Source organism: Mustelus asterias, chromosome 31, assembly GCF_964213995.1.
Source record: "Mustelus asterias chromosome 31, sMusAst1.hap1.1, whole genome shotgun sequence".
Taxonomy (NCBI): domain Eukaryota; kingdom Metazoa; phylum Chordata; class Chondrichthyes; order Carcharhiniformes; family Triakidae; genus Mustelus; species Mustelus asterias.
The window spans coordinates 12,084,007-12,156,095 of NC_135831.1; the positions used below are offsets into that span (position 1 = coordinate 12,084,007).

Here is a 72,089-nt window from a genome sequence, read left to right on the forward strand (position 1 = left end):
ACCTCCTAAACTCCAATGAATATAATCCCACGATCCTCAGACGTTCATCGTATGTCAGGCCTACCATTCCTGGGATCATCCGTGTGAATCTCCGCTGGACCCGCTCCAGTGCCAGTATGTCCTTCCTGAGGTGTGGGGCCCAAAATGAGGAGAACATGCAGACTCCACACAGACAGTGACCCAAACCGGGAATTGAACCAGGTCCGTGGCGCTGTGAGTCAGCAGTGCTAACCACTGTGCCACCGTGCCACCCCACGTCAAACTAACTTCACTGCAGTGTTAATTTAAAACTACTTGTGATACTAATAAATAAAAATAATCTTCCATTTGCTCTCTTAAGCATTTCACACACTTGGTACCAAAAGAGAAAATGCTGGAAAATCTCAGCAGTTTCTGTGAGGAGACAAAAGAGCTGATGTTCCGAGTCCAGATGACCCTTTGTGGCAATGTGGCAACTTATGGGTGGCACGGCGGCACAGTGGTTAGCACTGTTATCTCACAGCGCCAGGGACCCGCGTTCGATTCCCGGCTTGGGTGACTGTCTGTGTGGAGTCTGCACATTTTCCCCGTGCCTGTGGGTTTCCTCCGGGTGCTCCAGTTTCCTCCCACAGCTCAAAGATGTGCAGGTTAGGTTGATTGGCCGTGCTAACTTGACCCGAGTATCTGGGGGATTAGCAGGGTAAATATGTGGGGTGACGGGAATAGGGCCTGGGTGGGATTGTGGCCGGTGCAGGTTTGATGGGCCGAATGGCCTCCTTCTGCACAGTAGGGATTCGATGGATTAATTTCTCTCCTTCCAGATGCTGCCAGACCTGCTGAGATTTTCCAACATTTTCTCTTTTGGTTTCAGATTCCAGCATCCGCAGTGATTCGCTTCTATTTTCACACACTTGGTAATCGCATTTAAGACCAGTTTGAAGATAGATTGCTAACAGTTAAATTACTTATTGTGGACAGGACCGATTGAAACTGCCCTGTTTTCCCACTCTCATAAACAGCGATTTTATTCTAATCTCCTCCTTTATAAACGAAGATGTATATTTCCCAATCATTACCTCTGGAGTGTTCCAATCCTCGATGAATAAGTTGCACGGCAAAGGCGAGGTAAGATAAATTAAAATACAAAGTGCTGGTTTATTTTCATACAGATGCCTGTGTGAGAGGAGTTTAACAACATTCATCCCTTTTGCTCTCACTCAATAAACATCGCATAAGGAAAAAGGAAGAAGGTTCAGGACATGACCATAAAAAATACAAACAAGTACTAAAGGGGGTGAGAAAAATATCAGCCATGATTGAATGGGCCGAGTGGCCTAATTCTGCTCCTATGTCTTATGGTCTTATAAGTTAGGCGTTTGACAAGTTCAGAGTCAAAACTCTGATGGAATGTTCCTTTAGCGGAGGGCTTGGCTGAAACCATTGTGCTGTACACTTAATGCTTAGGCCATTGAAATCACGATTCGAGATTCGAACTGCCAATGGCTGTCTTTGTCTGTAGACGACTGGGGCAGACAGATCTGTCTGCTGGGTCATCATATCCAGAGGGCAGAGGTGAGGAGAAATTTCTCCACCCAGAGGGTGGTGAATGTGTGGAATTCACTACCACAGAAAGAAGTTGAGGCCAGAACGTTGTCTGATGGCGATTGTGTCGGGCGTTGGTGTGGCCACACCTGGAGTATTGTGTGCAGTTTTGGTGTCCTTATCTGAGGAAGGATGTCCTTGCTAAAAGTTTTAAAGTTTATTTCATTAGTGTCACAAGTAGGCTGACATTAACACTGCAATGAAGTTGCTGTGAAAATCCCCTAGTCGCCACACTCCAGCACCTGTCCGGGTAAACTGAGGGAGAATTTAGCACGGCCAATGCACCGAACCAGCCTTTCGGACTGAGGGAGGAAACCGGAGCACCCGGAGGAAACCCACGCAGGCATGGAGAGAACATGCAGATTCCGCACAGACAGTGACCCAAGCTGCAAATCGAACCCAGGTTCCTGGCGCTGTGAGGCAGCAGTGCTAACCACTGTGCCACCATGCTACCTTGCAAAGGGTGTACAGTGAAGATTTAGAAACATAGAACATAGAAAAACTACAGCACAAAACAGGCCCTTCGGCCCCACAGGTTGTGCCGAACATATCCCTACCTTTTAGGCCTACCTATAACCCTCCATCCTATTAAGTCCCATGTACTCATCCAGGAGTCTCTTAAAAGACCCTATTGAGTTTGCCTCCACCACCACTGACGGCAGCCGATTCCACTCGCCCACCACCCTCTGTGTGAAAAACTTCCCCCAAACATTTCCCCTGTACCTACCCCCCAGCACCTTAAACCTGTGTCCTCTCGTAGCAGCCATTTCCACCCTGGGAAAAAGCCTCTGAGAGTCCACCCGATCTATGCCTCTCAACATCTTATATACCTCTATTAGGTCTCCTCTCATCCTACGTCTCTCCAAGGAGAAAAGACCGAGCTCCCTCAGCCTATCCTCATAAGGCATGCCACTCAATCCAGGCAACATCCTTGTAAATCTCCTCTGCACCCTTTCAATCTTTTCCACATCCTTCCTGTAGTGAGGCGACCAGAACTGAGCACAGTACTCCAAGTGGGGTCTGACGAGGGTCTTATATAGCTGCATCATTATCCCCAGACTCCTAAACTCAATCCCTCAATTGATAAAGGCCAGCACACCATACGCCTTCTTAACCACCTCCTCCACCTGCGGGGCCGATTTTAGAGTCCTATGGACCCGGACCCCAAGGTCCTTCTGATCCTCTACAGTACTAAGAGTCTTTCCCTTTATATTGTACTCCTTCATCCCATTTGACCTGCCAAAATGGACCACTACGCATTTATCTGGGTTGAAGTCCATCTGCCACTTCTCCGCCCAGTCTTGCATCCTATCTATATCCCTCTGTAACTTCTGACATCCCTCCAGACTATCCACAACCCCACCAACCTTCGTGTCATCAGCAAACTTACCAACCCATCCCTCCACTTCCTCATCCAGGTCGTTTATGAAAATGACCAAGCCGATTTACCAGGCTGATTCCTGGGATGGCAGGTCTGTCATATGAGGAGAGATTAATTTGGTTAGAATTATATTCACTGGAGTTTAGAAGGGTGAGACGGGATCTCATAGAAATGTATAAAATTCTAACAGGGTCGGACAGAGTAGATTCAGAAAGAATGTTCCCAATGGTGGGGGAGTCCAGACTATGGGGGTCATAGTTTGAGTGTAAGGGGTAAACCTTTTAGGACTGAGGTGAGGAGAAATTTCTTCACCCAGAGGGGGTGAATGTGTAGAGTTCACTCCTACAGAAAGAAGTTGAGGCCAAAACGTTGCATGATTTGAAGAAATTAATTATAACTCTTGGGGCTAACGGGATCAAGGGATATGGGAGGAAGTGGGGATCAGGATATTGAATTCAATGATCAGCCATGATCAAAAAGACTGGCGGAGCGGGCTCAAGGGGCCAAATAGCCTATTCCTGCTCCTAGTTTCTACGTTTCTATGTATGGCTAATGATTCCAGTCTAACAGAAGAGAAATCACATGGCACGGTGGCACAGTGGTTAGCGATGCTGCCTCACAGCGCCACTGACCCGGGTTCTATTCCCAGAGGAATCTCATAGTAAACCTATAAAATCCTAAAAGGACGTAAGAAGGATGATCCCAATGGTGGGGGAGTCCAGAATTAGGGATGACAGTCTCGGATACAGGATAGACCGTTTAGGACTGAGGTGAGGAGATATTTCTTCACCCAGAGGGTGGTGAATGTGTGGAATTCACTACCACAGAAAGTAGTTGAGGCCAAAACATTGTGGTTAGCATTGCTGCCTCACAGGGACTCAGAATCAATTCCGGCCTCGGATCTCTGTCTGTGTGGAGTCTGCACATTCTCCCCTGTGTGGGTTTCCTCCGGGTTCTCCGGTTTCCTCCCACACTCCAAAGATGTGCGGATTAAATGGATTGGCCACGGTAAATTGCCCCTTACTGTCAGGGGGACTAGCAGGGTATATATGTGGGCTTAACGGGATAGGGCATGGCCTGGATTGTTGTTGATGCAGGCTTGAGGGGCCAAATGGCCTCCTTAAACACTGAAGGGACTCTATGATTGAATGTTTTCAAGAAGGTGAGAAGGAAATGAGAGAGTGCAGAGTGTAGTGTTACAGTCATAGCGAGGGTGTAGAGAAAGATCAACTTAATGTGAGGTAGGCCTATTCCAAAGTCCGATGGCAGCAGGGAAGAAACTGTTCTTGAGTTGGTTGGTACGTGACCTCGGACTTTTGCATCTTTTTCCCAATGGAAAAAGGTGGAAGAGAGAATGTCCGGGGTGCGTGGGGTCCTTAATGATGCTGGCTGCTTTGCCAAGGCAGCCAGAACTGTAGACAGTGTCAATGGATGGGAGGGTGGAGTGCATAATGGATTGGGCTACATTCACGACCTTTTGTAGTTTCTTGCGGTCTTGGGCAGAGCAGGAGCCAGACCAAGCTGTGATACAACAGAAAGAATGCTTTCTATGGTGCATCTGTAAAAGTTGGTGAGAGTCGTAGCAGACATGCCAAACTTTCTTTCCAAATTTTCTTTCCAATCATACCTTTAATTTTCTATTGCCTCTCCTCATTCATAAGACTTTAAGAAATGGGAACAGGAGGAGGCCATTCAGCCCTTCAAGCCTGCTCTGCCATTTAATATGATCATGACTGACCTAACACTCCCTTGAGTCCACTTTCCTGCCTTCACTCCATAACCCTTAACCCCTCAACTGATGACAAACCTCAGATTCAGCCTCCACAGCTTCCTGGGCTAAAGAATTCCAAAAGGTTCACCTTGCTGAGAGAAGAAATTCTTCCTCCCGTTTGTCTTAAATGGATTATTATTCTGCAACCACGGTGACACAGTGGTTAGCACTGCTGCCTCACAGCGCCAGGGACCCGGGGCAGCACGGTGACACAGTGGTTAGCACTGCTGCCTCACAGCGCCAGGGACCCGGGGCAGCACGGTGACACAGTGGTTAGCGCTGCTGCCTCACAGCGCCAGGGACCCGGGGCAGCACGGTGACACAGTGGTTAGCGCTGCTGCCTCACAGCGCCAGGGACCCGGGGCAGCACGGTGACACAGTGGTTAGCGCTGCTGCCTCACAGCGCCAGGGACCCGGGGCAGCATGGTGACACAGTGGTTAGCGCTGCTGCCTCACAGCGCCAGGGACCCGGGGCAGCACGGTGACACAGTGGTTAGCGCTGCTGCCTCACAGCGCCAGGGACCCGGGGCAGCACAGTGGCACAGTGGTTAGCACTGCTGCCTCACAGCGCCAGGGACCCGGGGCAGCACAGTGGCACAGTGGGTTAGCACTGCTGCCTCACAGCCCCAGTGACCCGGGGCAGCACAGTGGCACAGTGGGTTAGCACTGCTGCCTCACAGCGCCAGGGACCCGGGGCAGCACAGTGGCACAGTGGGTTAGCACTGCTGCCTCACAGCCCCAGTGACCCGGGGCAGCACAGTGGCACAGTGGGTTAGCACTGCTGCCTCACAGCGCCAGGGACCCGGGGCAGCACAGTGGCACAGTGGTTAGCACTGCTGCCTCACAGCCCCAGCGACCTGGGTTCGATTCCTGCTTGGGTCAGTGTCTGTGCGGAGTTTACACGTTGTCTGCGTGGGTTTCCTCCGGATGCTCCGGTTTCCTTCCACGGTCTGAAAGACGTGCTGGTTAGGGTGCATTGGCCGTGCTAAATTCTCCCTCAGTGTACCCGAACAGGCACTGGAGTGTGGCAACTGAGGGATTTTCACAGTAACTTCAATGCAGTGTTAATGTAAGTCTACTTGTGACACTGATAAATAAACTTTAATAATATACTTTATTCCAATCAATAAAATTACTGTTCACCATCTGTTATGTGCTATTTAGAATCAGTGCTACACATATTTACAACTTTATATCAATGATTTGGATGAAGAGACTGAATGTTATTGGATAGGCACATGGAGCACACCAGGATGGTAGGGAGTGGGATAGCTTGATCTTGGTTTCAGATGAAGGTCGGCACAACATCGTGGGCCGAAGGGCCTGTTCTGTGCTGTACTGTTCTATGTTCTATGTACTATGTTCTATGAATGTACAGTTGCTAAATTTGTTGATAGCACAAATATAGGTAGGACAGCAAGCTGTGAAGGGGACATTTGAAATCTCCAAAGGGCTACAGATAGGATAAGTGAGTGGGCAGAAATTTGCCAAACAGAGATAAGGTGGGAAAATGTGAACTTGTCCACTTTGGCAGGAAGGAGAGAAGTGCGGAAAATTGTTTAACCAAATTGGTTAGCACTGCTGCCTCACAGCGCCAGGGACCCGGGTTCGATTCCCAGCCTGGGTCACTGTCTGTGTGGACTCTGCACGTTCTCCCCCATGTCTGCGTGGGTTTCCTCCGGGTGCTCCGGTTTCCTCCCACAGCCCAAAGATGTGCTGTTTAGGTTCAATGGCCGTGCTGAGTCGCCCCCCCAGGGCAGAATTGCCCGTCCTGCCTGCCATGGGAATCATAGCAGACAGGACACAGACCATGCAAAGTGCCATTGACCTCGGGCGGGACGTTGTGGCTCCGGGGGCAAGTGCCTGCAGAAAATCCCGCCCTCAGTGTCAGGGGGATTAGCAGGGTAAATATGTGGGGTTACAGGGATGAGGCCTGGGTGGGATTGTGGTCAGTGCGGACTCGATGGGCCGAATGGCTCCTTCTGCACTGTAGGGATTCTACGATTGAAGTACTCTGAGCTACAGAGGGATCTGGGTGTTCTGGTACACGAGTGACAGAAAATTAGCGTGGAGGTACAGCAAGTGATTAGGAAGGCAAATGGAATATTGTGGTCTATTGCAAGGAGAGTGGAAGATAAGATAGAAATGTCTCGCTCTCCTTGTATAGTAATATACAAATAGAAATGTCTCGCTCCACTTATACAGGGTAGCTGTTGAAGTTTAGAACAATGAGATTTGATCTTATTGAAACATATAAGATCCTGAGGGATTTTGATAGCATGGTGGGTGGCACAGTGGTTAGCACTGCTGCCTCACAGTGCCAGGGACCCGGGTTCAATTCCCGGCTTGGGGGTCACTGCCTGTGCGGAATCTGCACATTCTCCCCATGTCTGCGTGGGTTTCCTCCGGGTGCTCCGGTTTCCTCTCAGTCCAAAGATGTGCGGGTTAGGTGGATTGGCCGTGCTAAATTAACCCTAGTGTCAGAGGGGTTAGCACGGTGGGATGTGTGAGGTTGCGGGAGTGGAGCCTGGGTGGGATTGTGGTCGGTGTAGACTCGATGGGCTGAATGGCCTCCTTCTGCGCTGTAGGATTCAATGAAAATCTATGAAATCTATGACAGGGTAACAGCGGTGAATTGAGCTTTGTCCTTCCAAATGCTCAGTCATCTCCTCTTTGATGATTGATTCCAGCAATTTCCCCAGCTCAGAGGTCAAGCTAACCGGCCTATAGTTCCCAACTTTCTGACTCTCTCCCTTTTTGAATAGGGTGCGCCAAATTAGCATGTTTCCATTCCACTGGGATCTTACCGGGATCCAAGGAATTTTGAAATATCACAACCAATGCATCCACTCTCTCTGCTGCCGCCTCCTTTAATACCCTAGGGTGCAGGCCATCAGGTCCCGGAAACTTATCTGCCTTTAATCCCATTAGTTTATTCAATACCTCGGGCGGCATGGACAAGTTGGGCCGAAGGGCCTGTTTCCATGCTGTAAACCTCATTGACTCTGTGACCCTATGACCTTCTCCCTGGTGATGGTTATTGCACCAAGTTGCTCTGCGTTAACTGCAGCTTTTGGAAAATCTTCATCATTCTCTACCGTGAAGACAGAGGCAAAATATTGGTTTTGTGTCTTCACCAGCTCAGTGTTCCCCATTCCTCACCAATACCGTCTGCTAAAGGACCAACATTTACTTCAGCTGATCTTTTCCACTTCATCTACTTATAGAAACTTTCAGTATCTGTGTTTATGTTTTCTGCTAGTTTCGTTTCGTAGTTCACCTCAGCTCTTTTCATCTTATTTTTAGTAGTCTTTTGCTGAACAGTAAATTCTCCCAGTCCTCCAGCTAGCTTTTGCAGTTTGGTATGCCCTAGTTTTTTGCCTTTATGACTTCCTTAAGTCACAGCGGTGGGTCATGAGTTTGTGGGACACTCTTCCCAGACGCAGGGTCATTGAATATTTTTTTTAACCGCAGAGATGGATATATTCTCAATGAAAAGGGGGTCAAAGGTCATCAGGGGTAGCAGTGAATGTGGAGTCCAGGTCACAGCCAATTCAGCCATGATCTTACTGCATGGCGGACCAGAATCGACTTGCCAATTTCATCTCCTCATTCGTATGCATGTTTATCTGTTTGCCAAACACCTTTTGGAAGTCTATGTACAGACACTACATCACCCTCATTAACCCTCATCCACAAAACTCAAGCACATTAATTAAATGCAATGTTCCCATAGCAAATCCTTGATGGGGGCGGCACAGTAGCGCAGTGGTTGGCACCGGTGCCTCACAGCGCCAGGGACCTGGGTTCAATTCCCGGCTTGGGTCACTGTCTGTGTGGAGTCTGCACGTTCTCCCCGTGTCTGTGTGGGTTTCCTCCGGATGCTCCGGTTTCCTCCCACGGTCCAAAGATGTGCAGGTTAGGTGGATTGGCCATGCTAACTTGTCCCTTAGTGTGGGGGGGGGGGGACTAACAGGGGTTACGTGGGGTTACAGGGAAAACGATCTGGATAAGATTGCTGTCGGTGCAGGCTCGATGGGCCGAATGGCCTCCTTCTGCCCCGTAGGGATTCTATGATTCCACCTAACCCTTGAGTGTGGGAGGAAACCGGAGCACCCGGAGGAAACCCACACAGACACGGGGAGAACGTGCAGACTCCGCACAGACAGAGACCCGAGGCTGGAATCGAACCCGGGAACCTGGCGCTGTGAGGCAATAGCGCTAACCACTGTGTCACTGTGTATCTACCTGCAAATCCTTTACCACCCAACACCCAACACCCACACTCCCCCGGCACCAAACCGCTGCTGTTCATGAGCTACTGGGAGCGGTTGTTGCCCTCAGCGCTGTCCGTGTTAGAGGTCAGGGCATTCTTCAGGGCCTTCATGCCCACGCTCTTCTGGAAGGTCTCCGTGGCAAAGTAGTAGGCGAGGGGGTCGAGGACGGCGTTGAAGCAGGCCAGGGTGATGGTGACGCGGTAGCTGGCAGACAGGGGCGAACCCTGCTCTTCGATCGGATGGAAGTAGTAGAGAAGAAGCACCGTGTGGTAAGGCAGGAAACAGATGATGAATATCACCACGTTGGCCAGAACCATGTTGCGGATCTTGCGCCAGTCAATGTAGTCCATGCGGGTGGCGGTGCTTCGCCGCACCCCCCTCAGGAGGGCGAGCGAGCACACCAAGATGGTGGCCAGTGGGATGCCGTAGCCAATCAGCAGGGTGGGCACCAGCGTCACGTGGTTGGTGACGTAGATGGGGTCCTTGTCGAAGCAGTTGCGGCAGGAGTCATTGGAGGACTTCTTGATGAGGAGGTAAGGGGGGATGCTGGCGCCCACCACCAGCACCCAGATGCCGGTGCTGAACCACACGGCCAACTTGCGCAGCTCGTTGAGCCTGGACTTCATGGGGAAGCAGATGGCCACGCAGCGGTCCAGGCTGATACAGGTCAGGAAGAAAATGCTTCCGTACATGTTGACCAGGAAGATGAGGCCATTGAGCTCACACAGCAGCGGCGGGAGCTGAGGCCGGCTGGTGTAGTACCAGATGCGGATTGGCAGGGAGGTGACCAGCAACAGGTCGCTGCAGGCCAGGTTCTTCATGTAGACGGTGGTTTGCGAGCGGATTTTGGTGAAACGGAAGAAAAAGACCAGAGCCAGCACGTTGAAGAGCAGCCCAAACAGGAAGATGAAACTGAAGGCTGTCGCGTAGATGGGGTCCGTCCAGGGCTTGGCCTTTGTGCAGTTGCCGTTGGCGTCCACCATCCTGTCGGAGGGCTCCGGCAATCTCCAGAGTCGAGAATTGCCTGCAAGAAGGGGGGACAAAGAAAAAAGGAGGTGAGTTTGAAGCAATTGGCCATTCAGCTCTCTCAGCCCGAAACATGCTCCCCCACGAAACATCGATCACCCAGCCCCCTTCATTCCCCCAATACCGAGCCTAGTACGGTCCTCTCTGCTGGATCGGCCATCTTTGGACGGTGTGGCGGCACGATGGCACAATGGTTAGCACTGCTGCCTCACAGCGAAAGGGACCCAGGTTCGATTCCCGGCTCGGGTGACAGTGCAGAGTCTGCACGTTCTCCCCGTGTCTGCGTGGGTTTCCTCCGGGTGCTCCGGTTTCCTCCCACAGTCCAAAGATGTGCGGGTTAGGTGGATTGGCCATGCTAAATCGCACCTCAGTGTCAGCAGATTAGGGGGGTAAATATGTGGGATTACGGGGATAGGACAGGACTTAAGTGAGATTGTTGTTGGTGCAGACTCGATGGGCCAAATGGCCTCCTTCTGCGCTGTAGGGATTCTATGATTCACTTTCCATATTCACCATGGCTCTCTAATCATTTATCAAACATTGGCACCACACAAATGCCAGGCAATGACCATCACCAATAGAATCCTGACAGTGCACAAGGAGGTCACTTCGCCCATCGAGTCTGCACCGACTACAATCCCACCCAGGCCCTATCCACGTAACCCCTCATATTTACCCTGCTAAGTCCCAAACCTGCACATCTTTGGACTGTGGGAGGAAACCGGAGCACCCAGGCGAAATCCACGCAGGCACGGGGAGAACGTGCAAACTCCGCATAGACAGTCACCCAAGTCCAGAATTGAACCCAGGACCCTGACGCTGTGAGGCAGCAGTTCTAACCACTGTGCCACACCGTGCCACCCTTTGACATTCAATACTGTAACCATCACTGAATCCCCCCACTGTCAACATCCTGGGGGTTACCATTGACCAGAAGCTCAACTGGACTCAACACATAAACACAGTGGCTACAAGAGCAGTTCAGAGGCTGGGAATACTGCGGCGAGTAACTCACCCCCTGACTGCCCAAATCCTATCCACCACCTACAAGGCACAAGTCAGGAGTGTGATGGAATACTCCCCACTTGCCTGAATGGGTGCAGCTCCAAAAACACTCGAGAAGCTCGACACCATCCAGGACAAAGCAGCCCCGCTTGATTGGCACCCCATCCACAAACATCCACTCCCTCCACCACCGACGCTCAGTAGCAGCAGTGTGTACCATCTACAAGATGCACTGCAGCAATTCACCAAAGATCCTTAGACATCTGTAAAAGTTAGTGAGAGTTGTAGCTGACATGCCAAATTTCCTTAGCCATCTGGTGGGCTTTCTTAACTGTCGTGTCGGCTTGGGGGACCAGGACAGGTTGTTGATGATCTGGACACCTAGAAACCTGAAGCGCTTGATCATTTCAACTCCACCCCTGTTGATGTGAAAAGGAGCATGTTCTCCACTACGCTTCCAGAAGTTGTTGACTATCTCTTTGTTTGAGCTCAGGGAGGGCAAGGGGGAGAGGAAAGAGACTGGAGATGGAAGCAAGATCAGGATGGGGGGGCGGAGGGAGAGCCTCAGAGGCAGTATGAACCAATGGCCCAAGAACAGAGAGGGAACTGGCAGAGGCAACTGATCACGTAAAGTCATAGAGTCATCGAAGTTTACAGCATGGAAACAGGCCCTTCAGCCCAACTTGTCCATGCCGCCCAGTGTTTAGTATTAAGCTAGTCCCAATTGTTCGTGTTTTTCTAAAGTTTATTTATTAGTGTCACAGGTAGGCTGACATTAACACTGCAATGAAGTTACTATGAAAATCCCCTAGTCGCCACACTCCAGCGCCTGTTCGGGTAACTGAGGGAGAATTTAGCATGGCCAATGCACCCTAACCAGCACATCTTCCAGACTGTGGGAGGAAACTGGAGCACCCGGAGGAAACCCACGCAGACACAGGGGAGAACGTGCAGACTCCACACAGACAGTGACCCAAGCCGGGAATCGAACCCGAGTCCCTGGCGCTGTGAGGCAGCAGTGCTAACCACTGTGCCTCCCCCATTTGGCCCCGTATGCCTCTGTACCAATCTTACCCATGTAACTGTCGAAATGCTTTTAAATAGTTTGAACTAATTTTAATAATTTTCACATTGTCTGAAATAGTGCCGTAATAATGGCTCAGAGGGAATATGAACCAATGGCCCAAGAACAGAGAGGGAGCTGGCAGAGGCTGCTGAACTTGACAAATACCATGGGTGACATGTACATTGCGTGTGTGCAGAAATACATGCTGACTCATTTTGAGACAAAAAGATCTCTGCGGCTTTGTAAAGCCAAAAGGTGCAATCAGCCATCCATAAGTTACCTCACGAAAGAACCACAGGATGTGTGATCTATCTATCGACGCAACTCCCCCAGTCCCTCGCTTCCCCCTTACTCTCTCAAGCATCAGTGATAGACCATTTGACTCCAAACAGGTGGGAAACTGATAAAACATTTGTGACATCTAAACTGTAAAGGATGTTTAAAAAAGGTTCCAAAAGAAATCCGGGAAATTATCGGCCAGTAAGTTTGACGTCGGTGGTGGGCAAGTTATTGGAAGGTGTGATAAGGGATAGGATCTACAAATATTTGGACAGACAGGGACTTATTAGAGAGAGTCAACATGGCTTTGTGCGTGGTAGGTCATGTTTGACCAATCTATTAGAGTTTTTTGAGGAGGTTACCAGGAAAGTGGATGAAGGGAAGGCGGTGGATGTTGTCTACCTGGATTTCAGCAAGGCCTTTGACAAGGTCCCTCATGGGAGGTTAGTTAGGAAGGTTCAGTCGCTAGGTATACATGGGGAGGTAGTAAATTGTATTAGACACTGGCTCAATGGAAGAAGCCAGAGAGTGGTTGTGGAGGATTGCTTCTCTGAGTGGAGGCCTGTGACTAGTGGTGTGCCGCAGGGATCAGTGTTGGGTCCATTGTTGTTTGTCATCTATATCAATGATCTGGATGATAATGTGGTCAATTGGATCAGCAAGTTTGCTGATGATACAAAGATTGGAGGTGTAGTGGACAGTGAGGAAGGTTTTCAAAGCTTGCAGAGGGATTTGGACCAACTAGAAAAATGGGCTGAAAAATGGCAAATGGAATTTAATGCAGACAAGTGTGAGATATTGCACATTGGAAGGACAAACCAAAGTAGAATGTACATGGTAAATGGTAGGACTCTGAAGAGTGCAGTTGAACAGAGGGATCTGGGAATACAGGTACAGAATTCCCTAAAAGTGACGTCACAGGTGGATAGGGTCGTAAAGAGTGCCTTTGGTACATTGGCCTTTATAAATCGGAGTATCGAGTATAAAAGTTGGAGTGTTATGGTAAGGTTATATAAGGCATTGGTGAGGCCGAATTTGGAGTATTGTGTACAGTTTTGGTCACCTAGTTACAGGAAGGATGTAAATAAGGTTGAAAGAGTGCAGAGAAGGTTCACAAGGATGTTGCCGGGACTTGAGAAGCTGAGTTACAGAGAGAGATTGAATAGGTTGGGACTTTATTCCCTAGCGTAGAAGATTGAGGGGAGATTTGATTGAGGTGTATAAGATTTTGATGGGTATAGATAGAATGAATGCAAGCAGGCTTTTTCCGCTGAGGCTAGGGGAGCAAAAAACAAGGGGGCATGGGTTAAGGGTGAAAGGAGAAAAGTTTAAAGGGAATATTAGGGGGGGCTTCTTCACGCAGAGAGTGGTGGGAGTGTGGGATGAGCTGCCGGATAAAGTGGTAAATGCGGGGTCACTTTTAACATTTAAGAAAAACTTGGACGGGCTCATGGATGAGAGGGGTGTGGAGGGATCGGGTCCAAGTGCAGGTCAGTGGGACTAGGCAAAAAATGGTTCGGCACAGCCAAGAAGGGCCAAAAGGCCTGTTTCTGAGCTGTAATTTTCTATGATGTAGCCCAATCGGAGAGAGAGGGAACTTCCATCTTGGAAGTTCAGTTTACCCTCCTCCAGAACCATCCAGAAAGCAAAGAAGAAATCTTGAAGTTGGGTGGCATCTCTGCAAGCAGGGAATGCATGTCCGAGAGAGAGGAAGCCAGCTGGTGTATCACAGAGAGTTTCAATAGGCTGATCTATTGATAAGTGGAAAAGTGGATAAGTGGAAAAGTGAATCATGTGGAGGACGGAGAAGATCTGCAGAGAGATTTGGACAGGCTGAGTGAGTGGGCGAGGATATGACAAATGGAGTATAACGTTGAGAAATGCGAGGTTATACACTTTGGAGGAAATAATAACAAATGGGATTCCTATCTCAATGGAAACAAATTAAAACATGCTACCGTGCAAAGGGACCTGGGGGTCCTTGTGCATGAGACGCAAAAGCCCAGTCTGCAGGTACAACAGGTGATCAAGAAGGCAAATGGGATGTTGGCCTATATCGCGAGGGGGATAGAATATAAAAGCAGGGATGTCTTGATGCACCTGTACAGGGCATTGGTGAGGCCGCAGCTGGAATACTGTGTGCAGTATTGGTCCCCTTATATGAGGAAGGATATATTGGCATTGGAGGGAGTGCAGAGAAGGTTCACCAGGTTGATACCGGAGATGAGGGGTTTGGATTATGAGGAGAGGCTGAGGAGATTGGGTTTGTACTCGTTGGAGTTTAGGAGGATGAGGGGGGATCTTATGGAGACTTATAAGATAATGCGGGGGCTGGATAGGGTGGAGGCGGAGAGATTCTTTCCACTTAGTAAGGAAGATAAAACTAGAGGACACAGTCTCAAAATAAAGGGGGGTCGGTTTAAGACAGAGTTGAGGAGGAACTTCTTCTCCCAGAGGGTGGTGAATCTCTGGAATTCTCTGCCCACTGAGGTGGTGGAGGCTACCTCGCTGAATATGTTTAAAGCGCGGATGGATGGATTCCTGATCGGTAAGGGAATTAAGGGTTATGGGGATCAGGCGGGTAAGTGGTACTGATCCACGTCAGATCAGCCATGATCTTATTTAATGGCGGGGCAGGCTCGAGGGGCTAGATGGCCTACTCCTGCTCCTATTTCTTATGTTCATATGTTCTTATGTTCTTATCTCTGCTTGTTCTGAAGCACCACTTGTCAGGTACTGACAGACCTGCGACAGCCTCTGCACCCCCTCATCACCAAGAATCTCACTCCCACCTCCTACCCACCATACATCAGCCATTATTCCTCAGGGTTTCACCACAGCTCGTGCTCCCTTTGACAACCCACTCACAGACGGATATTGCAATAGGGCGGCACGGTGGCACAGTGGTTAGTACTGCTGCCTCACTGCGCCAGGGACCCGGGTTCGATTCCCAGTTTGGGTCACTGTCTGTGTGGAGCTTGACCCTCTGACAGTGCGGCACTCCCTCAGTACTGACCCTCTGACAGTGCGGCACTCCCTCAGCACTGAGCCTCTGACAGTGCGGCACTCCCTCAGTACTGACCCTCTGACAGTGCGTCACTCCCTCAGCACTGACCCTCTGACAGTGCGGCGCTCCCTCAGCACTGACCCTCTGACAGAGCGGCACTCCCTCAGCACTGACCCTCTGACAGTGCGGCACTCCCTCAGCACTGACCCTCTGACAGTGCGGCGCTCCCTCAGCACTGACCCTCTGACAGTGTGGCACTCCCTCAGCACTGACCCTCTGACAGTGCGGCACTCCCTCAGTACTGACCTACTGACAGTGCGGCACTCCCTCAGCACTGACCCTCTGACAGTGCGGCGCTCCCTCAGCACTGACCCTCTGACAGAGCGGCACTCCCTCAGCACTGACCCTCTGACAGTGCGGCACTCCCTCAGCACTGACCCTCTGACAGTGCGGCGCTCCCTCAGCACTGACCCTCTGACAGTGTGGCACTCCCTCAGCACTGACCCTCTGACAGTGCGGCACTCCCTCAGCACTGACCCTCTGACAGTGCGGCACACCCTCAGCACTGACCCTCTGACAGTGCGGCATTTCCTCAGTACTGACCCTCTGACAGTGCAGCACTCCCTCAGCACTGACCCTCTGACAGTGCGGCGCTCCCTCAGCACTGACCCTCTGACAGTGCGGCACTCCCTCAGCACTGAACCTCTGACAGTGCGGCATTTCCTCAGTACTGACCCTCTGACAGTGCAGCGCTCCCTCAGCACTGACCCTCTGACAGTGCAGCACTCCCTCAGCACTGACCCTCTGACAGTGCGGCGCTCCCTCAGCACTGACCCTCTGACAGTGCGGCACTCCCTCAGCACTGACCCTCTGACAGTGTGGCACTCCCTCAGCACTGACCCTCTGACAGTGCGGCACTCCCTCAGCATTGACCCTCTGACAGTGCGGCATTTCCTCAGTACTGACCCTCTGACAGTGCAGCACTCCCTCAGCACTGACCCTCTGATAGTGCGGCACTCCCTCAGCACTGACCCTCTGACAGTGCGGCGCTCCCTCAGCACTGACCCTCTGACAGTGCAGCACTCCCTCAGCACTGACCCTCTGACAGTGCGGCACTCCCTCAGCACTGACCCTCTGACAGTGCGGCGCTCCCTCAGCACTGACCTACTGACAGTGCGGCACTCCCTCAGCACTGACCCTCTGACAGTGCGGCACTCCCTCAGCACTGACCCTCTGAAAGTGCGGCACTCCCTCAGTACTGACCCTCTGACAGTGCGGCACTCCCTCAGCACTGACCTTCTGACAGTGCGGCACTCCCTCAGCACTCACCCTCTGACAGTGCGGCACTCCCTCAGTACTGACCCTCTGACCGTGCGGCACTCCCTCAGCACTGACCCTCTGACAGCGTGGCGCTTCCACAGTGCTGGCACTACGAATATTAGACTGGAGTATGGGCTCAAGTGGGACTTTAACCCAGAACTTTCTGACCCAGAACTTTCTGACGCAGACTCGATGGGCCGAATGGCCTCCTTCTGCACTGTAGTGTTTCTATGATTTCTGTGATTCTATGAGATGTGAAGCAGTCTGGAATTGTGGAATGAACACTGTGCACAGAATTGAAATAATCAGATTTCAACTCAGGCCCCAGTTCAGTAGTGGTGCTGCTAATTGGAACTGCCGAGAGCGATTGATGTACACATCGTCCCACTGAATCCCTGTCATCAGAGTATCACATGGAACAAAATAGGGCCAATTACAATTCAACAGTAAAGAAACCAGTTCTGCAGAAGATTCATATTCCAACTCTCTGTCATTGAGCGGTACAGTGGTTGGAACTGCTGCCTCACAGCACCAGAACTGGGTTCAGTTCCAGGTCACTGTCTGTGTAGAATCTGCACGTTCTCCCCATGTCTGCGTGGGTTTCCTCCAGGTGCTCCGGTTTCCTCCAACAGTCCAAAGATGTGTAGTTTAAGAGAATTGGCCATGCTAAAATTGCCCCTTCGTGTCCAAAGATGTGTAGGTTAGGTAGATTGGCCATGGTAAATGCGCGGGTTCGTGGGATGGAGCAGGGGGGTGGGATTAACCCTCTTTTGACGAGACTCTGCAGCTTGGATGGGCTGAATGAGCTCCTGTAGGGATTTGATGGATTCTATGATCTCTGTTCCTGCCCCCAACCGCACCCTCCCACCCCCCCCCCCCCCCCCACTTCCCCCTTTTAAAGCTGTAACATTCTGTTTAGATTACATCCCTGTCACTCTTCAGAACAAAACACACGGTTTTACATGACATCCTGGCTAAGTGGCACTTGCCAATTTCATGAGGCTTTTACCTGTCCTCCTGAAGTCTGTGATATTCTCCCTGACTCTCTGCGAGTTTCAGAATGTTACCCTGTGTATCCAATGTTGATCCGTGTCAAAATGAACGGTGGTCCCGCTGTGTACTTCCTTTCATTGTGAACAACAGCTCTTCATCCTGAATCGCTGCTTTCTCATTCTTCAAAATGATTCTTCATGACTCCCTCAGCCCCCACCTGTGCTGCCAATGCCCCTTCCATTTGTTGAGCTTAAATTTTAAGCTAACAAGTTGCATTGTGAAAGATTATCAAATGCCTTTTGATCGTCCAGGCCTAAATGGTCTACCCTGTATCCTCAGACCGTCACCTCTGGTTCTGGACACCCGTCACCATCGGGAACCTCCTTCCTGCATCTACACTCTCTGTTTCTGTTATAGTTTTATAGGTTTCGATGAGATTCCCCCCTCTTCAAAACTCCAGCGAATGTCTGCGTGGGTTTCCTCCGGGTGCTCTGGTTTCCTCCCACAGTCCAAAGATGGACTTCAACCCAGATAAATGCGTCGTGGTCCACTTTGGCAGGTCAAATGGGATGAAGGAGTACAATATAAAGGGAAAGTACTGTAGAGGATCAGAAGGACCTTGGGGTCAGGGTCCATAGGAGTCTAAAATCGGCCCCGCAGGTGGAGGAGGTGGTTAAGAAGGCGTATGGTGTGCTGGCCTTTATCAATCGAGGAGTCTAGGGATAATGATGCAGCTATATAAGACCCTCGTCAGACCCCACTTGGAGTACTGTGCTCAGTTCTGGTCGCCTCATTACAGGAAGGATGTGGAAAAGATTGAAAGGGTGCAGAGGAGATTTACAAGGATGTTGCCTGGATTGAGTGGCATGCCTTATGAGGATAGGCTGAGGGAGCTCAGTCTTTTCTCCTTGGAGAGACGAAGGATGAGAGGAGACCTAATAGAGGTGTATAAGATGTTGAGAGGCATAGATCGGGTGGACTCTGAGGCTTTTTCCCAGGGTGGAAATGGCTGCTACGAGAGGACACAGGTTTAAGGTGCTGGGCGGTAGGTACAGGGGAGATGTTCGAGGGAAGTTTTTCACACAGAGGGTGGTGGGCGAGTGGAATCGGCTGCCGTCAGTGGTGGTGGAGGCGAACTCAATAGGGTCTTTTAAGAGACTCCTGGATGAGTACATGGAGCTTAATAGGATGGAGGGTTATATGTAGGTCTAGAAGGTAGGGATGAGTTCGGCACAACTTGTGGGGCCGAAGGTCCTGTTTGTGCTGTAGTTTTTCTATGTTCTATGTTCTATGTGCAGGTTAGGTAGTTTGGCCATACTAATGATTAATAATGAATTTCTAATGTGAACAGTTGGGGTCCGAGCACATATTGTATATTAATGATCTGGAAGAGGGAACTGGATGTATTACCTCCAAATTTGCAGATGATACACAGTTGGGTGGGAGGGTGAGCTGTGAGGAGGATGCAGAGATGCTCCAGTGTGGTTTGGACAGGCTGAGTGTGTGGGTATCTGCATGACAGGGGCAGCATGATGTGAATAAATGTGAGGTCATCCACCTTGGGAGCAATAATCGGAAGACAGATTATTACTTGAATGAGTGAAAATTGAGAGAGGAGGATACTTGGTTTCAAATGGTTTTTGCTCTTATTTCTTTTCAACTCTTATTATTTAAGAAATATGTCGAGCCTACACTGACAATAATCCCACTCAGGCCCTATCGCCATAACCGCTGCTAAGGGGGTGGATGGGGGTGGATGGGGGCAAGGCAGTGGACGTGGTATATATGGATTTTAGTAAGGCGTTTGATAAGGTTCACCATGGTAGGCTTCTGCAGAAAATGCAGATGTATGGGATTGGGGGTGATCTAGGAAATTGGATCAGGAATTGGCTAGCGGATAGGAAACAGAGGGTGGTGGTTGATAGTAAATATTCATCATGGAGTGCGGTTACAAGTGGTGTACCTCAGGGATCTGTTTTGGGGCCACTGCTGTTTGTAATATTTATTAATGATCTGGATGAGGGTATAGTTGGGTGGATTAGCAAATTTGCTGATGACACCAAAGTCGGTGGTGTGGTAGACAGTGAGGAAGGGTGTCGTAGTTTGCAGGAAGACTTAGACAGGTTGCAAAGTTGGGCCGAGAGGTGGCGGATGGAGTTTAATGCGGAGAAGTGTGAGGTAATTCACTTTGGTAGGAATAACAGATGTGTTGAGTATAGGGCTAACGGGAGGACTTTGAATAGTGTGGAGGAGCAGAGGGATCTAGGTGTATGTGTGCATAGATCCCTGAAAGTTGGGAATCAAGTAGATAAGGTTGTTAAGAAGGCATATGGTGTCTTGGCGTTTATTGGTAGGGGGATTGAATTTAGGAGTCGTAGCGTTATGTTGCAACTGTACACAACTCTGGTGCGGCCGCACTTGGAGTGCTGTGTGCAGTTCTGGTCCCCACATTACAGGAAGGATGTGGAGGCTTTGGAGAGGGTGCAGAGGAGGTTTACCAGGATGTTGCCTGGTATGGAGGGGAGATCCTATGAGGAGAGGCTGAGGGATTTGGGATTGTTTTCGCTGGAAAGGCGGCGGCTAAGAGGGGATCTTATTGAAACATATAAGATGATTAGAGGTTTAGATAGGGTGGATAGTGATAGCCTTTTTCCTCTGATGGAGAAATCCAGCACGAGGGGGCATGGCTTTAAATTGAGGGGGGGTAGTTATAGAACCGATGTCAGGGGTAGGTTCTTTACCCAGAGGGTGGTGAGGGATTGGAATGCCCTGCCAGCATCAGTTGTAAATGCGCCTAGTTTGGGGGCGTTTAAGAGATCCGTAGATAGGTTCATGGACGAAAATAAATTGGTTTAGGTTGGAGGGTCACAGTTTTTTTTTTTAACTGGTCGGTGCAACATCGTGGGCCGAAGGGCCTGTTCTGCGCTGTAATGTTCTATGTTCTATGTTCTATGTTCTAATTCCCCAGAAAACTAAGGGGCAATTTAGCATGGCCAATCCACCTAGCCTGCACAACTTTGGACATGATGTGGAGATGCCGGCGTTGGACTGGGGTAGGCACAGTAAGAAGTCTCACAACATCAGGTTAAAATCCAACAGGTTTATTTGGTAGCACAAGCTTTCGGAGTCTCGCTCCTTCTTCAGGTGAGTGAGGAGCTGTGTTTACAAACAGGGTATATACAGACACCAACTCAATTTACAAGATAATGGTTGGAATGCGAGTCTTTACAGGTAGTCAAGTATTTACAGGTACAGACAATGCGAGTGGAGAGAGGGTTAAGCACAGGTTAAAGAGATGTGTATTGTCTCCAGCCAGGACAGTTAGTGAGATTTTGCAAACCCAGGCAAGACGTGGACACGTTGAACACTCAGGGGCAATTTAGCATGGCCAATCCACCTGACATGCTCATCCTGGGACACTAGGCCAATTTTTGCTTGGCCAATCCACCTAAACGGCACATCTTATGTGGAACAAAGGGAACTTGGCGTGTTTGTCCACAGATCTCTGAAGGCAGAAGGGCATGCTAGTAGTGTGGTGAAAAAAGCACTTGCCTTTATCAATCGAGGCATACATTACAAAAGCAGGGAAGTCATGTTGAAGTTATACAGAACTTTGGTGAGGCCACAGCTAGAGCACTGTGTGTAGTTCTGGTCGCCACATTATAGGAAGGATGTGATTGCACTGGAGGGGGTGCAGAGGGGATTCACCAGGATGCTGCCTGGGACGGAGCATTTAAGTTATGAAGAGAGGTTGGATAGACTTGGGTTGTTTTCTCTGGAGCAGAGAAGACTGGGGGGCGACCTGATTGAGGTGTTCAAGATTATGAGGGACATGGACAGGGTGGATAAGGAGCAGCTGTTCCCCTTACTTGAAAGGTCAGTCACGAGGGGACATAGGTTCAAGGTGAGGATCAGGGGGGATGTGAGGAAAGACCTTTTTACCCAGAGGGTGGTGATGGTCTGGAATGCGCTGCCTGAGAGAGTGATGGAGGCGGGATGCCTCACATCCTTTAAAAAGTACCTGGATGAGCATTTGGCATGTCATAACATTCAGGGCTATGGGCCAAGTGCTGGTAGATGGGATTCGGTGGACGTTCAAGTGTTTTTAATGTGTCGGCATGGACTCGATGGGCTGAAGGGCCTGCTTTGCACTTCATGATTCTTTGGACTGTGGAAAGAAACCAAAGCCCCTGGAGGAAACCCACCCAGATAATCGCTGGATTTCAGAGGAATGAGGGGGGGATCTCAAAGAAACCTATAAAACTTCCTACAGGTGCTAGCGAGGAGAGGAATAGGGAGAGAGAGCAGTTAAACACGTGGCTACAGGAATGGTGCAGGAGGGAAGGATTCAGATACCTGGATAATTGGGGCTCATTCTGGGGTAGGTGGGACCTCTACAAACGGGATGGTCTTCACCTGGACCAATATCCTGGGGGTGGAAATTTGCGAATGCTCTTCGGGAGGGTTTAAACTGATTCGGCAGGGGAATGGAAACCTGAATTGTTGCTCCAGTGTACAGGAGGTTGAGAGTAGTGAGGTCATGAATAAGGTTTCAAGGTCGCAGGAGTGTACCGGCAGGCAGGAAGGCGGTTTGAAGTGTGTCTACTTCAACGCCAGAAGCATCCAGAATAAGGTGGGTGAACTTGCAGCATGGGTTGGTACCTGGGACTTCGATGTTGTGGCCATTTCGGAGACATGGATAGAGCAGGGACAGGAATGGTTGTTGCAGGTTCCGGGGTTTAGATGTTTCAGTAAGAGCAGGGAAGGTGGTAAAAGAGGGGGAGGTGTGGCATTGTTAGTCAAGGACAGTATTACGGTGGCAGAAAGGACGTATGATGAGGACTCGTCTACTGAGGTAGTTTGGGCTGAGGTTATGTCGTCATTGTCCACTGGAATAGTGCCAGAAGACTGGAGAATAGCAAACACTTTACTGAAATCCATATACACCACATCAACTGCTTTACCCTCATCCACCTCTTTGGTCACCTTCTCAAAGAACTCAATAAGGTTTGTGAGGCACGACCCGGGGAGTAGAGACAACCCTGGTAATTATAGACCGGTGAGCCTTACTTCCCTAACTGAGTCTTCACGTCTCATCTTTACATAAGTCTCCTTTTTCCTCTTCACAAGAGATTCAACTTCTTTCGTAAACCACGGTTCCCTCGCTCGACCACTTCCTCCCTGTCTGACAGGTACATACTTCTCAAGGACACGCAGTAGTTGTTCCTTGAACAAGCTCCACATTTCAAAGTTTTGGAAAGGATTATAAGAGATAGGATTTATAATCATCTCGAAAGGAACAATTTGATTAGGGATAGTCAATATGGTTTTGTGAAGGGTGGGTCGTGCCTCACAAACCTTATTGAGTTCTTTGAGAAGGTGACCAAAGAGGTGGATGAGGGTAAAGCAGTTGATGTGGTGTATATGGATTTCAGTAAAGTGTTTGATAAGGTTCCCGATGGTAGGCTATTGCAGAAAATACGAAGGCATGGGATTGAGGGTGATTTTGCGGTTTGGATCAGAAATTGGCTAGCTGTAAGCAGACAGAGGGTGGTGGTTGATGGGAAATATTCATCCTGGAGTTCAGTCACTAGTGGTGTACCGCAAGGATCTGTTTTGGAGCAACTGCTGTTTGTCATTTTTATAAATGACCTGGATGAGGGCGTAGAAGGCTGGGTTAGTAAATTTGCGGATGACACTCAAGTCTTACCTCTTCTCCTTGGAAAGACGGAGGATGAGGGGAGACTTAATAGAGGTGTATAAAATTATGAAAGGCATAGATAGGGTGAACGGTGGGAAGCTTTTCCCCGGGTCGGTGGTGACGTTCACGAGGGGTCATAGGTTCAAGGTGAAGGGGGGGAGGTTTAACACAGATATCAGAAGGACATATTTCACACAGAGGGTCGTGGGGGCCTGGAATGTGTTGCCGGGCAAGGTGGTGGAGGCGGACACACTGGGAACGTTTAAGACTTATCTAGACAGCTATATGAACGGAGTGGGAATGGAGGGATACAAAAGAGTGGTCTAGTTTGGACCAGGGAGCGGCGCGGGCTAATTGTTCCTGGTTCCTCGTTTCAAGGCTTCATTCTATGATCATCTTGCTGGTGCCAGTACAGAGTGAGACTGCGGATAGTTGGGAACCTGTCTCGGGGGCAGGGAATTCATATGGTGTTCGTGGAAGTGGAAATGACTAGGGTTGGGAAGCATTTTCCGATCGGGGCCATTGTGATCTCCTGGACTCGTTTCGATCGCCTCAGGGGGTCGGAGAGGAATTTCCCAGATTTTTTTTCCCCATATTGGCCCTGGGGTTTTTCACTCTGGGTTTTCGCCTCTCCCTGGAGATCACATGGTCTGGAATGGGGGGGTGGGGGTAAGTTAATAGGTTGTAATGAACAAAGCATCGTAGCTGTGAGGGACAGCTCGGTGGATAGGATATTGGTATGTAGATAGGCTGGAAAATTGGGCGGGGATCCTGGATTCAGGATTCAATCCTGGACCGGGGAGCGGCGCGGGCTTGGGGGGCCGAAGGGCCTGTTCCTGTGCTGTATTGTTCTTTGTTCTTTTGTTCTTTGTTCAGTGGAGTTGTGGACAGTGCGGAAGGATGTTGCAGGTTACAGAGGGGCATAGATAAGCTGCCGAGCTGGGCTGAGAGGTGGCAAATGGAGTTTAAAACGGAAAAGTGTGAGGTGATTCACTTTGGAAGGAGTAACAGGAATACAGGGTACTGGGCTAATGGTAAGATACTTGGTAGTGTGGATGAGCAGAGAAATCTCGGTGTCCATGTGCATAGATCCCGGAACGTTGGCACCCAGGTTGATAGGGTTGTTAAGAAGGCATACGGTGTGTTAGCTTTTATTGGTAGAGGGATTGAGTTTCGGAGCCATGATGTCATGTTGCAGCTGTACAAATCTCTGGTGCGGCCGCACTTGGAATAATGTGTAGAGTTCTGGTCGCCGCATTAGAACATAGAACATAGAACAGTACAGCACAGAACAGGCCCTTCGGCCCACGATGTTGTGCCGAGCTTTATCTGAAACCAAGATCAAGCTATCCCACTCCCTATCATCCTGGTGTGCTCCATGTGCCTATCCAATAACCGCTTAAATGTTCCTAAAGTGTCTGACTCCACTATCACTGCAGGCAGTCCATTCCACACCCCAACCACTCTCTGAGTAAAGAACCTACCTCGGACATCCTTCCTATATCTCCCACCATGAACCCAATAGTTATGCCCCCTTGTAATAGCTCCATCCACCCGAGGAAATAGTAGAACATAGAACATAGAACATTACAGCGCAGAACAGGCCCCTCGGCCCACGACGTTGCACCGACCAGTTAAAAAAAAAAAAACTGTGACCCTCCAACCTAAACCAATTTCTTTTCGTCCATGAACCTATCTACGGATCTCTTAAACGCCCCCAAACTAGGCGCATTTACTACTGATGCTGGCAGGGCATTCCAATCCCTCACCACCCTCTGGGTAAAGAACCTACCCCTGACATCGGTTCTATAACTACCCCCCCTCAATTTAAAGCCATGCCCCCTCGTGCTGGATTTCTCCATCAGAGGAAAAAGGCTATCACTATCCACCCTATCTAAACCTCTAATCATCTTATATGTTTCAATAAGATCCCCTCTTAGCCGCCGCCTTTCCAGCGAAAACAATCCCAAATCCCTCAGCCTCTCCTCATAGGATCTCCCCTCCATACCAGGCAACATCCTGGTAAACCTCCTCTGCACCCTCTCCAAAGCCTCCACATCCTTCCTGTAATGTGGGGACCAGAACTGCACACAGTACTCCAAGTGCGGCCGCACCAGAGTTGTGTACAGTTGCAACATAACGCTACGACTCCTAAATTCAATCCCCCTACCAATAAACGCCAAGACACCATATGCCTTCTTAACAACCTTATCTACTTGATTCCCAACTTTCAGGGATCTATGCACACATACACCTAGATCCCTCTGCTCCTCCACACTATTCAAAGTCCTCCCGTTAGCCCTATACTCAACACATCTGTTATTCCTACCAAAGTGAATTACCTCACACTTCTCCGCATTAAACTCCATCCGCCACCTCTCGGCCCAACTTTGCAACCTGTCTAAGTCTTCCTGCAGACTACGACACCCTTCCTCACTGTCTACCACACCACCGACTTTGGTGTCATCAGCAAATTTGCTAATCCACCCAACTATACCCTCATCCAGATCATTAATAAATATTACAAACAGCAGTGGCCCCAAAACAGATCCCTGAGGTACACCACTTGTAACCGCACTCCATGATGAATATTTACTATCAACCACCACCCTCTGTTTCCTATCCGCTAGCCAATTCCTGATCCAATTTCCTAGATCACCCCCAATCCCATACATCTGCATTTTCTGCAGAAGCCTACCATGGTGAACCTTATCAAACGCCTTACTAAAATCCATATATACCACGTCCACTGCCTTGCCCCCATCCACCTCCTTGGTCACTTTCTCAAAAAACTCAATAAGGTTAGTAAGGCACGACCTACCTGCCACAAAACCATGCTGACTATCACCTATCAATTCATTACTCTCCAAATAACTATAAATCCTATCCCTTATAATTTTTTCCAACATCTTGCCGACAACAGAAGTGAGACTCACCGGTCTATAATTCCCGGGGAAGTCTCTGTTCCCCTTCTTAAACAATGGGACAACATTCGCTAACCTCCAATCTTCTGGTACTATACCAGAGGCCAACGACGACCTGAAGATCAGAGCCAGAGGCTCTGCAATCACTTCTCTTGCCTCCCAGAGAATCCTTGGATAAATCCCATCCGGACCAGGGGATTTATCTATTTTCAGACCCTCCAGAATATCCTGCACATCCTCCTTATCAACTGTAATACTGTCTATTCTACTCCCTTGCAACCCAGTGTCCTCCTCAGCTATATTCATGTCCCCTTGCGTGAACACCGAAGAGAAATATTGGTTCAATGCTTCACCAATCTCCTCCGGTTCCACACATAACTTCCCTCTGCCATCTATAACTGGCCCTAAACTTGCCCTAACCAACCTTCTGTTCTTGACATACCTATAGAACGCCTTAGGATTCTCTTTAACCCTATCCGCCAAAGTCTTCTCATGTCCCCTTTTAGCCCTTCTAAGCTCGCTCTTCAACTCCCTCTTAGCCAATCTAAAGCTTTCTAGTGCACTACCCGAGTGCTCACGTCTCATCCGAACATAAGCCTCCTTTTTCTTTTTAACCAACAAAGAAACTTTTTTGGTGCACCACAGTTCCCTAGCCCTACCAATTCCTCCTTGCCTGACAGGGACATACCTATCACAGACTCGCAGTAGCTGCTCCTTGAAAAAACTCCACATGTCGGACGTTCCCAGTCCCTGTAATCTCCTAGTCCAACCTATGTTTCCTAATTCTCTCCTAATAGCCTCATAATTACCCTTCCCCCAGCTAAAACCACTGGCCCGAGGTTCATGCCTATCCCTTTCCATCACTAAGGTGAACGTAACCGAATTGTGGTCACTATCACCAAAATGCACACCAACTTCCAAGTCTAGCACCTGGTCTGGCTCATTTCCCAGCACCAGATCCAATATAGCCTCACCTCTAGTTGGCCTGTCTACATACTGAGTCAAAAAACCTTCCTGCACGCTTTGAACAAAAACTGACCCCTCTAACGAGCTAGAGCTATAACAATTCCAGTCAATATTAGTCAAGTTAAAATCCCCCATAACAATTGCCCTATTACTTTCACTCCTAAGCAGGATTGACTCCGCAATCCTTTCCTCAACCTCTCTAGAACTTTTAGGAGGTCTATAAAAGACTCCCAACAGGGTGACCTCTCCTCTCCTATTTCTAATCTCCGCCCATACTACCTCAACAGATAAGTCCTCATCAAACCTCCTCTCTGACACTGTGATACAATCTCTGACCAATAATGCTACCCCTCCCCCTCTTCTACCTCCTTCCCTACTTCGACTAAAACATTTGAACCCCGGGACCTGCAGCATCCATTCCTGCCCCTGCTCTATCCATGTCTCTGAAATAGCCACAACATCGAAGTCCCAGGTACTGATCCACGCTGCAAGTTCACCCACTTTATTGCGAATACTCCTGGCATTGAAGTATACACATTTCAAACCCTGCTCCACCCCACCTCTGCAATGCCGTGCATTGCAGTCCCCATCCATGCATCCCTCACTTTCAGCCCCACTACTCAGGATCCCTCCCCCCCCCCGAATCAGTTTAAACCTCCCTGCATGGCCTTAGCAAATTTACCCCCCAGGATATTGGTCCCCTTCTGATTAAGGTGTAGACCATCCTTCTCATAGAGGTCACACCTTCCCCAGTACGAGCCCCAATTGCTTAAGTACCTGAACCCCTCCCTCCTGCACCATCCCCTCAGCCATGAATTCAAACCTTCCCTCTCCCTATTCCTCTCTAAACTATCCCGTGGTACAGGCAAGAGTCCAGAGATAACCACTCTGTCAGTCTTGGCCTTTAGTTTCCACCCCAACTCCATAAATCCCTGCCTAATATCCCCTTCCCCTATCCTCCCTATGTCGTGTGTCCCCACATGTACAATAACTTGTGGTTTATCTCCCTCCCCCCTAAGAGTCCTGAATACCCTGTCAGACACATCCCGGACCCCAGCCCCTGGTAGGCAACACACCAACCCTGAGTCTTTGAACGTTCACTCTATCTATCCCCTTCATCATTTTATAAACCTCTATTAAGTCTCCCCTCAGCCTCCTCCGCTCCAGAGAGAACAGCCCGAGCTCCCTCAACCTTTCCTCATAAGACCTACCCTCCAAACCAGGCAGCATCCTGGTAAATCTCCTCTGCACTCTCTCCAATGCTTCCACATCCTTCTTATAGTGAGGTGACCAGAACTGCACACAATATTCCAAATGTGGTCTCACCAAGGTCCTGTACAGTTGCAGCATAACCCCACGGCTCTTAAACTCCAACCCCCTGTTAATAAAAGCTAACACACTATAGGCCTTCTTCACAGCTCTATACACTTGAGTGGCAACCTTTAGAGATCTGTGGATATGGACCCCAAGATCTCTCTGTTCCTCCACAGTCTTCAGAACCCTACCTTTGACCCTGTAATCCACATTTAAATTAGACCTACCAAAATTAATCACCTCACATTTATCAGGGTTAAACTCCATTTGCCATTTTTCAGCCCAGCTTTGCATCCTATCTATGTCTCTTTGCAGCCTACAACAGCCCTCCACCTCATCCACTACTCCACCAATCTTGGTGTCATCAGCAAATTTACTGATTATAGGAAGGGTGTGGAAGCATTGGAAAGGGTGCAGAGGAGATTTACCAGGATGTTGCCTGGTATAGTGGGAAGGTCTTATGAGGAAAGGCTGAGTGACTTGAGGCTGTTTTCGTTAGAGAGAAGAAGGTGAAGAGGTGACTTAATAGAGGCATACAAGATGATCAGAGGATTAGATAGGGTGGATAGTGAGAGCCTTTTTCCTCGGATGGTGATGGCTAGCACGAGGGGACATAGCTTTAAATTGAGGGGTGAGAGATATAGGACAGATGTCAGAGGTAGGTTCTTTACTCAGAGAGTAGTAAGGGTGTGGAATGCCCTGCCTGCAGCAGTAGTGGACTCGTCAACATTAAGGGCATTTAAAGGGTCATTGGATAAACATATGGATGATATTGGAATAGTGTAGGTTAGATGGGCTTTAGATTGGTTTCACAGGTCGGTGCAACATCGAGGGCCGAAGGGCCTGTACTGCGCTGTAATGTTCTATGATCTATGTTCTAAAACCTATAACCGGAGCATACAGGGTAGATGAAGGAAGGATGTTCCCAATGGTGAGGGGTGTCCAGAACCAGATGTAATGGTCTGAGGATACAGGATACAAAGATGTGCAGGTTAGGTGGATTGGCCATGATCAATTGCCCCTTAGTGTCTGAGAGACTCGCTCGGGTAAAAGCATGGGTTCTACGGGAATAGGGCTTAGGTGGGATTGTGGTCGGTGCAGACTCAATGGGTCGAATGGCCTCCTTCTGCACTGTAGGGATTCTATGACTCTATGATTTAAGCTTAAGTGGTATCAAAAGGCATTTGAAAATCTATCACACTGCAACTTGTTAGCTCAAAATTTAAGCTCAACAAATGGAAGCACAGGAGGGGGCTGAGGGAGACATTTGGCGTGATGAAGAATCATTTTGATCCAGTTTTCGATTGAAGAATGAGAAAGCAGCGATTCAGGATGAAGAGCTGTTGTTCACAATGAAAGGAAGTACACAGCGGGACCACCGTTCATTTTGACACGGATCAACGTTGGATACACAGGGTAACATTCTGAAACTCGCAGAGAGTCAGGGAGAATATCACAGACTTCAGGAGGACAGGTAAAAGCCTCATGAAATTGACAAGTGCCACTTAGTCAGGATGTCATGTAAAACCGTGTGTTTTGTTCTGAAGAGTGACAGGGATGTAATCTAAACAGAATGTTACAGCTTTAAAAGGGGGAAGTGGGGGGGTGGGAGGGTGCGGTTGGGGGCAGGAACAGAGATCATAGAGTCCATCAAATCACTACAGGAGCTCATTCAGCCCATCCAAGCTGCAGAGTCTCGCCAAAAGAGAGTTGACCCCCACCTCCCTGCTCTATCCCACAAACCCGTGCATTTACCATGGCCAATCCACCTAACCTGCACATCTTAGGACACTAAGGGGCAATTTAGCATGGCCAATCCACCTAACCCGCACATCTTTGGACATTAAGGGGCAATTTAGCATGGCCAATCCACCTAACCCGCACATCTTTGGACACTAAGGGACAATTTAGCATGACCAATCCACCTAACCTGCACATCTTTGGACACTAAGGGACAATTTAGCATGGCCAATCCCCCTAACCCACACATCTTTGGACATTAAGGGACAATTTAGCATGGCCAATCCACCTAACCTGCACATCTTTGGACATTAAGGGACAATTTAGCATGGCCAATCCCCCTAACCCACACATCTTTGGACATTAAGGGACAATTTAGCATGGCCAATCCACCTAACCTGCACATCTTTGGACATTAAGGGACAATTTAGCATGGCCAATCCACCTAACCTGCACACGGGGAGGCAGTGGCGTCGTGGTATTGTCACTGGACTAGTAATCCAGAGATCCAGGGCAAGATCTGGGGATTTGGGTTTGAATCCTGCCATGGCAGCTGGTGGAATTTGACTTCAATAAACAATATCTGGAATTAAGAATCTACTGATGACCATGAAACCATTGTCGATTGTTGGAAAAACCCATCTGGTTCACTAATGTCCTTCAGGGAAGGAAATCTGCCACCCTTACCCGGTCTGATCTACATGTGACTCCAGAGCCACCGCAATGTGCTTGACTCACAGCAGCCTCTGAAACGGAGAGCAGTTCAGGACTGTAAATGCTATGTCCCGTAAACTGAAAAAAACAGAACGGGCTGGGGTGGACTGGGAACAGCCAAAAACTGGGAAAGACGAGAGAGGTAAAGATGGGGGTGGGGGGCAGAGAGGAGGTAAAGGTGGGACAATGCAAGTATCGGCGAAATCTCTGGACACAGTTTGGGGCGGCACGGTGGCACAGTGGTTAGCGCTACTGCCTCATAGCGCCAGGGACCCGGGTTCAATTCCAACCTGGGGTCAGAACTAATGTAGGGAGGAGTTATACAATAAATGGCAGAGTCATCAAGAGTATAGAAACCCAGAGGGACCTGGGTGTGCAAGTCCACAAATCCTTGAAGGTGGCAGCACAGGTGAAGAAGGTGGTGAAGAAGGCATATGGCATGCTTGCCTTTATAGGACGGGGTATAGAATATAAAAGCTGGAGTCTGATGTTGCAGTTGTATAGAACGCTGGTTAGGCCACATTTGGAATACTGCGTCCAGTTCTGGTCGCCGCACTACCAGAAGGACGTGGAGGCTTTAGAGAGAGTGCAGAGAAGGTTTACCAGGATGGTATGGAGGGTCTTAGCTATGAGGAGAGATTGGGTAAACTGGGCTTGTTCTCCCTGGAAAGATGGAGAATGAGGGGAGATCTAATAGAGGTGTACAAAATTATGAAGGGAATAGATAGGGTGAACATTGGGAAGCTTTTTCCCAGGTCGGAGGTGATGATCATGAGGGGTCATGGGCTCAAGGTGAGAGGGGCGAGGTATAACTCAGATATCAGAGGGATGTTGTTTACACAGAGGGTGGTGGGGGCCTGGAATGCGCTGCCAAGTAGGGTGGTGGAGGCAGGCACGCTGACATCATTTAAGACTTACCTGGATAGTCACATGAGCAGTCTGGGAATGGAGGGATACAAACAAATGGTCTAGTTGGACCAATGAGCGGCACAGGCTTGGAGGGCCGAAGGGCCTGTTTCCTGTGTTGTACTGTTCTTTGTTCAGCGTTTGCATGTTCTCCCTGTCTCTGCATGGGTTTCCTCCAGGTGCTTAAGTTTCCTGCCACAGTCGAAAAATGTGCAGGATAGGTGGATTGGCCACGCTAAATTGACACTCAGTGTCAGGGGATTAGCAGGGTAAATACATAGGGTTACGGAAATAGGGCCTGGGTGGGATTGTGGTCAGTGCAGACTCGATGGGCCAAATGGCCTCCTTCTGCACTGTAGGGATTTTATGATTCTATAACTGGGCCAGTGGGCTGAGGTATAGCAGATGGAGTTGAATTCAGATAGATTCTATCTTTGGACAGAAGGGGGCAATTTAGCATGACCAATTTCCCAAATCTATACGTCTTTGAACACTAAGAGGCAATTTAGCATGGCCAATCCACCTGACCTGCACATCTTTGGACACTAAGGGGCAATTTCGCACGACCAGTTCCCCTAATATACATGTCTTTGGACACTAAGGAGTAATTTACCATGGCCAATTCACCTAATCTACACATCTTTGGATACTAAGGGGTAATTTAGCATGGCCAATCCACTTAACCTACACATGGAACATAGAAAAACTACAGCACAAACAGGCCCTTTGGCCCACAAGTTGCGCCGGTCATGTCCCTACCTACCTAGGCCTATATAAAAGCTTACCTATAACCCTCCATCCTATTAAGTCCCATGTACTCATCCAGAAGTCTCTTAAAAGACCCTATCGAGTTTGCCTCCACCACCACTGACGGCAGCCGATTCCACTCGCCGACCACCCTCTGAGTGTGGGAGGCAAACCTTTGGACTGTGGGAGGAAACCGGAGCACCTGGAGGAAACCCACGCAGACACGGGGAGAACGTGCAGACTGCCCACAGACAGTGACCCAAGCCGGGAATTGAACCCGGGTCCCTGGCGCTGTGAGGCAGCAGTGCTAACCACTGTGCCACCATGCCTCCCTGCCATCTTTGAATATGGCAGGAAAGGTTCAGAAGGCAGAGTTTAAACAAGTTTAAAAAATAGACACATGGCGAGATTCTCTGCCCTCTCCTTCACGTTTTTCTCAGTGGTGGAAGGTGGCGTGTCATTCGCTGGTGACGGGATCTTCCAATCATGCTGCTGTCAATGGGGAATTCGCAGTGAAGCAACCCCACGCCCCCGGGAGAGCTGTGGCATGGGATGAACTCCCGGTGGAACCAGAGAATTCTGCTGGTGTGAACGGCCGGAGAATTCCAGCCGAATTCCTTGGGGGCGGATTATCCCATCCCATCCCGCCCGCCCGCCCACCCCGAGACTGGACCTTTCAATAATCCGTTAAATTATCCATCCCACTCACACGGATCCCAATCCCGTGAGGGGGGCGGGATTGGAGAATTTGTTGTTGCAATTGTTTCGGGTGTTGGTGAGACCACATCTGGAGTATTGTGTTCGGTTTGGGTCTCCTTATCTGAGGAAGGATGTGGTGGCAATGGAGGCAGTTCAGAGGAGGTTCAGCAGACTGATTCCAGGGAGGAAAGGGTTGACGTATGAGGAGGGATTAAACAGTTTGGGTTTGTACTCGCTGGAGTTTAGAAGGATGAGGGGGATGTGACCGAGGGATATACAATTTTAACAGAGATTGATAAAGTAAATGTAAATCAAATGTTTCCTCTTATGGGGGAGTTCCGAACAAGTGATCATAGGTATAGGCTGAGAGGCAGTAGATTTAAAACAGAGAGGAGGATGGATTTGGGTTGGCACGGTGGCACCGTGGTTAGCGCTGCTGCCTCACAGCACCAGGGACCCAGGTTCAAATCCGACCTGGGGTCACTGTCTGTTTGAAGTTTGCACGTTCTCCCCGTGTCCACGTGGATTTCCTCCGGGTGCTCCGGTTTCCTTCCACAGTCCAAAGATTGAGTACAGAATGAAGTCACACAGAATTTTCTAAATCACTGTCGTATTACAACCAATACATTCAAAGTATTGTGTTGGATTCCGGCATTGCTCGAGTTCAGGGAATATTTACCAGGATGGTGCCAGAGATGTGGGTCTTTACTTACAGGATGGGCAGGGAGAGCTGGCATTATTCTTAGGGCAGAGAAGGTTCAGCTCAGGTGATTATGCTGGATTTTGGGAGTGATGGGTTAAATAATAAAAGGGGAGATGAGGAGATTTTTTTTTCCTTTCCACACAGTGAGTTGGGATCTGGAAGGCGCTGCCTGAATGGGGGAAAAAAAAGGCCCTCCAAGCCTGCGCCGATCACGATGCCCGAACTAAACTTTAAAAAAAACCTTCTGCCCTTAGTACGTATCCCTCTACTCCCTCCCTATTCCTGTACCCATCCAGATGCCTCTTAAATGCTGCTAATGTGCCTGTTTCCACCGCACATCTCCCTTAAACTTTCCCCCTCTCATCCTGAACCTGTGCCCCCTTGTAATTGACACTTCCACCCTGGGGAAAAAGCCTCTGACTAACCACCCAGTCTGTGCCTCTCATCATTTTGTAGATCTCTATCAGGTTTCCCCTCAGCCTCCGTCTTTCCAGTGAAAACAATCCTAGTTTATTCAACCTCTCCTCACAGCCAACACCCTCGGGACCAGACCAACATCCTGGTGAACCTTCTTTGCGCTCTCTTCAAAGCTTCCACCTCCTCTGGCAGCGCGTTCCAGGCACCCACCACTCTCCACTGAAAACATGCCCCCGCACATCACCCTTAAACTTCCCTCCTCTTCACCTTGAACCTGTGCCCCCTTGTAATTGCCACATCCATCCTGGGAAAAAGCCTCTGACTTGGAAGCAGATTTCATAAAACATTTCAAAAAAGGGTGTAAACTTGGAAATGAAAGTCTATGGGGGGCCGGAAGGGTGGGTGGGGGGGGGGGGGCGGGGGATCTTCAGGGACATGGAACTGATTGGACAGTTCTAGATGGGCTGAATAGCCTCCTCTGTGCTGTAAGAACTTGTTATCTCAACAGAATCAGTCCCCATTTTTGAGTCTTGCTTCATATCCCGTATTTCAACACTCTGTCCCGTCATCCTCTCTCGATTGCTTCAACATCCTTCCTATATTGCGAAGCCCGAGCACAACTGGTGCCTTATTTTGCAGAGCTGTGGATAAGTTATTCCTTCCGCACTTTTATCTTCTGCATCTCTTGTCATAGTACCCATGATCCCATCACCTTTCCTTTTAATCGACTTGAAGCAGTTCATGTCCAAATGGAGCAAACCTGGGCAATGTCCAGGCTTGGATGGACTACTCACATCGGCATGGGTGGCACAGTGGTTATCACTGCTGTCTCACAGCGCCAGGGACCCGGGTTCGGTTCCTGGCTTGGGTCACTGTGCGGAGTCTGCACGTTCTCCCCGAGTCTGAATGGGTTTCCTCTAGTTTCCTCCCACAGTGCGAAAGACGTGCTGGTTAGGTGCATTGGCCATGCTAAATTCTCCCTCAGTGTACCCAAACTGGCGCGAGAGTATGGCGACTAGGAGATTTTCACAGTAACTTCATTGCAGTGATACTGTCAGCCTACTTGTGCAACTGATAAATAAACTTTACATGCATACCACACAAGTGCCAGGCAAAGGCCATCGTCAACTGGAGAGAATCTAACCATCGCCTCTTGACATTCAATGGTGTAACCATCACTGATTCCCCCACTGTCAACATCCTTGGGGTGACCATTGACCAGAAACTCAACTGGACTCAACATGTATACACTGTGGCTATAAGAGAGACACGAAGAGTTTTAACAACACCAGGTTAAAGTCCAACAGGTTTATTTGGTACCAAATGCCATTAGCTTTCGGAGCGCTGCTCCTTCGTCAGATGGAGTGGAAATCTGCTCTCAAACAGGGCACAGAGACACAAAATCAAGTTACAGAATACTGGTTAGAATGCGAATCCCTACAGCCAACCAGGTCTTAAAGATACAGACAATGTGGGTGGAGGGAGCATTAAGCACAGGTTAAAGAGATGTGTATTGTCTCCAGACAGGACAGCCAGTGAGATTCTGCAAGTCCAGGAGGTAAGCTGTGGGGGTTACTGATAGTGTGACATGAATCCAACATCCCGGTTGAGGCCGTCCTCATGTGTGCGGAACTTGGCTATCAGTTTCTGCTCAGCGACTCTGCGCTGTCGTGTGTCGTGAAGGCCGCCTTGGAGAACGCTTACCCGAATATCAGAGGCCGAATGCCCGTGACTGCTGAAGTGCTCCCCAACAGGATGAGAACAGTCTTGCCTGGTGATTGTCGAGCGGTGTTCATTCATCCGTTGTCGTAGCGTCTGCATGGTTTCCCCAATGTACCATGCCTCGGGACATCCTTTCCTGCAGCGTATCAGGTAGACAACGTTGGCCGAGTTGCAAGAGTAGGTACCGTGTACCTGGTGGATGGTGTTCTCACGTGAGATGATGGCATCCATGTCGGTGATCCGGCATGGAGTGGAGAAGCTACGGCATCTTCTCCGGAGCCTTCAACATGTCATTGATGAAGACGAACATCTCGCCAAGGCCATCCCCACACCCCCACTTCTTGCCTTCAAACAACCGCACAACCTCAAACAGACCATTGTCCGCAGCAAACTACCCAGCCTTCAGGAGAACAGTGACCACGACACCACACAACCCTGCCACAGCAACCTCTGCAAGACGTGCCGGATCATCGACACGGATGCCATCATCTCACGTGAGAACACCATCCACCAGGTACATTTTTTGAGGAAGTGACAAAAACGGTTGATGAAGGAAGGGCCGTGGATGTCGTCTATATGGATTTCAGTAAGGCATTTGACAAAGTCCCACATGGCAGGTTGGTTAAGAAGGTTAAGGCTCATGGGATACAAGGAGAAGTGGCTCGATGGGTGGAGAACTGGCTTGGCCATAGGAGACAGAGGGTAGTGGTCGAAGGGTCTTTTTCCGGCTGGAGGTCTGTGACCAGTGGTGTTCCGCAGGGCTCTGTACTGGGACCTCTGCTATTTGTGATATATATAAATGATTTGGAAGAAGGTGTAACTGGTGTAATCAGCAAGTTTGCAGATGACACAAAGATGGCTGGAATTGCGGATAGCGAAGAGCATTGTCGGGCAATACAGCAGGATATAGATAGGCTGGAAAATTGGGCGGAGAGGTGGCAGATGGAATTTAATCCGGATAAATGCGAAGTGATGCATTTTGGAAGAAATAATGTAGGGAGGAGTTATGCAATAAATGGCAGAGTCATCAGGAGTATAGAAACACAGAGGGACCTAGGTGTGCAAGTCCACAAATCCTTGAAGGTGGCAACACAGGTGGAGAAGGTGGTGAAGAAGGCATATGGTATGCTTGCCTTTATAGGACGGGGTATAGAGTATAAAAGCTGGAGTCTGATGATGCAGCTGTATAGAACGCTGGTTAGGCCGCATTTGGAGTACTGCGTCCAGTTCTGGTCGCCGCACTACCAGAAGGACGTGGAGGCATTGGAGAGAGTGCAGAGAAGGTTTACCAGGATGTTGCCTGGTATGGAGGGTCTTAGCTATGAGGAGAGATTGGGTAGACTGGGGTTGTTCTCCTTGGAAAGACGGAGAATGAGGGGAGATCTAATAGAGGTATACAAGATTATGAAGGGTATAGATAGGGTGAACAGTGGGAAGCTTTTTCCCAGGTCGGAGGTGACGATCACGAGGGGTCACGGGCTCAAGCTGAGAGGGGCGAAGTATAACTCAGACATCAGAGGGACGTTTTTTACACAGAGGGTGGTGGGGGCCTGGAATGCGCTGCCAAGTAGGGTGGTGGAGGCAGGCACGCTGACATCGTTTAAGACTTACCTGGATAGTCACAGAGCAGCCTGGGAATGGAGGGATACAAACGATTGGTCTAGTTGGACCAAGGAGCGGCACAGGATTGGAGGGCCGAAGGCCTGTTTCCTGTGCTGTACTGTTCTTTGTTCTTTGTTCTTTGAAGGGGGGGAGGTTTAACACAGATATCAGAAGGACATATTTCACACAGAGGGTCGTGGGGGCCTGGAATGTGTTGCCGGGCAAGGTGGTGGAGGCGGACACACTGGGAACGTTTAAGACTTATCTAGACAGCTATATGACCGGAGTGGGAATGGAGGGATACAAAAGAGTGGTCTAGTTTGGACCAGGGAGCGGCGCGGGCTAATTGTTCCTTGTTTCTCGTTTCAAGGCTTCATTCTATGATCATCTTGCTGGTGCCAGTACAGAGCGAGACTGCGGATAGTTGGGAACCTGTCTCAGGGGCAAGGAATTCATATGGTGTTCATGGAAGTGGAAATGACTAGGGTTGGGAAGCATTTTCCGATCAGGGCCATTGTGATCTCCTGGACTCGTTTCGATCGCCTCAGGGGGTCGGAGAGGAATTTCCCAGATTTTTTTTTTTCCCCATATTGGCCCTGGGGTTTTTCACTCTGGGTTTTCGCCTCTCCCTGGGGATCACATGGTCTGGAATAGGGGGGTGGGGGTGAGTTAATAGGTTGTAATGAACAAAGCATCGTAGCTGTGAGGGACAGCTCGGTGGATAGGATATTGGTATGTAGATAGGCTGGAAAATTGGGCGGGGATCCTGGATTCAGGATTCAATCCTGGACCGGGGAGCGGCGCGGTCTTGGAGGGCCGAAGGGCCTGTTCCTGTGCTGTATTGTTCTTTGTTCTTTGTTCTTTGTTCCTGACTCCCCAAAGCCTATCCACCATCTACAAGGCACAATTAGGAGTGCGATGGAATACTCCCCACTTGCCTGGATGGTGCGGCTCCAACAACACTCAAGAAGCTTGACACAATCCAGGACAAAGCAGCCCCGCTTGATTTGCACCCCATCCACAAACATCCACTCCGTCCACCACTGATGCTCAGTAGCAGCACTGTGTACTATCTACAAGATGCACTGCAACAATTCACCAAAGATCCTTCGAACCTTCCAAACCCACAACAATTACCATACAGGTGGCACGGTGGCATAGTGGTTAGCACTGCTGCCTCATAGCGCCAGGGACCCGGGTTTGATTCCCAGCTTGTGTCACTGTCTGTGCGGAGTCTGCATGTTCTCACCGTGTCTGCATGGGTTTCCTCCGGTTTCCTCCCACAGTCTGAAAGATGTGCTGGTTAGGTGCATGGACCGTGCTAAATTCTCCCTTGGTGTACCCAAACAGACGCCAAAGTGTGGCAACTAGGGGATCTTCACAGTAACTTCAATGCAATGTTAATGTAAGCCTACTTGTGACACTCATGAATAAATATTAAATCTAGAAGGACAAGGGCAGCAGATACATGGGAACACCACGACCTGCAAGTTCCCCTCCAATCCATGCACCTTGGAACTCCATTGTCTGTTCCTCCACTGTCACTGAGTCAGGATCCTGGATCTCCCTCCCGAACAGCACTGTGGCTATAACCACACCACTTGAAATGCAGCGAATCAAGAAGGCGGTTCACACAATCTTCTCAAGGACAATTAGGGATGGGCAATAAGTGCTGGCCAGACAATCGTGTGAATGAACAAAAAAAACTGTTACATTCTGTTCATCTGAAGAGCCAAATCCTTCAGCTGATATACATCAGCCAGTTTGGGCATTGATATATAATTATTACTCTTAACCTAAATGTATCATAGAATCATAGAATCCTACAGTGCAGAAGGAGGCCGTTTGACCCATGGAGTCTGCACCGACCACAATCCCACCCAGACCCTATTCCCGTCACCCCACATATTTACCCTACTAATCCCCTACTAACACTGGGGGGCAATTTAGCATGGCCAATCCACCTAACCTACAGATCTTTGGATTATGGGAAGAAACGGGAGCACTCAGAGGAAACCCATGCAGACACAGGGACAACATGCAGACTCCACAAAGACAGTGACCCAAGTCAGGAATCAAACCCGGGTCCCTGGCGCTGTGAGGCAGCAGTGCTAACCACTGTGCCACTGTGCCGCCCCTCTAACCTATGCATCCCAGGACACGAAGGGGTAATTTAGCATGGCCAATGCACTTAACCCACGCATCTTTCGAGTGTGGGAGGAAACTGGAGCACCCGGACGAAACCCATGCGGACATGGGGAGAAAGTGCAAACTCTGCACAGACAGTGACCCAAACCGGGAATGGAACCCGGGTCCCTGGCACTGTGAGGCATCAGTGCTAACTACTGTACCACCGTGCTGCCCACACATGTCATTCCACACTGTTTAGCAGTGAATTCAATTTGCTACTTGACTTGTCTGTGATTCCATGTTAAAAATGCCCCCATTCACACCTCTTCCATTCGCACTGCTGCAAGTGGTATTATTGCTAGACTATTCATCCAGAAATTCCGCGAATGTTCCGGGGAGCCGGGTTCGAAGCCCGGCAGATGGTAGAATTTGAATAAAATAAAAAATATCTGGAATTAAGTGTCTATTGATGACTATGAAACCATTGTCGATAGTCGGAAAAACCCACCTGGTTCACTAATGTCCTTTAGGGAAGGAAATTTGCCATCCTTACCTGGTCTGGCCTACATGTGACTCCAGAGCCACAGCAATGTGGTTGACTCTCAACTGCCCTCCAAGGGCAACTAGGGATGGGCAATAAATGCTGGGCCCAGCCAGCGACACCCACAAATGAATAAAAAAAAGCGAATATAAAGGTGGATTGGCCATAGTAAATTGTCCCTTGATGTCCTAAGATGTGTGGGTTGAGGGGAATTAGCAGGGTAAACACATAGGGTGTTGGGGATAGGGCCTGATGCCCTGTCAGAGAGTCGGTGCAGATACAATGGGTTGAGTGGCCCCCTCTGCACTGGGGCAGTGTGTTTGCACAGTGGTTAGCACTGCTGCCTCACAGCGCCAGGGACCCATTTTCAATTCCGACCTCAGGTCACTGTCTGTGTGGAGTCTGCACGTTCTCCCCGTGTCTGCGCGGGATTCCTCCGAGTGCTCCGGTTTCCTCCCACAGTCCAAAGATATGCAGGTTAAGTGGATTGGCTGCGCTAAATTGCCCCTTGGCGTCCCAAGATGTGCAGGTTAGGTAAATTGGCCATGCTAAATTGCCCCCGAGTGTCAGGGAGATTAGCTGGGTAAATGTGTGGGGTTATGGGGATAGGGCCTGGGTGGGATTGTGGTCAGTGCAGGCTCGATGGGCCAAATGGCCTCCTTCTGCACTGTAGGGATTCTATGGTTCTGTGCAGGGATTTAGTCTGCAGCATTATTCATTCTGCTTCCTCTTTCAGTATGTTCTGGTTTTTTTGGACCTTGCATTTAGCCCTTTCACTGATGTGCTAAGTTGAAGATATTTTATACCAGAAAAGCAGCCATCTGTGACACCACGGCTGATGTCCTGTGACATTGGAAAGCCAGCATGAGCGCCAGGTGGATCAAACCTTTTAGGCCTTGTTCACGGTCCATGTACATCACATCCACCACCCCTGTTGACGAACACCATCTGAAAGGACTCTCTCTCTCATCTGGCCCTGTCAGCTTCCCCTGAGCTCGGCTGGCCAGTCGGTTTTTTTCTCTCTCCTGTTGCTCATTGCTGCAACTTCCCGGCACCATGAGCGCAAGATATGCAGCACCAACCGAGACAAGCTGGTGAATTTTTTGCTGGCAGACAAGGGGTGGAATTTTCCCATCCCGTCCGTGTCGGAGGCCGGACCCATGCAAAGGCCCGTTGATCTTGGGGGGGATTTTCCGGTTTTGGGGCGAGTGAGGCCGGAGGATCCTGCCCAACATCCCTTTCATAAAATTATAGAATCCCGACAGTGCAGAAGGAGACCATTCAGCCCATCGCATCCGCACTGAGTCTCCAACAGGGAATCTTACCTCGGCCCATCCCTATCCCATTCCCTGAATCCCACACATTTACCCAACTAATCCTTCTAACCTGCGCATCTTTGGACACTAAGGGGCAATTTAGCATGGCCAATCCACCTAACCTACCACCTTTGGACTGTGGGAGGAAACTGGAGCACCTTGATGAAACCCATGCAGACACGGGGAGAATGTGCAGACTCCGCACAGACAGTGACCAAAGCCAAGGATTGAACCCGGGTCCCTGGCGCTGTGAGGCAGCGATGCTAACCACTGTACCACTGTGCTGCCCGGCCAGCATCTTAAGGCAGGGAATCATGTCCAATTTTGGGGAATTCTCTTCTTATGGATGAGGCAATGGAGGGCAAGTGGCAGATTATGGATGGGAATCGACAGCCTCAGTCGAGACTGCCTTGGTACAGATACAATTTACCTCAGAAACCCGACATTGCAAAATAAGATGCGTTTCCAGCAATCCGTTCTGCTGGCAAAATGGTCAGAAAAAAAGGTTCTGAGATGTTGCACTCCCTCGGGAAGGAATCTCGAAAAGAGCAGATTGGTGTCCCAATCCGAGCAGTCAGAATCCTGTTCCTCATCAGTGTGGCGTTGCCTCAGCTTGGCTAACCCAGGCTGCTAACTGTTTTAAGGATTTGTTCTTACCTGTCTCACCCTGACTCTGTCTTCAGGTGTCCATCTGTCCCTCCGCTCTGCATTCGCTGCACTCCCAGACCATTCAGCGGGCGCTGCTGTTCGCATGGAGACGGGACCCGAGCTATCAACAGATATGAGTCAGCTCCGACCTGCGTAGAACAACAGGAAGTGCCTGAAATCAGATTTCAAAAAGCGAGTCAGTTTCAGGAAACCATTTGTTGATGTGCAACGTTCAAAGAATCATAGAATCCCTGCAGTGCAGAACGAGGCCATTTGGCCCATTGAGCCTGCACTGACTACAATCCCACCCAGCCCCTATCCCCGTAACACCACATATTTACCCTGCTAATCCCCCTGGCACTAAGGGGCAATTTAGCATGGCCAATCCACCTAATCTACACATCTTTGGACACTAAGGGGAAATTTAGCATGGCCAATCCACCTAACCTGCGCATCTTTGGACACTAAGGGGCAATTTACCATGGCCAATCCACCTAATCTACACATCTTTGGACACTAAGGGGCAATTTACCATGGCCAATCCACCTAATCTACACATCTTTGGACACTAAGTGACAATTTATCATGGCTAATCCATCCAACCTACACATCTTTGGACTGTGGGAGGAAACCGGAGCACCCGGAGGAAACACACGCAGACACGGGGAGATTGTGCAAACTTCACACAGACAGTCGCCCAAAGCCGAGAATCGAATCTGGGTCCCAGGCGCTGTGAGGCAGCAGTGTTAACCACTGTGCCTCCATGCCACCCAACTGTTCTCAACTGGGTTGAAATCAGAGCCTTTCGAGGCCATTTGACACATTAAGCCCAAACCAGCTCATCTTGAAGCAACCCGATCACACGTTCATTGGAGAGAGTGGCCTCATGGTATTGTCACTGGACTAGTAACCCAGGGTAATGTTCTGAGGACCTGGGTTCGAATCCCACCACGGCAGATTAAAAAATCGAATGACGATCATTGTCAATTGTCAGGAAAACCCATCTGGTTCACTGATGTCCTTTAGGGAAGGAAATCTGCCGTCCTTACCCGGTCTGGCCTACATTTGACTCCAGAGCCACAGCAATGTGGTTGACTCTCAACTGCCCTCCAAGGGCAACTAGGGATGGGCAATAAATGCTGGCCCAGCTGGTTGTTACCCACGTCCAATAAAATAGTGAAAAACCTGCTGTATCCCCATCGCGCTGAGAGTTTATTTCCATCCAATTTCCGTTTGAAATTAGTGGGCACTGAGATTGGAGAAGTACACTCTGTCTCCAATTCCACTAGGCACAACACAATTGCTGCAACTAGCTGGGTGCAGTGCAGAAGGAGGCCATTCGGCCCAATCGAGTCTGCACCGTCCACAATCCCACCCAGGCCCTACCCCCACATATTTACCCGCTAATCCCTCTAACCTACACATCTCAGGACTCTAAGGGGCAATTTTTAACCTGGCCAATCAACCTAACCCGCACATCTTTGGACATCTTTAGCCAAGCAGATTTGGAAACTACCTGAGCAGATGAGCAATGGCTATTGTCTGAACAGTGGGTGTGAACTTTGCAACAAATATCCATTCCTTTACAGCTCATAACACGTAGAAAATGTGGTTCCACTGTGGTTAACAAGAGATAAATATAACGCTTAGAATTAGGTGTTGCTCAGATGAGATGTAAGCCTGCTCTCAAGGTGCTACTATCGACGCGAAGGGACATTATAGAATCGGCCAAGCGAGTGTACCTCGGCATACTGTGAACACGAGACTGAGAATGGAGAGGTGTAAATCTGCCCACCAAATCAAAACTCTGGAGATCGATTGTCCAGCCTAATCTGCTCTACAGGTGTGAGACTTGGTTTGGGTAGCGGGATCAGGCCAGGACGTTCGACCACCCTCACTGGAGCTGCTGTCGGACTCACTTGTACCTTATATATTTCCAAGTCGGGGATGGTGAGTGGAGGGGAACTTGCAGGCGGTGGTGTTCCCATGTATCTGCTGCCCTTGTCCTTCTAGGTGGAAGCAGTCATGGGTTTGGAAGGTGCTGCCTAAGGATCTTTGGTGAATTGCTGCAGTGAATATTGTAGATACTACACACTGCTGCTACTGAGCGTCGGTGGTGGAGGGAGTGGATGTTTGTGGATGTGGTGCCAATCAAGCGGGGTTGCTTTGTCCTGGATGGTGTCGAGCTTCTTGAGTGTTGTTGGAACTGCACCCATCCAGGCAAGTGGGGAGTATTCCATCGCACTCCTGACTTGTGCCTTGTAGATGGTGGACAGGCTTTGGGGAGTCAGGAGGTGAGTTACTCGCCGCAGTATTCCCAGTCTCTGACCTGCTCTTGTAGCCACTGTGTTTATGCGATGAGTCCAGTTGAGTTTCTGGTCAATGGTAACCCCAAGGATGTTGACAGGGGATTCAGTGATGGTTACAGTATTGATACCATGGGTAAGATGGGTACAGAGGGATACGGGCCAAAGGCGGGCAACTGGGACTAGCCTAGTGGTTAAGAAAAAGGATGGCATGGATAAGTTGGGCCAAAGTGCCTGTTTCTATGCTGTAAAACTCTATGACTCTACGACTCAATGAATGCCAAGGTGCGGTGGTTAGAGTGTCTCATTGGTGATGGTCATTACTTGGCATTTGTGTTACTTGCAAATGTTACTTGCAATTTGTCAGCTCAAGCCTGGATAATGTCCATGTTAGGTGGATTGGCCGTGCTAAATTTCCCCTTAGTCTCCAAAGACAGTGCAGGTTAGGTAGATTGGGCACGGGAAATGTGTGGGTTTATGGGGATAGGGCGCGGAAAGGGACAGGTTAAGATACTCTGTCAGAGGGTCGGTGAAGACTCGATGGGCTGAGTGATCTCCTTCTGTACGATGGTTATATTTTTAATGGCTCGGTCCCAGGATCGCATCGCCCTTTAACTCTGTGGAAGGGAGTCTACAAGTCCAGTTACCTTCGTGCGTAGAGGAAGTGCGCAGGAAAGACCACCATCTGATAATCGATGAGCGCCCATGACCCTCCCTTCTTGGGGTGCTCCCCACGTTCAGGTCTGAAAGTGCCTTGAAAGTGGAGTCACAGGTGGACAGAGTGGTGAAGAAGGCATCCAGCATGCTTGGTTTCATCGGTCAGAACATTAAATACAGGAGTTGGGACGTCTTGTTGAAGTTGTACAAGACATTGGTAAGGCCACACTTGGAATACTGTGTGTAATTCTGGTCACCCTATTATAGAAAGGATATTATTAAACTAGAAGGAGTGCAGAAAAGATTTACTCGGATGCTACCGGGACTTGATGGATTGAGTTATAGGAGAGGCTGAATAGACTGGGACTTTTTTCTCTGGAGCGTAGGAGGCTGAGGGGTGACCTTATAGAGGTCTATAAAATAATGATGGGCACAGATCAGCTAGATCGTCAATATCTTTTCCCAAAGGTAGGGGAGTCTAAAACTAGAGGGCATAGGTTTACGGTGAGAGGGGAGAGATACAAAAGTGTCCAGAGGGGCAATTTTTTCACACAGAGGGTGGTGAGTGTCTGGACCAAGCTGTCAAAGGTAGTGGTAGAGGCGGGTACAACTTTGTCTTTTAAAAAGCATTTAGATAGTTACATGGGCACGATGGGTATAGAGGGATATGGGCCAAATGCGGGCAATTGGGACTAACTTAGAGGTTTTTTTTAAAAAAAGGGCGGCATGGACAAGTTGGGCTGAAGGGCCTGTTTCCATGCTGTAAACCTCTCTGACTCTATGCTGGCTGCTTTTCTGAGGCAGTGGGATGTGTAGACAGTGTCAATGGATGGGAGGCTGGTTTGAGTGATGGACTTGGCTTCGTTCAGGACCCTTTGTAGTTTCTTGCGGTCTTGGGCAGAGCAGGAGCCATACCAAGCTGTGATACAACCAGAAAGAATGCTTTCTATGGAGTATCTGGACAAGTTGGTGGGAGTCGTAGCTGACATGCCAAATTCCCTTAGTCTCCTGTCAGAGTTAGAGGCGGTGGGCCTTCTTAACGATGATGTCGGCATGGAGAGACCAAGACAGGTTGCTGGTGACCTGGACACCTAGAAACCTGAAGCTCGTGACCATTTCCACTTCATCCCCGTTGATGTAGAGAGGGTTATATCATAAAATCAAAGAACAAAGAACAAAGAACAGTACAGCACAGGAAACAGGCCCTTCGGTCCTCCAAGCCTGTGCCGCTCCTTGGTCCAACTAGACCAATCATTTGTATCCCTCCATTCCCAGGCTGCTCATGTGACGATCCAGGTAAGTCTTAAACGATGTCAGCGTGCCTGCCTCCACCACCCTACTTGGCAGCGCATTCCAGGCCCCCACCACCCTCTGTGTAAAAAACGTCCCTCTGATATCTGAGTTATACTTCGCCCCTCTCAGCTTGAGCCCGTGACTCCTCGTGATCATAGACGCCTTACAGTACAGAAGGAGGCCATTTGGCCCATCGAGTCTGTACCGACCACAATCCCACCCAGGCCCTAATCTCGTAACCCCTCACATTTACCCTGCTAATCTCAAAGTCACTAGGGTCAATTTAGCATGGCCAATGAACCTAACCCACACATCTTTGGAGTGTAGGAGGAAACTGGAACACCCGGAGGAAGCCCATGCAGACATGGGGAGAAAATGAAAACTCCACACAGACAGTGACCTGAGGCTGGAATTGAACCTGGGTCCCTGGCTCTGTGAGACGGCAGTGCAAACCAAAAAGTGCTGTCCTCCACTCCGCTTCCTGAAGTCGATGACAATCTCCTTCGTTTTGTTGACATTGAGGGAGAGATTATTGCCGCTGCACCAGTTCACCAGATTCTCTATCGCTTTCCTATACCCCTTCTCATCATTGTTTGAGATCCGACTCACTACAGTGGTGTCATCGGCAAACCTGAAAATTGAATTCGAGGGGAATTTGGTCTCACGGTCAAAGGTGTATAAGGAGTATGATAACGGGCTGAGGACACAGTCTTTTGGGGCACCGGTGCGGAGGAGGTGTTGTTGCCTATTCTTACTGTACACTCAGGAACTTCACTATCAACACCCTTCACATTTTCATTCTGACAGAGCGTGAGTGGAGAAGGCGGGTCTCATACACTGACGTCACATTCAGAGTTTCATAGCGATTGTCCCTGTGAGGCCTAGCAAACACGATCCAGACCTGCAGGCGGGAGCTGGTACCTTGTAACAGGTGAGCTTAGGCACACACCTATAAATGGGCTGGTCAGATGGGCAGAACAGTGACAAATGGAATTTAATCTTGAAAATGTAGATGGTGCATTTTGGGAGGACTAACAAGGCAAGGGAACACGGCCAGACACTGGGAAGTCCAGAGGATCAGAGGGTCCTTGGGGAGGCGATGGCCTAGTAGTATTATCGCTTGACTATTAATCCATAAATTCAGCTAATGTTTTCAGAACCCGGGTTCAAATCCCGTCACGGCAGATGGTGGAATTTGAATTCAATTAATAATATCTGGAATTAAGAATCTACTGATGACCAGTGTCGATTGTCAGAAAAACCCATCTGGTTCACTAATGTCCTTTAGGAAAGAAAATGGGCCGTCCTTACCTTCCTTACGTGAAGGGCCAAATGGCCTCCTCCAGCTCCTATCTTCTATGTTTCTATATTACCTGGTCTGGCTGACATGTGACTCTAGAGCCACAGCAATGTGGTTAACCCTGAAAGTGTCTTAACTTTCAGCCACTCAGTTCACGGACAATTCGGGATGGTCAATGAATGTTGGCCCAGTCAATGTTGCCCACATCTCATAAATGGAAAAAAAGGCCAAAATTCCTGAAGGCAGCAGGACAAATAGATAAGGTGATTAAGAAGGTGTTCTAAAGGGGAACCTCAAAGAGGAACAGGTTAACTAAACTATTAACAACTGAATAATACATTATTCTAATGGAATGTTGTATCGATAAATACAATTCCCACTTATTAACAAAAAAAAAATAGAATTTTAGTCGCTCCCAAAATTAGTCACTCCCAGGTTTGGCATCTTCCGGAATCTTCTGGTCTTCTCTGTTCTTTCTTCTGTCTGGAATCTCTGTCTACATTTGGTACCTTTGCTATTCAGATGAGGCTTTGAGCTAAAAGCTTTTAGCTGTGACAGAGAGCAGTTGCTGTGTCTCTCTGGAGCTAAGAGCTGCCTCTCTCTCTCTCTAAAGCTGTGAGCTGTGGCAGGTGCTCTTCCTCAGTTTGTGCCACTGCCCCCCCCCCCCCCCCGTCTCTTATACACTTGCTGATGTAGAATCCCGACAGTGCAGAAGGAGGCCATTCAGCCCATCGAGTCACACTGACAACAATCCCACCCAGGTCCTATTTCCATAACCCTAAATATTTACCCTGCTGATGTCCTTGACACTTGGGTCAATTTAGCGCGGCCAATGCACCCTAACCAGCACGTCTTTCAGACTGTGGGAGGAAACCGGAGCACCCGGAGGAAACCCACGCAGACATGGGGAGAACGTGCAGACTCCGCACAGACAGTGACCCAAGCCGGGAATCGAACCCGCGTTCCTGACGCTGTGAGGCAGCAGTGCTAACCACTGTGTTATCATCCGCCGGAACAACATCCCCACAATAGGATTGGTTCTCAGGTTGCCAAAACATCAAATTTAAATCAGATAGGTTGCTGGTATCTAAGTGTTTAACTTAAACTGATTGGGCAAAACTCAAAACAGCCTGTTGTCTTTGCAACACGACTGTTTGACCTTTGATACGATGTTTTAGTCTGGGCTCTCTGTGTACTTGCATTTTTTAAAAACTCAACTCGAAGCAGGAAAAAAACCCACCTTTTTAACTGACAATTTTACAAACACCAAATTCACAATGAAGGCAAATGGAATATTTTGCTTTTACTGGCCAAGGCATAGAGTATAAGGGCAGGGAGGTTACACTGTATAAAACACTTGTTAAGCCACAGCTGGAGCACTGTGTGCAGTTCTGGTCACCACATTATCGGAAGGATGTGATTGCACTGGAGGGAGTGCGGAGGAGATTCACCAGGATGCTGCCTGGGATCGAGCATTTCAGCTATGAAGAGAGGCTGGTTACTCTGGGGTTGTTTTCCTTGGAGCAGAGAAGGCTGAGTGATGGGGTGGGGACGGGGAACCTCATTGAAATGTACACAATTATGAGGGACATGGATAGGGTAGACAGGAAGGAACTTTTCCCTTTGTTAGTGAGGTCAGTAACCAGGGGGCAGAGATTCAAGGTCAGGGGCAGGAGATTTAGAGAGGACTTGAGGAAAAATCTTTTCACCCAGAGGGTGTTGGGAATCTGGAACTTCCTGCCTGGAAGGGAGGTAGAGGCAGGGAAGCTCACAATATTTATAAAACATTTAGATGAGCACTTGAAATGTCACAGCATATAGAACATAGAACATAGAACAGTACAGCACAGAACAGGCCCTTCGGCCCACGATGTTGTGCCGAGCTTTGTCTGAAACCCAAATCAAGCTATTTCCTCCCTATCATCCTGGTGTGCTCCATGTGCCTATCCAATAGCTTCTTAAATGTTCCTAAAGTGTCTGACTCCACTATCCCTCCAGGCAGTCCATTCCACACCCCAACCACTTTCTGAGTAAAAAACCTACCTTGGACATCCTTCCTATATCTCCCACCATGAACCCTATAGTTATGCCCCCTAGTTACCACTCCATTCACCCGAGGAAATAGTCTTTGAACGTTCACTCTATCTATCCCCCTCATCATCTTATAAACCGCTATCAAGTCTCCTCTCAACCTCCTCCGCTCCGAAGAGAAAAACCCAAGTTCCCTCAACCTTTCCTCATAAGACCTACCCTCCAAACCAGGCAGCATCCTGGTAAATCTCCTCCGCACTCTTTCCAGTGTCTCCACATCCTTCTTATAGTGAGGTGACCAGAACTGCACACAATATTCCAAATGTGGTCTCACTAAGGTCCTGTACAGTTGCAGCATAATCCCACGGCTCTTAAACTCCAACCCCCTGTTAATGAACGCCAACACACTATAGGCTTTCTTCACGGCTCTATCCACTTGAGTGGCAACCTTCAGAGATCTATGGATATGAACCCCAAGATCTCTCTGTTCCTCCACATTCTTCAGAACCCTACCTTTGACCCTGTAACCCACATTTAAATTTGTCCGACCAAAATGATTCACCTCACATTTGTGATATAAGGATCAAGAGCTGGAAAATGGGATTAGAAAAGATAAATGTGGCACGGCGGCACAGTGGTTAGCACTGCTGCTTCACACCTCCAGGGACCTGGGGTCAATTCCCGGCTCGGGTCGCTGTCTGTGTGGAGTTTGCACATTCTCCCCATGTCTGCGTGGGTTTCCTCCGGGTGCTCCGGTTTCCTCCCACAGTCCAAAGATGTGCGGGTTAGGTTGATTGGTCATGCTAAAAATTGCCCCTTAGTGTCCTGAGATGTGTAGGTTAGAGGGATTATCGGGTAAATGTGTCGGGATATGGGGGTAGGGCCTGGGTGGGATTGTGCTCGGTGCAGACTCGATGGGCCGAATGGCCTGTTTCTGCACTGTAGGGTTTCTATGATTCTATGAAATGTGGCACAGTGTTCAGCCCTGCTGCCTCACAGTGCCAGGGACGCGGGTTCAATTGCCGGCTTGAGTCACTGTCTGTGTGGAGTCTGCACGTTCTCCCCGTGTCTGCGTGGGTTTCCTCCGGGTGCTCCGGTTTCCTCCCACAATACAAAGATGTGCAGGTTGGGCGGATTGGCCATGCTAAATTCCCCTTTCCTGTCCCAAGATCTGTGGATTAGGTGAATTGGCCATGCTAAGTTTCCCCTTAGTGTCAAGGGGTTAGTAAATAGAATCATAAAATCCCTACAGTGCAGAAGGAGGCCATTCAGCCCTTCAAGCCTGCACTGACCACAATCCCACCCAGGCCCGATTCCTACAATCCCACATATTTACCTAACCTGCGCATCTTTGGACTGTGGGAGGAAACTGGAGCACCCGGAGGAAACCCACGCAGACACAGGGAGAACGTGCAAACTCCACACAGACAGAGACCGGAGGCTGGAATTGTACCTGGGTCCCTGGCGCTGTGAGGCAGCAGTGCTAACCACTGTGTCACCCTGCCGCCCGTGGGGTTATAGGGATAGGGCCTGGGTGGGATTGTGATCGGTGCAGACTCGATGGGCCGAATGGCCTCTTTCTGCGCTGTCAGGGTTCTATGATTCTAGATGCTTGATGGCCAGTGCAGGCATGATGGGCTGAAGGGCCTCTTGCTGGTATAATATTGCATGATGAGTGCCAAGCAGGCAATTCCAGTGTCACCGGATAGTAACTATTGCTATTTTGGGAACTTGTAAAGGAGGTATGTCCAGCCGTAATGGCAGCCTGGAAAAGCTGAGGTTCCCCACGATTCAATAATTAAACTGGAACACCAACCTGACAGTTGAAACACTCAAAGGACTCCAAGATGGCTGGCTATAAATAAAGCCGACAGACAGAACAGGCTAGAGTGCAGCTGCACCAGGATTATAAATAGCCTTCCAAGAACAACACTTTTTAAATGCATAGAAACTCATAGAATAGAATCCGTACAGTGCAGAAGGAGACCATTCGACCCATCGAGTCTGCACCGACCACAATCCCACCCAGGCCCTATCTCGTAATCCCCGTATTTCCCCTGCTCATCCCCCTGACACGAAGGAGCAATTTAGGCAATCAACCGAACCCGCATGTCTTTGGAAACATCTAAACTAGAAGCAGGAGAAGGCCATTTGAGCCTGATCCGCCATTCATTTTGATCATGGCTGATCATCGAATTCAATATCCTGATTCCCCTCCTTCCCCTCATAATATCCCTTGATCCCTTCAGCCCCAAGAGCGATATCTAATTTCTTCTTGAAATCAGATAACATTTTGGCCTCAGTTACTTTCTGTGGGAGTGAATTCACATTCGCCATCCTCTGGGTGAAGAAATTCCCCACACCTCAGTCCTAAAAGGTTTACCTATGAGCCCTAGTTCTGGACACCCCCCCCACCCCCCCCGCCCCGCCAATTCGGAAACATTCTTTCTGAATCTACCTGTCTAATGCTGTTAGAGTTTTATAAGTTTCTATGAGATCCCCTGTCACTCTGCTGAACATGATGTGGAGATGCCGGCGTTGGACTGGGGTAAGCACAGTAAGAAGTCTCACAACACCAGGTTAAAGTCCAACAGGTTTATTTGGTAGCAAATACCATAAGCTTTCGGAGCAATGCTCCTTCGTCAGATGGAGTGGTCTCTGTTCTCAAACAGGGCACAGACACAGAAATCAAATTACAGAATACTGATTAGAATGCAAATCTCTACAGCCAGCCAGGTCTTAAATGCACAGACAATGTGGATGGAGGGAGCATTTAACACAGGTTAAAGAGATGTGTATTGTCTCCAGACAGTACAGCTTGTGAAATTGTGCAAGTCCAGGAGTCAAGCTGTGGGGGTTACTGATAATGTGACATAAATCCAACATCCCGGTTTAGACCGTCCTCATGTGTGCGAAACTTGGCTATCAGTTTCTGCTCAGTGACTCTGCGCTGTCGTGTGTCGTGAAGGCCGCCTTGGAGAACGCTTACCTGAAGATCCAAGGCTGAATGCCCGTGACTGCTGAAGTGCTCCCCCACAGGAAGAGAACAGTCTTGCCTGGTGATTGTCGAGCGGTGTTCATTCATCCGTTGTCGTAGCGTCTGCATGGTTTCCCCAATGTACCATGCCTCGGGACATCCTTTCTTGCAGCGTATCAGGTAGACAACGTTGGCCGAGTTGCAAGAGTAGGTACCGTGTACCTGGTAGATGGTGTTCTCACGTGAGATGATGGCATCCGTGTTGATGATCCGGCACGTCTTGCAGAGGTTGCTGTGGCAGGGTTGTGTGGTGTCGTGGTCACTGTTCTCGTGAAGGCTGGGTAGTTTGCTGCGGACAATGGTCTGTTTGAGGTTGTGTGGTTGTTTGAAGGCAAGAAGTGGGGGTGTGGGGATGGCCTTGGCGAGATGTTCGTCTTCATCAATGACATGTTGAAGGCTCCGGAGGAGATGCCGTAGCTTCTCCGCTCCGGGGAAGTACAGGACGACGAAGGGTACTCTGTCCTCCGTGTCCCGTGTTTGTCTTCTGAGGAGGTCGGTGCGGTTTTTCGCTGTGGCGCGTCGGAACTGTTGATCGATGAGTCGAGCGCATATCCTGTTCTTATGAGGGCATCTTTCAGCGTCTGGAGGTGTCTGTTGCGATCCTCCTCATCCGAGCAGATCCTGTGTATTCGGAGGGCTTGTCCGTAGGGGATGGCTTCTTTAACGTGTTTAGGGTGGAAGCTGGAGAAGTGGAGCAATCACTGAAACAACTATATGATGACATCAACAAGTTCCATCCCACCATCAGGCTCACCATAGACTACTCTCCGGAATCGGTTGCATTCTTGGACACACGCATCTCCATTAAGGACGGTCACCTCAGCACCTCACTGTACCGCAAGCCCACGGATAACCTCACGATGCTCCACTTCTCCAGCTTCCACCCTAAACACGTTAAAGAAGCCATCCCCTACGGACAAGCCCTCCGAATACACAGGATCTGCTCGGATGAGGAGGATCGCAACAGACACCTCCAGACGCTGAAAGATGCCCTCATAAGAACAGGATATGGCGCTCAACTCATCGATCAACAGTTCCGACGTGCCACAGCGAAAAACCGCACCGACCTCCTCAGAAGACAAACACAGGACACGGTGGACAGAGTACCCTTCGTCGTCCAGTACTTCCCCGGAGCGGAGAAGCTACGGCATCTCCTCCGGAGCCTTCAACATGTCATTGATGAAGACGAACATCTCGCCAAGGCCATCCCCACACCCCCACTTCTTGCCTTCAAACAACCACACAACCTCAAACAGACCATTGTCCGCAGCAAACTACCCAGCCTTCACGAGAACAGTGACCACGACACCACACAACCCTGCCACAGCAACCTCTGCAAGACGTGCCGGATCATCAACACGGATGCCATCATCTCACGTGAGAACACCATCTACCAGGTACACGGTACCTACTCTTGCAACTCGGCCAACGTTGTCTACCTGATACGCTGCAAGAAAGGATGTCCCGAGGCATGGTACATTGGGGAAACCATGCAGACGCTACGACAACGGATGAATGAACACCGCTCGACAATCACCAGGCAAGACTGTTCTCTTCCTGTGGGGGAGCACTTCAGCAGTCACGGGCATTCAGCCTTGGATCTTCAGGTAAGCGTTCTCCAAGGCGGCCTTCACGACACATGACAGCGCAGAGTCACTGAGCAGAAACTGATAGCCAAGTTTCGCACACATGAGGACGGTCTAAACCGGGATGTTGGATTTATGTCACATTATCAGTAACCCCCACAGCTTGACTCCTGGACTTGCACAATTTCACAAGCTGTACTGTCTGGAGACAATACACATCTCTTTAACCTGTGTTGAATGCTCCCTCCACCCACATTGTCTGTGCATTTAAGCCTGGCTGGCTGTAGAGATTTGCATTCTAATCAGTATTCTGTAATTTGATTTCTGTGTCTGTGCCCTGTTTGAGAACAGAGACCACTCCATCTGACGAAGGAGCATTGCTCCGAAAGCTTATGGTATTTGCTACCAAATAAACCTGTTGGACTTTAACCTGGTGTTGTGAGACTTCTTACTCTGCTGAACTCCAGTGAATATAATCCTAACCCACTTTATCTCTCCTCATGTGACAGACCTGCCATCCCAGGGATCATCCTGGTAAACCTTTGCTGTACTCCCTTGGTTTGAAAGTAAGGAAACAACAGGCAAGTTTGCTTTGACTACAAGAGGTGGGCAGCGTTTATTGCCCATCCCTAGTTACCCGAGGGTTGTTGAGAGTCAACCACATTGCTGTGGCTCTGGAGTCACATGTAGGCCAGACCGGGTAAGGATGGCAGATTTCCTTCCCTAAAGGGCATCAGTGAACCAGATGGGTTTTTCCGACAATCGGCAATGGTTTCATGGTCATCCGTAGATTGTTAATTCCAGATTTTTATTGAATTTAAATTCCATCATCTGCCATAGTGGGATTCAAACCTGTTGATAACGACTCCAGAATGGTAGAATCCTTACAGAGCAGAAAGAGGGGGATTCACAAGGTCAAGACTGTGGGTCGTCTGACGATCGTGGAGTGGACAGTCCTGAGGGTGTCCATCAGCCGGAGGGTTTGGGCATTCAGGGAGGGTCAACAATTGGCGGTGGGGGAGGGGGGGAGGGGGGGGTGCAGCGAGGTGGACATTCCGAGTGGATTCAGACAGTCAGGGGAATTGGACGGTTGGAGAGAATCCAGACAGTCGGAAAGGGAGTTGGACAGCCAGGAGAGTTGGATAGTCGGAAGGGATTTGGGTGAGGAGTGGATGCGACAGACACTAGGGAGATTTGGACAGTGGGGGCGGCATGGTGGCATGGTGGTTAGCACTGCTGCCTCACAGCGCCAGGGACCCGGGTTCGATTCCCGGCTTGGGTCACTGTCTGTGTAGAGTTTGCATGTTCTCCCCGTGTCGGCGTGGGTTTCCTGCGGGTGCTCCGGTCTCCGCCCACACTCCAAAGATGTGTGGGTTAGGTGGATTGGCCGTGATAAATTAACCCAAGAGTCAGGGGGACTAGCAGAGTAAATGCATGGGGTTACGGGGATAGGGCCTGGCTGGGATTGTGGTCGGTGCAGACTCGATGGGTCGAACGGCCTCCTTCTGCACTATAGGATTCAATGATTCTAGAGTTGAGGAGGATTCAACGAATCAGATTTCAGATAATTTTGAGGGGGAGGAGGGGCGGTCATACTGCTGGGGGGAGGGGGGGGGCAGATTTGTCAGGGGTTTAGCAGTCAGGGAGAGGGGGGGGTGTGGACAATGGTAGGGTGGGATTGGACAGTTTGGGGTGGTTGGAATGTTGGAGGGGAGAAGATCAGATAGACAGGGGTATCAGACATTTGGGGATTGCCATACCCTTGTACCCTTGGGGGGCAGGCAGTCAAGAGGGGAGGTAAAGTCAGGGTGAAAAAGAACAATCTTGGGGCATCAGACAGGTGGGGTGGTTTCAGACAGTTGTGGGTGTGGGACACTTGTGATGGAAAGTTTAAAAGTTTATTAGTGTCACAAGTAGGCTTACATTAACACTGCAATGAAGTTACTGTGAAAATCCCCCAGTCGCCACACTCCGGTGCTTGTTCGGGTAACACTGAGGGAGAATGTAGCATGGTCAATGCGCCCGAACCAGCACGTCTTTCAGACTGTGAGAGGAAACTGGAGCACCCGGAGGAAACCCACGCAGACACGGGGAGAACGTGCAGACTCCGCACAGACAGTGACCCAAGCTGGGAATTGAACCCAGGTCCCTGGTGCTGTGAGGCAGTAGTGTTAACCACTGTGCGACCGTGTCGACCGCTGGTCCGAGCACTGACAGCAGAAGACAGGTTGATACATTCTTTGATCACCCATTCGACAGAGCAGTCAGTGATTGAAACAGGAAGCCCATGGATCGGTTTGTGGATCTGAACCTCCAGGCGAGACTGTGAGAGCAGTAGCTAAAGATAGCTTTGTTCCACAAGCATGGTCTGGTTCGTTGGATGAACAGGAGGGAAGGGTTATTGTACTTGTTGACTAGCAAGAACCGACAAGATAAAGTGGTTCAAACTGCTTCCTAACCAGCAGGGTAAAATGATAGGATCATTCTTAAAGAGCCAGCAGGAGATGACCATTTCCTAACCACTCGTAATCAGGTTAAAAACATAACATCAGGCCTTGACAGAGAAATATTTCAATTGGGCACCCAAAGGGTCATTCATTCAGAAGCACAGTGGTTAGCATTGCTGCCTCACAGCTCCAGGGACGCAGGTTCAATTCCTGGCTTGGGTCACTGTCTGTGCGGAGTCTGCACGTTCTCCCCGTGTCGGCGTGGGTTTCCTCCGGGTGCTCCGGTTTCCTCCTATGTCCAAAGATGTGTAGGTTTGGTGGATTGGCCATGCTAAATTGCCCTTAGTGTCCAAAGATGTGTAGGTTTGGTGGATTGGCCATGCTAAATTGCCTCTTAGTGTCCAAAGATGTGTAGGTTTGGTGGATTGGCCATGCTAAATTGCCCTTAGTGTCCAAAGATGTGTAAGTTTGGTGGATTGGCCATGCTAAATTGCCCTTAGTGTCCAAAGATGTGTAGGTTTGGTGGATTGGCCATGCTAAATTGCCCTTAGTGTCCAAAGATGTGTAGGTTTGGTGGATTGGCCATGCTAAATTGCCCTTAGTGTCCAAAGATGTGTAGGTTAGGTGGATTGGCCATGCTAAATTGCCCTTAGTGTCCAAAGATGTGTAGGTTAGGTGGATTGGCCATGCTAAATTGCCCCTTAGTGTCCAAAGATGTGTAGGTTTGGTGGATTGGCCATGCTAAATTGCCTCTTAGTGTCCAAAGATGTGTAGGTTTGGTGGATTGGCCATGCTAAATTGCCCTTAGTGTCCAAAGATGTGTAGGTTTGGTGGATTGGCCATGCTAAATTGCCCCTTAGTGTCCAAAGATGGGCAGGTTAGGGGATTGGCCATGCTAAATTGCCTCTTAGTGTCCAAAGATGCGTAGGTTAGGTGGATTGGCCATGCTAAATTGCCCCTTAGTGTCCAAAGATGTGCGGGTTAGGTGGATTGGCCATGCTAAATTGCCCATGAGTGTCAGGGATTAGCAGGGTAAATGTGTGGGGTGACGGGGCTAGGGCCTGGATGGGATTGTATTGGTGCAGGCTTGATGGGCCAAATGGCCTCCTTCTGCACTGTAGGATTCTATGATTCTATGAAGAGTTGACAAAGAAGATTATGCGGGGGATTTTCCAGCTGCGCCTCATGACCGGAAAATCCCGCCTGAGGTCAGTGGACCTTTGCATGGCCCCGCTACGATTCCCGTGGCGAGCAGGATGGGAAAATTCTGCCCTACAAGTAGGGATGACTTAAGATAGGCTAGGATCCATCTTGGAACCCCGGACAACCGTAAGGAATGCTGGGATAAACAGGCAAAAGGTAAAGAGGAGAAAGGAATTGTGATTTTGTGTGTAAATGTCACCCCGATATGTGTCAGTCAGGATACAGATATGGAGGTTGAGGGAGGGGGTGGGGGGTGGGGGGGACTTACTCAGGAAAAGAGATCTATATCAAAGGAATACGAGGTGCTTTGAACTCTACTTGTCCACATCCAAAGAGAACAAAGAACAAAGAACAGTACAGCACAGGAAACAGGCCCTTCGGCCCTCCAAGCCTGTGCCGCTCCTTGGTCCAACTAGACCAATCGTTTGTATCCCTCCATTCCCAGGCTGCTCATGTGACTATCCAGGTAAGTCTTAAACGATGTCAGCGTGCCTGCCTCCACCACCCTACTTGGCAGCGCATTCCAGGCCCCCACCACCCTCTGTGTAAAAAACGTCCCTCTGATATCTGAGTTATACTTCGCCCCTCTCACCTTGAGCTCGTGCCCCCTCGTGATCGTCACCTCCGACCTGGGAAAAAGCTTCCCACTGTTCACCCTATCTATACCCTTCATAATCTTGTATACCTCTATTAGATCTCCCCTCATTCTCCGTCTTTCCAAGGAGAACAACCCCAGTCTACCCAATCTCTCCTCATAGCTAAGACCCTCCATACCAGGCAACATCCTGGTAAACCTTCTCTGCACTCTCTCTAACGCCTCCACGTCCTTCTGGTAGTGCGGCGACCAGAACTGGACGCAGTACTCCAAATGTGGCCTAACCAGCGTTCTATACAGCTGCATCATCAGACTCCAGCTTTTATACTCTATACCCCGTCCTATAAAGGCAAGCATACCATATGCCTTCTTCACCACCTTCTCCACCTGTGTTGCCACCTTCAAGGATTTGTGGACTTGCACACCTAGGTCCCTCTGTGTTTCTATACTCCTGATGACTCTGCCATTTATTGTATAACTCCTCCCTACATTATTTCTTCCAAAATGCATCACTTCGCATTTATCCGGATTAAACTCCATCTGCCACCTCTCCGCCCAATTTTCCAGCCTATCTATATCCTGCTGTATTGCCCGACAATGCTCTTCGCTATCCGCAAGTCCAGCCATCTTCGTGTCATCCGCAAACTTGCTGATTACACCAGTTACACCTTCTTCCAAATCATTTATATATATCACAAATAGCAGAGGTCCCAGTACAGAGCCCTGCGGAACACCACTGGTCATGATGTGGAGATGCCGGCGTTGGACTGGGGTAAACACAGTAAGAAGTTTAACAACACCAGGTTAAAGTCCAACAGGTTTATTTGGTAGCAAAAGCCACACAAGCTTTCGAGGCTCTGAGCCCCTTCTTCAGGAGAAGGGGCTCAGAGCCTCGAAAGCTTGTGTGGCTTTTGCTACCAAATAAACCTGTTGGACTTTAACCTGGTGTTGTTAAACACCACTGGTCACAGACCTCCAGCCGGAAAAAGACCCTTCGACCACTACCCTCTGTCTCCTATGGCCAAGCCAGTTCTCCACCCATCTAGCCACTTCTCCTTGTATCCCATGAGCCTTAACCTTCTTAACCAACCTGCCATGTGGGACTTTGTCAAATGCCTTACTGAAATCCATATAGACGACATCCACGGCCCTTCCTTCATCAACCGTTTTTGTCACTTCCTGAAAAAACTCCACCAAATTTGTAAGGCACGACCTCCCTCTTACAAAACCATGCTGTCTGTCACTAATGAGATTGTTTCGTTCTAAATGCACATACATCCTGTCTCTAAGAATCCTCTCCAACAATTTCCCTACCACGGACGTCAAGCTCACCGGCCTATAATTTCCTGGGTTATCCCTGCTATCCTTCTTAAACAACGGGACCACATTCGCTATCCTCCAATCCTCAGGGACCTCACCCGTGTCCAAAGAAGCGACAAAGATTTCCGTCAGAGGCCCAGCAATTTCACCTCTCGTCTCCCTGAGCAGTCGAGGATAGATGCCATCAGGCCCTGGGGCTTTGTCAGTTTTAATGTTCCCTAAAAAACCTAACACTTCCTCTCTTGTAATGGAGATTTTCTCTAACGGGTCAACACCTCCCTCCGAGACACTCCCGGTTAACACGCCCCTCTCCTTCGTGAATACCGATGCAAAGTATTCATTTAGGATCTCCCCTATTCCCTTGGGTTCTAAGCATAATTCCCCTCCTTTGTCCCTGAGAGGTCCGATTTTCTCCCTGACAATTCTTTTTTTTCCAAACGTATGAATAGAATGCCTTAGGATTCTCCTTAATCCTGCCTGCCAAGAACATCTCGTGACCTCTTTTTGCCCTCCTAACTCCCCGTTTGAGATCTTTCCTACTCTCTCTGTATTCCTCCAGAGCTCCATCTGTTTTCAGTTGCCTGGACTTAACGTACGCGTCCCTTTTCATTTTAATCAGATCCTCAATTTCCCTGGTTATCCACGGCTCTCGAATCCTACCTTTCCTATCTTTCCTTTTTACAGGCACATGCCTATCCTGCAGCCTTATCAATAGTTCCTTAAAAGACTCCCACATGCCAGACGCGGACTTACCCTCGAACATCCTCTCCCAATCAACATCCACCAATTCCTGCCTAATCCGGCTATAGTCAGCCTTCCCCCAATTTAGCACCCTGCCCGTAGGACAGCACTCATCCTTGTCCATTACTATCCTAAAGTTAACAGAGTTGTGGTCACTATTTGCCACATGTTCCCCTACCGAAACTTTGACGACCTGACCGGGCTCATTTCCCAGAACTAGGTACAGTATAGCCCCCTCTCTAGTCGGGCTATCTACATACTGTTCCAAAGAACCTTCCAGTACGCATTTTACAAATTCCTCCCCGTCCGGACCCCCAGCTCTAAGCACTTTCCAGTCTGTGCCAGGGAAATTAAAGTCCCCCACGACAACAACCCTATGTTTTCTGCACCTATCCAGAATCTCCTGACATATCCTTTCCTCCACTTCCCGTGGGCTGTTGGGTGGTCTGTAGTATACCCCCAGCATAGTGACTGCACCCTTCCTGTTTCTGAGTTCCACCCACAGCGACTCAGTACATGACCCCTCTAAGTTGTCTCCCCTCTGCACCGCGGTAATATGCTCCTTAACTAATATCGCTACTCCCCCACCTTTTTTAGCCCCTCCTCTGTCTCGCCTAAAACACTGATACCCCGGAATATTCAGCTGCCAGTCCTGTCCTTCTTTTAACCAAGTTTCCGTCACCGCAACCACATCCAAATTCCGCATAAGCATTAAGGCTTTTAGTTCGTCTGTTTTACCCGTTACGCTCCTCGCATTGAAGCAGATGCACTCCAGACCTCCAGGCCCACTCAGGTCCTCCTCCTCCAGAGTGCTCCTCTTCTTAGCTAGCCTTGCCCTGGCCCCCAGCTCAACCCCAGCCTCAGTATTTACTGACCTCCTGTTTTGTTCCCCACCCCCCTGCCACACTAGTTTAAATCCTGCCGAAACACTCTAGCAAAACTCCCAGCCAGGATATTTGCTCCCTTCCAGTTAAGGTGTAACCCATCCTTTCTGTACAGTTGCCATCCTGACTTGAAGATTTCCCAGTTACCTATGAATTTAAAACCCTCCCTCTTGCACCAGTCCTTTAGCCACGCGTTCAACTGTAGAATCTCCCTGTTCCGAGCCTCACTTGCACTAGACACCGGGAGCAGTCCAGAGATTGCTACCCTGGAGGCCTTACTTTTTAGCCTAGCACCCAACTCCCTGAATTTCTCTCGTATGACCCCCCTGCTCTTCCTACCTACATCATTTCCACCAATGTGTACAATCACATCAGTTTGACTACCTTCCTTTTTAAAATATGCTTCCTACCCTCTCGGAGACATCCAGTACCCCGGCACCAGGGAGGCAGACTACCATCCTGGATTCTCGTTCAGTCCCACAGAAGCGCCTGTCCGTGCCTCAAACCATTGCGTCCCCCACAACTATCGCTCTCCTAAACCCCTTCTTTCCCTTCCGGACCCCTGAGCCTGTCTCCGTGGAGGTGATCTGGTCCTCGTGGCTTACCCCTGGAGGGTCATCCCCCTCCACAGAATCCAAAACAATATACCTATTTTGGAGGGGGACAACCACAGGGGATCCCTCCACAGACTGCTCACTCCCTTCCCTTCTCCCATCTGTTGCCCATCCCTTTCTTTTATGGGAGACTGCCACTGGGGTACTTTCTGGCACATCACCCTTCTGACTATTACACCTCCTAACCGTGACCCACGTGTCTTCCTTCCGAGACCCTGGTGTCACTACCTGACTATAACTTTTATCTATTACTCTCTCATTTTCCCTAACTAAACTGAGTTCATCGAGCCTCAGCTCCAGCTCCCTCCGGGAGGCAAGTTGTCTCCAGGAACTCCCACATCCCACACCGAATGCAGTATACTGGCCTCCCACTCATTCCAGCCATGTCCTTTTTGGTTTTTGGGATAAAACAAAAAGGGGGTGTAACCGAAGAAAAACAAACAAACAACCTTCCTCGCCTGCGCCGAAGCCCTGTGAGCCAAAGCCCTTATAGCTCTCACTCTGTCCCCTGCTCACTCCGCTGCCCGCTCAAAGGTGCGGCCTACTTTTAAACCCTCCAAAATCTTCCCAGGCTGCTGCTGGGCCTATTTCCTGTTTAGAAAAAAAACCTCCGATTTTTTTCACGAATTTAACTGAAAAATAATTAAATAAATTAGTGCACAAACAAGCTCCCTTACCCTCAGCCTGCTCCTGTGGAACAATGGCTGCAGCCTCTGCTGGCCGACCAGTCCCTGAGGAGGACCAGGGCTGGGGAGAGGGGAATTGGATGAGATTTGGGAGGTGAGAATGCGTGCAGACGGACACAAGCACAAATATCGGGCCCCAGTACGATGCCACACACAACCAACAGGCCTCGTAATGCCCTTCACCCTGCCCTTTCTAGAGAAGGAGATGGAGTGGAAATGGTTGAGAGCTTCAGGGTTCTAGGTGTCCAGATCACCAAAAACCTGTCCTGGTCCCTCCATGCCGACACTATAGTTAAGAAAGCCCACCAACGCCTCTACTTTCTCAGGAGGCTAAGGGAATTCAGTATGTCAGCTATAACTCTCACCAACATTTACAGATGCACCACAGAAAGCATTCTTTCTGGTTGTATCACAGCTTGGTCTGGCTCCTGCTCTGCCCAAGACCGCAAGAAACTACAAAGGGTCGTGAACGAAGCCCAGTCCACCACGCAAACCAGCCTCCCATCCATTGACTCTGTCTACACTTCCCGCTGCCCCGGGGAAAAGCATCCCGGACATTCTCTCTTCCATTGGGAAAAAGATACAGAAGTCTGAGGTCACGTACCAACTGACTCAAGAACAGCTTCTTCCCTGCTGCCGTCAGACTTTTGAATGGACTTACCTCGCATTAAGTTGATCTTTCTCTACACCGTAGCTATGACTGTAACACTACATTCTGCACCCTCTCCTTTCCTTCTCTATGAACGGTATGCTTTGTCTGTACAGCGCGCAAGAAACAATACTTTTCACTGTATGTTAATACATGTGACAATAATAAATTGTTCCATTGTTCCACCGAAGCAGCTCATTGTTCAACGAGAGCAAAGTAGAGAGGGAGCGATTCGTGTCGGGAGTGGCTGAGGGTAAAAGTGGTTTTATTTTTACCTTAATTTTTAGTGGAGTTTGTTTTTCAGTTAAACTGCCTTCCCCCTCCTTTCCCTACCCTTCTGAGCAACAGGGCCGGACTCTGTGCCGAAGGCTCGGCCACTGTTGCTTCCCCCAGGTAGGCTGTCCCCCCAACAGCACTCAAACAGGAGTACTTATTGTTAAGGGGCACAGCCACTTAGTAGGCCGCGGGGAGGCCTGAGAAGGTTTGTTCTTTTTTTTAAAAAGTTGCTTACTAGCGCGGAAGGTATAAAAAGCAGGCCGCTCGATCCAGCGGGAAGCGTTGTGCGTGGGCGGCGGAGTGAGAGGGAGCAGAGTGAAGGCTGAAGGGCTTTGGCTCAACGGGCTGAGGCGGAAACGGGCGGGGCAGGGTAGGTTTAGTTCTTAGTTGTTTCCTGTGTTATTTGAAGAAAGAGGGAATTATGAATGTGAGGCAAGTTTGTTGTTTTCGGTGTCGGATGTGGGAGGTCCTGGAGTCTCCTAGCCTCCCGGACGTCCATATCTGCGCCAGGTGCGTCGAGCTGCAGCTCCTAAGGGACCGCGTTGGGGAACTGGAGCTACAGCTCGATGACCTTCGTCTGGTCAGGGAGAGTGAGGGGGTGACAGAGAGGAGTTACTGGCAGGTGGTCACACCGGGGCCACGGGAGGCAGACAAGTGGGTCACGGTTAGGAAGGGGAAGAGGAAAGGGAAAGGTCAGGTACTAGAGAGGACCCCAGTGGCTGTGCCCCTTAACAATAAGTACTCCTGTTTGAGTGCTGTTGGGGGGGACAGGCTACCTGGGGGAAGCAACAGTGGCCGTGCCTCTGGCACAGAGTCCGGCCCGGCAGCTCAGAAGGGTAGGGAAAGGAGGGGGAAGGCAGTAGTAATGGGGGACTCTATAGTGAGGGGGTCGGACAGGCGATTCTGTGGATGCAGACAAGATACTCGGATGGTAGTTTGCCTCCCTGGTGCCAGGATCCGGGATGTTTCTGATCGCGACCAAGATATCCTGAAGTGGGAGGGAGAAGAGCCAGAGGTCGTGGTACATATTGGTACCAATGACATAGGTAGGAAAAGGGAAGAGATCCTGAAAGGAGAATATAGGGAGTTGGGAAGGGAGTTGAGAAGAAGGACTGCAAAGGTAGTAATCTCGGGATTGCTGCCTGTGCCACGAGACAGTGAGGGTAGGAATGGAATGAGGTGGAGGATAAATGCGTGGCTGAGGGATTGGAGCAGGGGGAGGGATTCAGGTTTAGAAACATAGAACATAGAAAAACTACAGCACAAAACAGGCCCTTCGGCCCACAAGTTGTGCCGAACACATCCCTACCTTCGAGACCTACCTATAACCCTCCATCCTATTACGCTCCTTGTACTCATCCAGGAGTCTCTTAAAAGACCCTATTGAGTTTGCCTCCACCACCACTGACGGCAGCCGATTCCACTCGCCCACCACCCTCTGTGTGAAAAACTGACCCCTAACATCTCCCCTGTACCGACCCCCCAGCACCCTAAACCTGTGTCCTCTCGTAGCAGACATTTCCACCCTGGGAAAAAGCCTCTGAGAGTCCACTGGATCATTGGGACCTCTTTTGGGGCAGGTGTGACCTGTACAATAAGGACGGGTTGCACTTGAATCCCAGGGGGACCAATATCCTGGCGGGGAGGTTTGCTAAGGCTACTGGGGAGAGTTTAAACTAGAATGGTTGGGGGGTGGGAATCAAATTGAAGTGACTGGGAGAGAGGAGGTCAGCTCACAAATAGAGAAAGCTTGTCGACAGTGTGAGAGGAAGGATAGGCAGGCGATAGAGAAGGGGAGCGCTCATACCGAAGGTTTGAGATGTGTCTATTTTAACGCAAGGAGTGTTGTGAACAAAGTGGATGAGCTTAGAGCGTGGATCACTCCTTGGAAATATGATGTGGTGGCCATTACAGAGACTTGGATGACTCAGGGACAGGACTGGTTACTTCAAGTGCCGGGTTTCAGATGTTTCAGAAGGGACAGGGAGGGAGGCAAAAGAGGTGGGGGAGTGGCACTGTTGATCAGAGATAGTGTCACGGCTGCAGAAAAGATGGACACCATGGAGGGATTGTCTACGGAGTCTCTGTGGGTGGAGGTTAGGAACAGGAAGGGGTCAATAACTTTACTGGGTGTTTTCTATAGGCCGCCCAATAGTAACAGGGATGTTGAGGAGCAGGTAGGGAAACAGATCCTGGAAAGGTGTAATAATAACAGAATTGTCGTGATGGGAGATTTTAATTTCCCAAATATTGATTGGAATCTCCCTAGAGTAAGGGGTGTAGATGGGGAGGAGTTTGTTAGGTGTGTTCAGGAGGGTTTCTTGACACAGTATGTAGATAAGCCTACAAGAGGAGAGACTGTACTTGATTTGGTATTGGGAAATGAACCTGGTCAGGTGTCAGATCTCTGTGGGAGAGCATTTTGGAGATAGTGATCATAATTCTATCTCCTTTACAATAGCATTGGAGAGAGATAGGATCAGACAAGTTAGAAAAGTGTTCAATTGGAGTAAGGGGAATTATGAGGTTATCAGGCAGGAAATTGGAGGCTTAAATTGGAAAGAGGTTTTCTCAGGGAAATGTATGGAAGAAATGTGGCAAATTTTCAGGGAATATTTGTCTGGTGTTCTGCATAGCAACATTCCAATGAGACAGGGAAGTTATGGTAGGTTACAGGAACCGTGGTGTACAAAGGCTGTAATGAATCTAGTCAAGAAGAAAAGAAAAGCTTACAAAAGGTTCTCAAAAGCTTACAAAAGGCTTTTTACTCTTATGTGAGGAATAAAAGAATGACCAGGGTGAGGTTAGGGCCGGTCAAGGACAGTAGTGGGAACTTGTGTATGGAGTCAGTAGAGATAGGCGAGGTGATGAATGAATACTTTTCTTCAGTGTTCACCAAGGAGAGGGGCCATGTTTTTGAGGAAGAGAAGGTGTTACAGGCTAATAGGCTGGAGGAAATAGATGTTCGGAAGGAGGATGTCCTGGCAGTTTTGAATAAACTGAAGGTCGATAAGTTCCCTGGGCCTGATGAAATGTATCCTTGGATTCTTTGGGAGGCAAGGGATGAGATTGCAGAGCCTTTGGCTTTGATCTTTGGGTCCTCGCTGTCCACGTGGATGGTGCCAGAGGACTGGAGAGTGGCGAATGTTGTTCCTCTGTTTAAGAAAGGGAATAGAAATGACCCTGGTAATTATAGACCGGCTAGTCTTACTTCGGTGGTTGGTAAATTGATGGAAAAGGTCCTTAGAGATGGGATTTACGACCATTTAGAAAGATGCGGATTAATCCGGGATCGTCAGCACGGATTCGTGAAGGGCAAGTCGTGCCTCACAAATTTGATAGAATCTTTTGAGGAGGTAACTAAGTGTGTTGATGAAGGTAGGGCGTTGATGTCATATACATGGATTTTAGTAAGGCGTTTGATAAGGTCCCGCATGGTCGGCTTATGATGAAAGTGAGGAGGTGTGGGATAGAGGGAAAGTTGACCGATTGGATAGGTAACTGGCTGTCTGATCGAAGACAGAGGGTGGTGGTCGATGGAAAATTTTTGGATTGGAGGCAGGTTGCTCGCGGAGTGCCGCAGGGATCAGTGCTTGGTCCTCTGCTCTTTGTAATTTTTATTAATGACTTAGAGGAGGGGGCTGAAGGGTGGATCAGTAAATTTGCTGATGACACCAAGATTGGTGGAGTAGTGGATGAGGTGGAGGGCTGTTGTAGGCTGCAAAGAGACATAGATAGGATGCAAAGCTGGGCTGAAAAATGGCAAATGGAGTTTAACCCTGATAAATGTGAGGTGATTCATTTTGGTAGGACTAATTTAAATGTGGATTACAGGGTCAAAGGTAGGGTTCTGAAGACTGTGGAGGAACAGAGAGATCTTGGGGTCGATATCCACAGATCTCTAAAGGTTGCCACTCAAGTGGATAGAGCTGTGAAGAAGGCCTATAGTGTGTTAGCTTTTATTAACAGGGGGTTGGAGTTTAAGAGCCGTGGGGTTATGCTGCAACTGTACAGGACCTTGGTGAGACCACATTTGGAATATTGTGTGCAGTTCTGGTCACCTCACTATAAGAAGGATGTGGAAGCGCTGGAAAGAGTGCAGAGGAGATTTACCAGGATGCTGCCTGGTTTGGAGGGTAGGTCTTATGAGGAAAGGTTGAGGGAGCTCGGGCTGTTCTCTCTGGAGCAGAGGAGGCTGAGGGGAGACTTAATAGAGGTTTATAAAATGATGAAGGGGATAGATAGAGTGAACGTTCAAAGACTATTTCCTCGTGTGGATGGAGCTATTACAAGGGGGCATAACTACAGGGTTCATGGTGTGAGATATAGGAAAGATATCAGAGGTAGGTTCTTTACGCAGAGAGTGGTTGGGGTGTGGAATGGACTGCCTGCAGTGATAGTGGAGTCAGACACTTTAGGAACATTTCAGCGGTTATTGGATAGGCACATGGAGCACACCAGGATGATAGGGAGTGGGATAGCTTGATCTTGGTTTCTGATAAAGCTCGGCACAACATCGTGGGCCGAAGGGCCTGTTCTGTGCTGTACTGTTCTATGTTCTATGTTCTAATCTTTGGTGAGGCCATAGCGGGAGTTTTGTGTGAAGTTCTGGTCGCCACAATATAGGAAGGATGTGATTGCACTGGAGGGGTTGCAGAGGAGATTCACAAGGATGGTGCCTGGGATGGAACATTTAAGTTATGGAGAGAGGTTGAATAGGCTTGGGCTGTTTTCTCTGGAGCAGAGAAGACTGAGGGGCGATTCGGAGAACCAGAAGGGGTCATGAGAAGGCCTTGGCAGGCAGGATTAAGGAAAACCCCAAGGCATTCTGCAAGTATGTGAAGAGCAAGAGGATAAGACGTGAAAGAAGAGGACCTATCAAGTGTGACGGTGGGAAAGTTTGTATGGAACCGGAAGAAATAGCAGAGGTACTTAATGAATATTTTAGTTCAGTATTCACTATGGTAAAGGATCTTGGTGGTTGTAGTGCAGACTTGCAGCGGACTGAAAAGCTTGAGCATGTAGATATTAAGAAAGAGGATGTGTCGGAACTTTTAAAAGCATCAAGTTAGATAAGTCCCCGGGACCGGAAGCTACTGTGCGTAGCAGGTAAGACAGACGAACATAGGGCCTTAATGCTTACGAGGAATTTGGATGTGGTTGCGGTGACAGAGACTTGGTTGAAAGAGGGACAGGACTGGCAGCTGAATATTCTGGGGTACAAGTGTTTTAGGCGAGACAGAGGAGGGGCCAAAAGAGGTGGGGGAGTAGCAGCATTAGTTAGAGAGCATATTACAGCGGTGCAGAGGGAGGACAATTCAGAGGGGTCGTGTAACAAGTCACTGTGGGTGGAGCTCAGAAACAGGAAGGGCGCAGTCACTATGTTGGGGGTATACTACAGGCCCCCCAACAGCCCAAGGGAAGTGGAAGAACGGATATGTCAGGAGATAATGGATAGGTGCAGGAAAAATAGAGTTGTTGGAGTGGGAGACTTCAATTTCCCTGGTATAGACTGGAAATCGCGTAGGGCTGGGAGTCTGAATGGGGAGGCATTTGTCAAATGCGTACAGGAAGGTTCTTTGGAACAATATGTAGATATCCCGACTAGAGAGGGGGCTATACTGGACCGAGTACTGGGGAATGAGCCCGGTCAGGTCATCAAAGTTTCGGTAGGGGAACATGTGGCAATTCTGTTAGCTTTAGGATAGTGATGGAAAAGGGTGAGTGGTGTCGCAAGGGTAAGGTGTTGGATTTAGGGAAGGCTAACTTTAATGGGATTCGGCAGAAATTGGCAGCTGTTGATTGGGAGAGGCTGTTTGAAGGTAAATCCACATCTGGCATGTGGGAGTCTTTTAAGGAACAGTTGTTAGGGCTGCAGGATAGGCATGTGCCTGTAAAAATGAAGGATAGGAAGGGTAGGATTCGAGAACCGTGGATAACCAGGGAAATTGAGGGATTGGTCAAAAAGAAAAGAGAGGCGTACGTTAGGTCCAGGCAGCTAAAAACGGAGGGAGCTCTGGAGGAATACAAAGAAAGTAGGAAAGAACTCAAACAAGGAATTAGAAGGGCAAAAAGGGGTCACGAAATGTCCTTGGCAGACAGGATTAAGGAGAATCCCAAGGCATTTTATTCATACGTTAGGAACAAAAGGTTTGTCAGGGAAAAAATCGGACCTCTCAGGGACAAAAGTGGGGAATTATGCTGAGAGCCCAAAGAAGTAGGGGAGATCCTAAATGAATACTTTGCGTCAGTATTCACAAAGGAGAGGGATGTGTTGACTGGGAGTGTCTCAGAGGGGAGTGTTGACCCGTTAGAGAAAATCTCCATTACAAGGAAGGAAGTGTTAGGTTTTTTAGGGAATATAAAGACTGACAAATCCCCAGGGCCTGATGGAATCTATCCCAGGCTGTTCAGGGAGACGAGAGATGAAATCGCTGGGCCTCTGACGCAAATCTTTGCCTCGTCACTGGACACAGGTGAGGTCCCAGAGGACTGGAGGATAGCTAAGGTGGTCCCATTATTTAAGAAGGGTAGGAAGGATAACCCGGGAAATTGTAGGCCGGTGAGCTTGATGTCCGTGGTCGGGAAGTTGTTGGAGAGGATTCTTAGAGATAGGATGTATGCGCATTTAGAAAGGAATAAACTCATTAACGATAGTCAGCATGGTTTTGTGAGAGGGAGGTCATGCCTCACTAACCTGGTGGAGTTTTTTGAAGAAGTGACTAGAATGGTTGACGAGGGAAGGACCGTGGATGTCGTCTATATGGACTTTAGTAAAGCGTTTGACAAAGTCCCTCATGGTAGGTTGGTGCAAAAGGTTGGATCTCATGGGATAAAGGGGGAGGTGGCTAGATGGGTGGAGAACTGGCTTGGTCACAGAAGACAGAGGGTGGTAGTGGAAGGGTCTTTTTCCGGCTGGATGCCTGTGACGAGTGGTGTTCCGCAGAGCTCTGTATTGGGACCTCTGCTGTTTGTGATTTATATAAACGATCTGGAAGAAGGTGTAACTGGGGTGATCAGTAAGTTTGCGGATGACATGAAAATGGCTGGACTTGCAGATAGTGAGGAACATTGTCAGAGGCTACGGAAGGATATTGATAGGCTGGAAATTTGGGCAAAGAAATGGCAGATGGAGTTCAATCCAGATCAATGCGAAGTGATGCATTTTGGTAGAACTAACGTAGGGGGGAGCTATACGATAAATGGCAGAACCATAAAGGGTGTAGATACGCAGAGGGACCTGGGTGTGCAAGTCCACAGACCCTTGAAGGTGACGTCTCAGGTGGAGAAGGTAGTGAATAAGGCATATGGCATGCTTGCCTTTATAGGACGGGGCATAGAGTATAAAAGTTGGGATCTGATGTTGCAGTTGTATAGAACGTTGGTTCGGCCGCATTTGGAATACTGCGCCCAGTTCTGGTCGTCACACTACCGGAAGGACGTGGAGGCTTTAGAGAGAGTGCTGAGGAGGTTTACCAGGATGTTGCCAAGTATGGAAGGGCTTAGTTATGAGGAGAGATTGGGTAAACTGGGGTTGTTCTCACTGGAAAGACGGAGGATGAGGGGTGACCTATTAGAGGTGTATAAAATTATGAAAGGCATAGATAGGGTGAACGGTGGGAAGCTTTTTCCCAGATCGGTGGTGACGTTCACGAGGGCTCATAGGTTGAAGTTGAGGGAGGGGAGGTTTTACACGGATATCAGAAGGACGTATTTTACACAGAGAGTGGTGGGGGCCTGGAATGCGCGGCTGGGCAAGGTGGTGGAGGCGGACACACTGGGAACGTTTGAGACTTATCTCGATAGCCACATGAACAGAGTGGGAATGGAGGGTTACAAAAGAATGGTCTAGTTTGGACCAGGGAGTGGCGTGGGCTTGGAGGGCCGAAGGGCCTGTTCCTGTGCTGTATTGTTCTTTGTTCTTTGTTCTGTGGGAGGTGAGGGAGGAGATTGCTGAGCCTCTGGCGA

At 49.3% G+C, this 72,089-nt stretch overlaps 1 protein-coding gene across 2 annotated transcripts; it reads right to left on the minus strand.

Annotated features, from left to right (window-relative positions):
- Window positions 1-8,423: 8,423 nt before the first annotated feature.
- Window positions 8,424-42,584, minus strand: LOC144481754 (lysophosphatidic acid receptor 6). 2 transcript variants are annotated; one of them, XM_078200902.1, is made up of 2 exons: window positions 42,506-42,584; window positions 8,424-10,034 (listed from the first exon to the last, which is right to left on the minus strand). In XM_078200902.1, exon 2 carries the CDS (start codon window positions 9,991-9,993, stop codon window positions 9,052-9,054), a length of 942 nt encoding a protein of 313 aa, XP_078057028.1. In that variant the 5' UTR covers window positions 9,994-10,034; window positions 42,506-42,584; the 3' UTR covers window positions 8,424-9,051. The 2 variants fall into 2 exon arrangements, with proteins under 2 accessions (XP_078057028.1, XP_078057029.1); XM_078200903.1 differs by lacking the exon at window positions 42,506-42,584 and adding an exon at window positions 12,388-12,454.
- Window positions 42,585-72,089: the final 29,505 nt, after the last annotated feature.

Bases quoted from the DNA above. Each gene is read 5' to 3' on its own strand.
- LOC144481754 (XM_078200902.1), bottom strand. From the start codon at position 9,993: ATGGTGGACGCCAACGGCAACTGCACAAAGGCCAAGCCCTGGACGGAC.